Raw genomic sequence first — 72,089 nt, 5'->3', positions numbered from 1 at the left:
TCGTCATCCACGATGTCGACCTTTCCATACAAGGCAAACATCTCTGCAACATATGTAGAGACTCTTTCTCCATTATGTCCCGGCTTAATGACCAGCTGCCACCAAGCTCTCCATAAGATGTCATCTCGATCCATATGTCATCATGTGAACCTCTATCATGATACTCCAGCATAATGCCAACACACCTCTGTACACTTCCGGACCTCATGTCTGAACTAGTTGGGTAGCTAATCCAACCATCACGCTCAATCCATGAGAGTGAACATCCTCATGCCATCATCAACTGTTTCTCAAACATCTGCCACATCCTTGACTCATCAAGAATCCACCTCCACAATCCATGCTCAGGTCCATGGAACTCTATCCATCTCATCTGTAACATGTCATCATCAATCATACCTGCTCCATATGCTTGAGGGCTCACTGCCATGAGCAGCTAACAATGAGCCCATCTTCTTACTCATCTAAGAAGATGTGGAGGGAGTAGAGCCTGAGGGCTCTTCCTCACTAATCAACTCAATCCATCTATCAGGATCCTCAATCTCCATCCTTTGTAGATAAGCAACCCGATCTTCCTTTTGGACATCCGGCCTCACATATACCTCATCATCATCATCATCATCATCATCTTCCACTATTTCTAGCCTCCTTGTCAAATCCAAGATACTATTTGAAAGTGTCTTGATGACCAATGACTGCTCCACAAGCTTTGCCTCAATAGTGGACAACCGCTTGTTCACCTTTTCCTTATCCTCCATTTGCATCACTCCCACTTTACAATCAGGTCTTGTTGCACCAACGGTAGGCACACCGATGGGCACATCTTCCCTTCCATCATAAATGTAGAGCTTCTTCAAATGTGGTACAATCATAGCATCGAATTGTTTCATAAACTCCATCCCCAATACAGCCTCATATTCATCAATCCGCACTATAGTGAAGTCCACCTTCCCAGTCCATTCAACAAGTGTAGTGTCCACCTTCTCGGCTATACCAAGAATCTCAATAGGAGGAGAATTTATTGTCTTCATTTGTGCCTTAGCTGGTACAAACTTCAACCCAATTCTTCTCGCAGTATCCTCGCCCATGAAGTTGTGAGAAGCCCCACTATCCACCATAGTGAGTACATTAGTACCTCCAACCTTCATTCGAACATACTCTAACTTGTTTCTTTCTGGGTCTCTCTTAGAGACTACTTCTGTAGTAGCAGAAGCACCAAGTATCTGCATCATCCCCACATAAGCATCATCATTCTCTTCCTCGGATTGTGCCACACCAGCCACCTTCGGTTTAGAGGGACAATTCTTCACCATGTGTGGCCCTGCACATATCCAACACGTCAAAGGCTTCTTTGTCTTCGAACCATCATCTGATTTCGAAGCATCATCATCCTTCTTCTCTTTTGGCTTTTCAGACTTCTTCTTCCTATCATCAGAAGTCTCATCAAGATGATCTACCAACCTATCAACCGCAGCAAAAGCTTCTTCGAGTGTTCTAATCTTCTGCCTCCTTACCTCATTGCGTGCCCAAGGCTTCAATCCCATAATGAAGTTGAACACCTTGTCTTTCTCAGCCATGTCATGAAGTTCCAGAGCTACACTTGAGTACTCTTTCTGGTATGCTTGTAGGCTTCCTGTTTGCTTTATGTACTTGAGTTTTGTCCTTGCTTCCCATGTGTCATCTTGGGGACTAAAGTGGGTCTGCAAAGCCTTCTTCAAGTCCTTCCACGAAGTGATGTCATCAGCACTGCCATTGGCAATCTGATCCACCCTCCTTCGCCACCACATCTTAGCATCCTTCGTTAAGAACTGAGTAGCCACCTTGACTTGTGTCTCACCATCAACCAGGTTCAACCGCTCCAAGTACTGCTCTATGTCCCACAAGAAGTTGCCAAGAATTTTTGCCTTCCTTGTACCGTCATAAGACTCCGGTTCCTTTACCTTCATATAAGGCATTCCTCCAACTGAGTTGTGCCCCACGGCCTTCTTCACAATCGCAAGCTCATTCTTTGTATCTTCAAGAGCCTTCTTCAAGCTCACGATCTCTGCAAGACCTTGATCTCTTGATTCCTCAACCTCTCTGACCCTTGTCTCAAGTTGAGTACATATAAGATTAGTGTACTCAATTTGTGTCTTGAGCTCATCGTTCTGTGTTCGGAGTTCATCGAGTTCTTCTTTAAAAGAAATCTCCATACTCTCTATCTTTTCCGACATCTTTTCAATGAACCCAATAGTAGTATCCTTCTCATCATGACTAGACCCAGCCTGAGACCCAGCTGCCATTTCGACCAGCTTCTTCTTCCTTTGCGATCTAGTCTCGACCATTCAACAATTTCACCGAGTATCCTGCAACTTGAACCAACCCTTGTTCCACTTCGTGTGAAACGGCTTCCTTCACCTTCAAGTACCCTTATCACTGCCACGAGCAACCTTTGCTCTGATACCAACTGTCACGCCCCTACACCTGCGGTAGTCTTCCAACTGCTTGTAGCAAGGTGCAGCACCACCGAACGCGTTCTTTTCAATAATACTAACATTCGTGGACTACGCCTACTTCACATTAACATACTTAGTTTGTGTTTCGCAACCAAGTAAAAGTAATTATCCTTTATACTTAATGAAGCCCATACTCATTCATTATCCATATGCAATCAACCGAGAACATCAACAATTGCAAACAAGTATAAAGGGAGGGGCAACTCCCGAACAGTTTGCCCAACAATATATTAAGAATATCAGATTTTACAATGTACAAGTGTGCCTTTCCAAACCAAGTCTACACTTAACCAATTTTACAATATAAGCAACCTGCTTTACAATCGTGTGCACCCTTGCGCAAGAAGAAGAAGTGCTCACCCGAGCCTCTCAACCTTCCTACCAAGTCCTGCACACATATCTCGAACCCTGGCGTGCTTGTCACACTCCAACCGGCATAAAACCCAAAACTGCACCTTAGAAGACCTACGCATGAGATATGCGTAGCCTCTTTTACCCCTGCGCAGATTTACTCCTCTTATGTGTATGAGAGAATGTGATGAACGTGTGATTCGATGGCTTACAAATGAGCTTCATGCTCTTTACTTATACCAATCCATGCGTGTCTTTAAGGGGGGGTGCGCAGCCCCATGGCCGACCCCCACAAGCCTATTAACAAGCCCATGTAACTCCATTTACACGTCGGCTTCCATATATTTTGTATTGCATATAAATGTGCTTGCTTCAACACTTAGTCGTATTAAGTGTCCTTCGTTTACTTCACGCCCGCCTTGCACCCATCGTTCACTCATCGCCCATCGCGCGCTCGTCGTTTACCTTGCGCTCACCTTGCGTCCGTCGTTCACCCATCGCTCGGAGGCCTTACACTCTCGGTCTTACGTAGAGGGCGATGGGAGCTTCATGCAAAGCCATGTACCAGCCACCGCCGAACTCATGGGATGCACGAACAAGGTTACTTATAGCAAGATTCAGAGTTAGTATGTCGCTTCCACTTAATATTGGGTTATTAATGTTAATTTTTATGGTAATAACCTAATGTTAATTTTTATGGTAATTATATAAATAAATGAATAGAGCTTTGAGTCTAAGTTGATAATGGTGAGAAGAAATTAATTAATAGAGTAGTTTAATGAAGTTATAATTTGATGTAGAAAATAGTGGAAATTCCAATAAAATTTTGATAAAAAATTAACAGAAGTTTTTACTATTCTTACTCTTGCCATTAGGTAATTAAAACTTGTTCCACTTTGTCCAGCTTCTAATATGTTTTTTCTTCTTGCTTTCATTGATAAATTTGCATTCACTTGGATGTTTTTTATTAAATATATGTTGATTTTTTTATTAAAGTGAAAATTATAGAGTAGTATGATTGTGAGATGGTTTTGTTTTTTTACAATATTTTTTGGTTCATTTTGTTATAAATTTAGTTTGTCATAAATTTAGTAGGGATTTTTTTGGAATGGTAACTTTGAGTTCTGTGATTTTCTCATTTAATATCACGAGTTTTTTAGGATATTGAATTCATTTATACATTCAAAAAAATAATAATTTAGGAAATCTTTTAGTACGAAATTCTTGCACAAAAAAGGTAAAATCCTTTGATGTTTATACTACTCCAAAATAAGTTGTTAATCTTTTGTGGAGTCTATTGACTTTTACATGATTTCTTGTTATTTTTTGGGTACTTTGGAGCATTGTGCAGCAATGGCTAATGTTTAAATAACTATACATTTTAAAGAATTTTTCCATAATCCAATTTTTAAATCCAAAAATATTTTTTGATATTCAAAATATTTTTTTGATGAAAACCATTTCTGTTGGACACCTAATCCTAAATGGGTTAGTGTGGAAGCCGAATAGACCAAAGCAGTACAAGAGACCTTGGGATCTGAAACCCAAGAGTCACATATTGTACTATAAATGTATATCTCATGTTAATAAAAAATGTACTGCATGTTTTATCTTTCATATTTTCTCTTGCTGCCCATGTGTGTTTAACATGGTATCAGAGCAGGCGTATTCCTGCCCTGCATAATTAGTGTGAGCCACCTGTTTCTGTGGCCTTTGTAAACCAATGCTCTCCTATTGATTATACTTTTCTGAGCATTTCTTAGAATAGAGGATGTTACCTCTATCAGCGCTGCCATTCCTCTGTTGTGAGCAGTCCTGGCCCTCTGCCATATAACGCATCTGTCCATGAATGTTTGTCTGTTTGCCATATACCATTTGTAAAACCTGCACCCTGCTCTTCTGCGCTGTCATTCTGACCTGACATTGAAACGCTTGAGCGCTAGTCTGACGCTTCCACTGGCCTGAACGCATCATTATTCTCCTGCTCTGACGCTTCCACTGGCCTGAATGCTTCTCCTGTCGCTGCTCCACCTGCATACAAAACGCTGCTCTCTGCATACAAAACGCTCCTCTCTGTCTATTATTCACCTGTGATTCTCCACTTATTCTCTGCGTTTGATAATTTCGCTGGAAGGCAACATTGAATACTGCATGCACGTGATATATCTGCGCGATGTAGTAGTTGAATGAAACATTGAAAGCAATGTTAAATAAATGCTAGACGAAACCCCTGTCACGATGAAATCTGGTTTGAATTGTCGACCTGTGCTATTCCTTTTTCAATTTCTGACGCAACGATGAGTGTGTATCTTTCATTGTTCAATTAATATATCTCTTGCTGAGATATCTCATGATGAGTGGCATCGACAACAAAGGTCGTTTTGGTCAGATGCGAGCCCAAGTCTGGTGCCTCCATTCTGCGTTGAATGTTATATATTCGAGCCATCCTCTGTGGGAACATAGTGAATGCAAATGACCGAGCATCATATGGTTGACATTCTATTCCATTGATTTAAAAGAAAGGGAATATTGTGCATTCAGTTGAGCATTGGACTGTCTCCGCCTTAAAATTGGTTCGACTTGCCAAATGAACATTGGTCTGTGTGAACTATGCATGTTGATGCACTGAATGATGCGTTGACTAATTTGAGATACGCTAACATCGCTGCATTATGTGATTAAACAAGTTTGGATGGCCGATAACCGTGATTGTGTTGTTTTCAAACTTGCCGTATGCTCCCTTTTTGGAGACTGCACATCAAATTGGAACCACTAGGTCTCAGATTCTGATTAATTTGAATGATATTAGTGTTGGCGCAAGCTTCTAATAGCATCGTGTATTACTCCGGCATCGAATCAACAAAATATAAATGATTTGATATAGGGATTCCGAATACTGCAAATTCAATATTTAAGAAGTTTCGTTGCCAGTATAAAAACAATGATCTTTATATTGAGCTTAAGTATTGCCTAGATGGGTTAGCTCTGCTATTTTCTTGAGGTTTTCCTTCAGACTGGGCAACGTATTGTGGCCAATATGCAGAATGCGACCGTTCTTAGGCCTCTGTTTGAATGCCAATGACTTTGCTGCTGGGTCTTCTATTCTTTGAACATTCAGGAGCTCCCAGAGTTCTTTGAGAATCATATGGAGGAGTGGATGGGGAAGTTCCACACATATTTGACCACTCCATACCCTATTCTTGAAGATGCCGAGTGAAACAAGGAGGGTACCGTAGACCAGCTTAGAGCTACCATTTGCGACAATATCAACCTTTACATGGAAAAGAACGAGAGGTAGACCCAGGATGTCAGAGCGAAAATGTGAGGTGTCTCTGTTTTTTTGAAGAAAATTCGAACTCCTGAGGGACGGTGCAGAACTGTGTCAAGAGCAAGATCAATTTTGTTGCAGATTGAAGACAGTTTGTTCGGGTGAAAATCACAAAGGAATTCTAGCCCGTGAATTGAGCAGATTTATGCAGATGTGGAATCTGTCGTAGTGTATGACGGGCTCCACGCAAGAACCGAGTACACACTGTGAGGCAAAACTCGGATGCTTGAGCAGACCAGACTTCTTTTAAGGTTTTTAGCACTTCTGCTCCTTAAAACTTCCTACAAAGTTGAAATATTTCTTTCATCTCTTCTTCATTCTATGGCTCGACAGGCGCCATTATTCTAGATCACCAACTGATCACCAACAGCATTACATCTCTGTTAGGGTGCCTCATAAGGCGTTGCATGCAAAATTCATCGTAACCGTGTGCACTGTTCGTTGGGCCCATCGTTGCCCTCTAAAATATTCGTGTTTATTGACAGTGTATGCCTTGAATTTCTGTAATATGTCTGTCGAAACATTTGCACAGATTTTCCAGGAATATTTTCTTCATGGTCATTATTTGTGAAAACGGAATTGAATTCACAAAATTTGGGTTTAGTCCATTATTTTTTAACATTCCATTACATAAAATAATAATAATAATAATAATAATAATAATAATAATAATAATAATAATAAAAAAAAATCAGTGCTTCCCCTATAGTTGTCAAGTTTCAAGATTTTATTTTTTGGGGCTAAAGAGAATACCTTGCAGTGACATTGGTTCATAGTTGTAAACAAGTTTTAAAGTGTAAGTTTGACATTGGAGAAAATGACTCAAATTGGTGAAGTATTGGAGTTCTTAAAAACTCTGATACATTCCTCTGATCATGGTACAATAAGAATAAGCAAAGCTTCTCTTGTTGACATTAGAACCTGTTTGCATAATGTACAAGAGAATATTGAGTTTTTGCAGCTTGAGACAAAGCTACAGCAGGAAGAATTACAGCAGTGGAGTCATCATTCTGAACCTGTTTCTGTTCAGAAGATTGAAACAGATTCCCATAAACAACAAAACAATAATGTTACAGTTCATTCAGATTTAGTACCCCATAAAGCAGCAGTGGTACATGCAGATGCAGAAACTCAGTCTGCTATTTCCAAGCACATTATCAGACCTTGGGAAGAGCTTGTCCACAACAAGCATAGAACTGGTCTTGGATATGACAAGGACTTGTCCTTTCATATTCCAGACTATGCCAAGCCCATTCAGTTTCAGAGTGCTGGATTCATTCATGACAGTTCACCTGCTCCTCATGACAGTTCAGCTTCAGCTATTCCAGATTTTGCCCCTCTTCCACAGCAACAACAACAACAGATCGTGAAATGCCAACACTGTGACCGAGTTGGCCATTTGAAAGATCACTGTTTTGATCTTCATCCATGTAAGCACTGTTATAAAACCAGTCATTCTTCACACAGATGCTTCAGCAACAAACACCCTGCAAGAACAAAGATTCATCTTGGATGGATCGCTTCTTGGCAATGGGCATCAACAGCCAAGAAGATATTCCAAACGCATGTTAGAACTTGTTCTAGAGTATTGAACAGTCTTGCAGTTGAGTTTTCTCCATCTTCTCACCTTGTATCTGACAGGGGGGGAAATGATGGTCATCTACAAGCTTCAAAGCCACATCAAGCGAGCCTGAGCCCCCCCAGTTTCAGAGTTGTAGCCAGAGACAAAGATGCCCGTGAACATGCCTTCAGTTGGAAATCTGGGACACTTCCTCTAGCAGAAGACTTCAGCTTCTTGCCAGTTTTGGAAGAGTTCCAGGAACACAATTGAGAACACTTCCTCTAGCAGAAGACACCAGCTTCTTGCCAGATTTGGAAGAGTTCCAGGAATTGCATTAAGCATTCCAGAGTTGTTGGTCATCCTTAAACCATCACAGGTTGAGACTTCCCCTTTCAGGTTGAAGTTTTACCTTTTATGCGGGGTGAGACCTCCCTTTTATGGTTGAAGGTTTCCCTCTTTAAAACAATAGGATCACTTCCTCTAGCAGAAAACTTCAGTTTCTTGCCAGTTTTGGAAGAGTTCCGGGAACTGCACTAAGCGTTCTAGTGTTGGTGGTCATCCTTAAACCACTGCCCTTTATACCAACATTTCATAGAGCACATTCAGCCTAGTGCTGCCATGCATTTTTTGCACATTTTGTATTACAGCTCTCTTCTTGGACTCATACATAACCCTTCGGATTAAGGGGAGGAATGTTGGACACCTAATCCTAAATGGGTTAGTGTGGAAGCCGAATAGACCAAAGCAGTCCAAGAGACCTTGGGATCTGAAACCCAAGAGTCACGTATTGTACTATAAATGTATATCTCATGTTAATAAAAAAATGTACTGCATGATTTATCTTTCATATTTTCTCTTGCTGACCATGTGTGTTTAACAATTTCTATGCAAATTCAGTCGTAACTTGAATTGCTCTGTCTCACTATCACAATTAACAAAATGAAATTTCGTAATTTGTAATTTGAAAAAGAAATAAACGCCAAAAATACAAAAGTAAATTTAAAAATATTTCTCCAACAACAAATAAAACAAAAATATTTATAATAAAAAACATCTAAAATTAATAAATTAATCAAACAATTGAGAAAAAAATAATTCTTGATATTAATAAAAAGGAAAATAGGAAACTAACACAAATTAAGAATTACATCCCTATCTTTCTCATTATGGAATCTTCAAATGAAGAAATCCTTAAAATCGGGATGACTAAAACAAGGATGACTTAAATAGTTTGGCTGAGGCGAGGGCTCTTGCAAGCCTGCTTGCTTTCTGTGTGTTTTTTGATATCCAGGACATTTCAATTTATGGCGACTAAAAAACAATGATTGACCATGTAAAGGGTGCCTACCACATCAGTAGTCCTCATTTGGCTAGGTGGATGGACAGGATTATGTTTTTCTGAGGGCGCATGAAAGATTGCTCCATTCACCACATCTTCCATTCCCAAAACGTCCAAGCTGACTGTCTGTCAAAGAAGGGGCTGACTTTAGATTCTGGCTCATGGTCCATGATGGTTTCTGATGGAGAGTTCTCTTGCTTCATCCAGGACTTTTCTATTCCTCGGTTATGAGTCTTTTTGGTTTTTAATTTAGCGTCTTTCTCTTCATCTTTTCTGCTTCCTCCAGTATATATCAAGTTTTTATGGCTGTCCTTATGCACTATCTCTTTTTGTAATATGTGTCTAGCCATCTGATGCTCTTGTATTTGAAGATTGTTAGCTGTGAATATGGATTGATGATGTTGGCTTCCATATCCTTTGGGAAGTCCTATTCCTACAGGTTTTTTGTCTCATATATGCTGGTATGCTGGCTCTTTTTGAGCTCTTATGTATCATTTGAACTTTTATATTGACTCAATATAATACTATGATGCTTTTTCTCTCTGAAAAAATAGCTTTCAAAAGAAAAAAATCTCGAAATCCCAGGGTTGAGTTCTACCAACTGAAACCAAAATCCATTAAAATGACAAACCAACAAAATCGACAGATTTGAAAAATTGACATCGATATGAAATAATTGGCATCGCCCTCCCCATCTTAATGGAGATAACACTAGCTTCCGGAACAAAGAAGGGGAGGAAGGGTCTAAAAAGAGCCCAAGTTGAGTTACTAATGACATATACATACACTAATGGCCCATCAATACATATTCTATGTTAAAAACATTTATCATAATTACCCAATTTATATAAAAATATGTATAGATTTTATTTTAAAAAATGAAGCTCAAAGATATTCAATGCAATGTACTTTCCAATACCTCTAACCTAAATTCTAGAATCTATTGAATTTCATATATAGAATCTCAAGGAAATTCAACATATTGTGCTTTGTATTACCTTTAATCTAATACTATGTGTGGAAAATAACAACAATTTGAAAGGTGTTACTATATCCCGTTGTGAAGATTTAAAGAGACGTGTTTAGTTGATAATGATGATGATGATGGTTAACATCCACTAAGACCAAACTTTGGTTTATTGGACCTAAAGAAACGAATTATTTAGTTTGATTTAAGATTTTATTCCTATGCTCAAAAATCTTGGAGAGAAGCCTCCCTAGCTCACTGTAATTTTGACAACATCAAAGGCTAGGAAGGTCATTGTTGGAACAAAGATTTTGAAACTGAGATCTAATGTGATTGTACATGGGGCACTCTAAGAGGATGTGATTTTTATCCCCGATGTTCATATTCTCACAGAGATGGAAGAACCTTTTTATCCATGGTGTTTTAGGAACTGCCCAATGACCCATTTTACTATGGAGTTCATGAGAGTTCGTTCTAATCTTGGATATATTAATTTTCTTTTTTAAATTAGTTAAAATAGAGAGACACTTTTGATCTTTTAGGGTGGGGTTGATGACCTCCTTATAATATCTTGCTGCTAAATCTTTCTCACAACACATTTTTTCTTTGAACTTAGAAGTAACAATATTTTAAATGTTATTAATGTTTTGCAATGCAACATTCTCGTCGATCTCCCATTGGTTTAATCAGGCCTTGGTGTCTTTACACCAACCTTGTTTGAGCCTTCAATGGTCTTGGCTGGAATTTAAATCTAGCGTAGGAAGTCTATGGTCTCCTATGTTATTGAGTTTGTGCTTGTACAATAGAAGTCTAGTCATAGCTAGGCTCTCGATAGGGGAAAGACCCATTTCTATAAGTAGAATAGGATAGTGTGTGTTGCTTTTAATTTTGAGGTTATATGTTATAAAACGCTTCTAGATTTGCTCAATCTTTCTCCAAGATTCTCTAGAGATGCTACAACCCCAAACCTCACATCCATATAAGATAACAGAAGTAACTAAAGTGTCAAAGAGGAACTTCTTTCTATCCCACATTACGATGTTTGTTGTTTTACAATTATTTTCAACACCAAAATAAGCTTTTCATCCCCCATTAATCCTTTTCTCAGTGCTATAGTTTCAGTTGAGCTTGTGATGAATATCAATTCCTAGGTACCTGTAGGAAGACAATTCCTCCAAGTTACTATTGTCATACATAAAATTAGCGTAAGTGTCCTTCTTAGATTTGATAATCATAACTTTTTTTTTGTCAGTGTTAATAATCATACCCATGGTAGAGTAGAAATTCTTAAGAAGTATAATTAGTTTATCAAGATCAGATGGGCACCTTGCGAGAAGAACAATATCATCAGCATAGAGAAGAAGGATGATGACTATCCCAGCTAAGATCATGTCAGCACATCCTGCTTCCTCTAAACAACCTTCTAGCTTGTCAATGTAAATGCCAAATAAGGTAGGGGAGAGGGGGCAACCTTGTTTAACTCTGTTATTACAATTAATGTCTTTCGACCACCCCTCATTACTCTTTTTCTTGGCAATTACATTCTCATATAACCTTATAGCGGTAGCTCTCAACTCAAAATGAACCTTTAGCTCTTCTAATATGTTCCAAAGGTTGTTTCTAGGAACCGTATCGAAAGCCTTTCTAAAGTCCACAAAGCAACAAAAGAGATTGGATTTATCATTGCGGCATTCCTCCATAATGATCCTAAGCGTAACGAGGTGGTCTGTTGTTGAGTGTTGCTTTCTAAAACTCGCTTTGCCTTTAGCTCACTTACCTTCACTTTCAAGCCATATGGTCAACTTCCTTTCCAAAATAATAACATATAACTTGGCTAGGAGAGGGCTGATCATAATTGTCCAATAATTAGAGGGATTATTTGTATCCCCACTTTTAAAAATAGGGATATTGAGGCTTTGAGTCCATGGTTTAGGGAACCCTTGCTTGACTACTTGATGAAAAGCTTTTGAATGTGGGGGGTGAGGACAGGACCTCCAATTTTTAAGATTTCCGCCTGGTAACCTTCAATGTGTAGGAATTTACAGGGTAAGTTCCTCAGAAAGAACACCAAAAGGACACCGCTCACAACCAGATCACAGATCAATACACCAGTATTTTTGACGTGGTTAAAACCCTCAAAGAGGGAAACAGTCCACGGCCTGCGCCAACGTGGCTACTACAGGCAATTTATTAATCAAAGAATGAAAATTTACATAAGCTTCTCTCATGCACGGATTACCCGAACAATGACCCTCCATGCGCTTTAAATAGAACTCATGGACCAATCGGGTGTCAAGCCACAGATCAAGTGTTGGTAATACCGAGGAGAGAGTGAACCGTCGGATCAGTACATATCGTGACCATCGGATTGTAAGTTACAAAATGTACAACGGTAAAGAAACACACTTTACCTAACTCTATACCTAACTCTATACTAGACCAAGTTGAACTTAACTATTTCCTATGTGTCGGAATATCCTAACACAATGTACTTAGATTTCCCATTAGCCAAGTGATTAACCCCAAAATCAATGTGTTCTAATGAGAAAAATTCTTTCGTTGTGAGCAGGGTTTCAAATTTATCCATGACATTTGAAGATTCATAAAGCCTTTAAGATAGGAATTCCAGTTGTGTAAAGCAATTTTATTATTATATTTAGTTTTCCTAGTTAGAATCTGCCTCCAGAATTTCTTAGGAGCTACCTTAAAGAGGTGTAAGAGATTCTCTTGTCTTTTACGAATATGTTGCTTTTTTTTCCTTTTAGTTAGGGCTTTGTATAATTTTATCTTGCTAATTTTAAGAGATTCATCAAAAACTTCCTTAATTGTTCTCCTCACACTTTTACAATCTTTGTCATACTGTGGGTTGGTTTTGCTATTTCTTTTATTACTTGAAACTTCAATTGAGAACTTGTTAATAGAATATGAGAGGGTTGTAGTAAAATTATGATAGAGATCTTCTATGTTTTCTACACTAGATAAAGGAAGAAAATTAGTTTTTTAATTCATTTAGAAAGAGATCTTTTTTTATTTCTATCATAGATTAACTTCTTTTGGCTATAAGGATTATATTCTATGGGATCTCTATGCATGACAAAATTGAGCGTTATATGTAAAGGCCTATGATCGGAGTCAGGTTCGTGGTCGTTTAAGATGTCAAAATTTGTTATTTCATTGTATAGAGGGAGATCAAAGATAACATAGTCTACCACGTTGCTACCAAGCCCATGGATGTAGGTCATATGGCTAGAATTGGGCCACTTCTTTAGACCATTGCAAATTATGAGATCCTGAGCACTACAGAGCTTGACTAACTCTGATCCAAACAAATTCTCCTCGAGGTCTTCAGAGCTCCTTTTGTACCGACTAGCTAGAGGAAGGTCTTTGTCTAACCAAAGAGGATTAGGGTTGGAATGATTGCTTAGAAGAATAGCTTGGTTGCTTGAAGTTCGAGTATTAAAGTCAGCCATTAAAAGGATATTTCCTTCATTCCTTAGGCTAGAAATATCATTCTCTAAACCATTGTAAGGACTATTTTTATATAGATTCTTTTTCTTATAGAAGTTAGAATTGATGGGGGGGGGGAATAACAAATTGCTATGTAAGTCTTTTTATCATAATTGTCAGTAATTTATATCCAGCTATATTGGTTATAAGGGTCGTTTTTATAAATCCTAGCATGAGGAGATATGTTCTTCTTAATGTAACAAGCTATACCCCCAATGCCTCTACAGGAGGATTGCTTATTCCAGGTAGACCATAATGTAAAGCCATCTATGTTAGGGACCTTAGATTATTCAACAAGCAAAATAATATCAACATTATTCAAAATACAAGTTAGCTTGGGGCCTTTGTTCCATGGAAAACCACGACAGTTCCAAGAAAGAATCCAGAGCATGTTGAATTGCTATTTATGATGTGGCCTAGCCCACATGGACCCACACTTTACACCTAAGCTTGGCTTTACACTACGTCTTGACTTTTGTGACGTGGCGGACTTGGTTTGTTGTGCCTGCAGTTGTATGTGATGTGGAAATTGATATTTTTTGTTGGTAAATGGAATGTTTTAATGTGACATTTATTGCCCAACTACCAACCTCAGGTTTGATTCCTCTGTTCACTCTTTGCCAAAATGTTTCGATGGTCTGGCCATTTGGGTCTTTTCCTCGCTTTTGTGCAGTCTAGTGAGGGTTTGAGAGCTACCCTGTATGGCTCCTCCTAGAACGCTTATGGCAGTGTCTGTTCCTTCGTCGGTTGTGGTTACAAACATATGCTGGTCTCTTGAGCTTGTCAGTGTGGTGGTCTCTGGTTTTCTTCTGTGGCTGGAACCTATCTAGGTTTTGGAGGTGTGTTTGTTCGAGCTCCTTCTCAGTTGTAAGTCCCTCGGCTTTGGTCAGTCTTTAATCTCCTGAACATAGTCCCACTGCTTCTGGTCTCTGTTCGGTTTATGAACTATTTTTTTTTGGTGATTTTGAGCACAGGTAACAGGGCGCACAACTTCGGCAGCTGCGCACAGGTAACTACTCTTCTCCCTGATTTATCCCTCTCTTCATCTATAATTGAATCTAACCGGGAATGCGCCTTCTATCTCAGGCTCTGTCAACTTGTCAGTGGCTCAATTCCACAGCTTCTCGGTCCAACTTGCTCAGGTACGCTGGGGTTTCCATTTGTCCTCTTTTTAACTCTTTCCTTCTGGTATTGCAACAATAGTGGCTAACAAAACCTTGCTTTGCTCTTGTAGGTCGGTGGTTTGACCTGGGTGCTTGGACTCCTTCATGGTTTGGTCTCTGGAAGTAACAGTTTCCCTTCCGGTAGGCTCTAGTGCTTGAGTCCTGTCAATTTACAGTCAGGTTTTTATTTTGGTTCTTGAATGGTCGGTTTGTTGTTGTCTGGTGGTTCTATTTGACTCGAAATGTTGTCAATGGAATGTAATGTGAACTAGCTTCGTCCACTGCTTGGATTATCTGTTATATTCAAAAAAAAGGAAAAGAAATCGACTCTGTCATGAAACCCTAACCTAGGGTTTGTCCCTCCTAGACACTGTTGGTTGTCTTTGCTGTGTTATAATATGGCTTGAATGACAATTGTTGTTACTCGTCTTTGGCTTACAATGACTGTATCACAAATATGGCTTGAATCACAATTGTCGTGGACGATATTCTATGTATCTTTGTTTAATTATGAGAACTTGGAAAAGTTATGGGGGTTACCTGTATTGGTTTCTGTTACCTTCATCACTCTGTTCCATTGTAAAAAATTTTTTACAAGAGGTCTAGTTGTGATTGGCCATTCTCCTCATGCTCTCCAATCGGCATGCCCTCGTTCTGCTGTATTATGGGTATGCATTCGTGAATTGTTTTTGGTTGGAAGTGTCAAGAAATGTGACCTACGGTGGTTGATTGTGGTATTCTAGAACTATTCTAACTTACACAACAAATGAAAATAATATAACATTATGTTACAGAAATAGGCAATGAATCAAATGGACTGTCTCTGCAAATAAAATTTGTCTTTTCTTTCTTTATTTCTCTGTTCTAGAATTGTTGAACCCCATTTTTGTTTTACATTTATGTTCTTATACATTTAGATTACAATTAATTAAAACTGTCATGGTTTTCAGTTGAACAGTCATGTTATGGTTGATAACCACAGTTCAGTTGACATTACAAGATTTTGATTTAGAGATTTTTGTCTTTTCTCTTCTAAGTTGACAGATTAATTCTTAACTATTGTTTTATTATTGTTTGGACCATGACAACCCTAACTATCCTTTTAACCTTGACTTACTCATAACAACTTAAAACAAAACAAATTAAAATCCTATCTCATGACTCATAAACAAAAACAAAAAAAAACAATCCAGATAATCAACAACCTTCCAACCTAGCAGAGACTGAACCCAATCATGGTGAGCTAGATGCTCCTGCATCAGGAAATTAATCATGGCTACGGTCCATGAGCTTCTCGATTGTAGTTCATATCTGCTTAATTTTCTTGGCATCAAGCCATGAACTGTCCTCAATAGGACAGTTCTTCCACTTGACTAGATACTGCATATATTCCTTCCGTCGAGTTCATTTAACCACCTGAGCATTGAGAATGCTTTCGATCTCGGGAGGTTGAACGTAAGGCATCTGTCTCTTCCAAGCTTCTTCGTCTTCCTGGGTACTCCATGTGGGTCCCGTGGTTCAATCTTCTTCCTTCTCCGCTGCATCAACTTTGTAAGGGAACAGGTCTATTACGTTAAAGATAGGTGAAATGCCTATTCCAGGTGGCAACTGTATATCATAGGCATTCGCTGAAAACTTCTGAAGAACTTTGCAAGGTCCTATCTTTTTATATTTCAGTTTATTGTACCTAACTTTAGGGAAGCATTCCTTGCGTAAATGCGCGAGGACTTCGTCCCCCACGTCAAATTGTACTTCCCTTCTCTTTAAATCTGTGTGTTTTTTGTACTTTAAGCTACTATCCTGTAATTTAATTTTCACCTGTTCATGCAAATCTCTCATCGCGTTGGCAAAATCTTCCCCGTCTGCGCTTCACCTTTCCTGCAGTCCAAGGTCCCGCAGTTCATGCACTCCGCGAGGATGCATGGCGTACAGGATTTGGAATGGACTGAAACTTGTGCTACAGTTAGGCGAGTCATTGTAAGCGAACTCTGCCTATGCTAGCGCTCGATCCCACATCCATGAATTCTCCCTGACTAAGCTTCGTAACAGGTTTCCTAAGCTCCTGTTTACAACTTCTGTTTGCCCGTTGGTTTGCGGGTGATATGAAAAACTGTAGCTTAGCTGTGTGTCCATTTTTTTCCATAAGGTACGCCAAAAGTTTCCTATGAACTTCACATCCCTGTCCGATAGGATAGATTTAGGCAATCCATGCAACCTGACAATCTCATTGAAAAATGAGTGGGCCATGTGGGTGGCATCACTAGTTTTTTTGCACGGAATAAAATGCACCATTTTTTAGAATCTGTCCACCACTACCATTACCGAGTCGTATCCTCACTGCATCTTCGGTAGACCTAAGACGAAATCCAGACTGACTGAGTCCCATGGTCTGCCTGGAACAGGTGACTGTGTATACAGTCCTGTGTTTTGATTGTGACCCTTCGCTAATTGGCACACATTACATCTGGCCACAAACCATTGTACATCTCTTCGCATCTTTAGCCAAAAGTAGAAATGACTAAGCTGCTCAAGGGTCTTATCCATGCTGAAATGTCTGGCCAAACCTCCAGTAGGCTTCTCGCGAATAATATTCTCCCTCATCGAGCAGTCAAGTATGCACAACTGTCCTCCCTTAAACAGAAACTTCTCCTAAAGATTGTAGTCCAACCAAGAATTGTTATCTCTCACTCAAGGGTTCTAGCATGCCTCATAGGCTTCTTTAAAATCTGAATCCATCTAGTATAGGTCCTATAAGTGTTTAAAACCTAGCACTTGCACAGTGCTTTCGTGCAGAAGTAAGGCTTTCCTACTTAGTGCGTCCACTACCTTATTTGCTTGCCCGCTAATATGCTTCAATATGAATTTGAAACTCTACAAATACTCCACCCATTTGGTGTGTTTGTGGTTCAGTTTTTGCTGCTGCATTACATATTGTAGTGTAGAATTATCTGAGAACAATACAAATTCATTTCCTAACAGATAATGCCTCCAGTGCTTTAGTGCATGTATGACCACATAAAACTCCTTATCATACAATGAGTATTTATGTCGACTCTCATTCAGCTTCTCGCTGAAGAATGCTACAGGCTTATCCTCCTGACTAAGCACAACTCCAATTGTTGTCCCGCTGGAATCGCAGCGAACTTGAAATAACTTCTTGAGATTTGGTAGTCACAGGATTGGCCTTTCAATAATATTTCTCTTTAACAACTGGAAACTTCTCTCCGCTACTTCTGTCCACCGAAAAGGCTGGCTCGCCTTTTTGATGGTATCTAGCATCGACACACAAATTTCGTTGAAATTCTTGATGAATTTCCTGTAAAAAATTGTTAATCTATGAAAACTATGTACCTCAAATAAATTCTTTGGAGATGGCCAGCTTACTATCACTACCACCCTCTCCGGATCCATCTTCAATTCATTCTCTGCTATCACAAACCCCAAATAAATCAATTCCTTCTACAGAAAAGTACATTTATTCAAATTTATTAGCAGTTTATTCTGCTGTAATTTCTCCAACACCTTACGCACATGTTGAAGGTGTTCTTCTCTTGTCCTACTGAAAATAAGGATGTCATCCAAGTAAACTAGCACAAACTTCCCAATATACTCTTTCAGCATTTCATTTATTATCCTCATGAACGTACTGGGCGCATTGCTTAACCCAAATGGCATGACCAGCCATTCGTGCAGCCCCTCTTTCATCCTAAAGGCTGTCTTCCATTCGTCCCCCTCTCGTATCCGAATTTGATGGTACCCGCTTTTCAAGGCTATCTTCGAGAAATAAGCTGCCCCGCTTAAACAATCCATCATATCATCCATCCACGACAGTGGGAACCTGTACCGAATGGTGATTTTATTGATGGCCCTTGAGTTGGTGCACATCTGCCATTCCCCTCCCTTCTTGGGAGCGAGGACCGTTGGAACAACACAAGGGCTTAAGCTCTCCCTTATCAATCCCTTGTCCAACAGCTCTTGCACCTGGTTAGTAATTTCTTCATTGTCCTTGGGGCTCATTCTGTATGCTTCTTTGTTCGGAAAACTAGATCCGGGTATGAAGTCAATGTGATGACTTATGCTCCGTTTAGGGGGTAACTTGTCTGGCAAGTCATCTACAACTATGTCTGTAAACTCCTCCAACATTTACTGGATCTCTGTAGGAAAATCTGCTATTTCTGTATGCAACAAGACTGTCCTTTCTTTCTTTACCACCACATAACCTACCTCACTGTCCTCCACCTGTTTTAAAAACTGTTTTCCGCTGACCAACAACTTTCTTGGTTCACTAGTCTCTGTTGCCCCTTCTTCTTTGATGGGTACAATCGTATGCTTGATTCCATCCTTCACAAATTTATAATAGTTCGCCAATCCATCATGGACGACTTTCCTATCGTACTGCCAAGGTCTGCCCAGTAGTATGTGACATACATCCGTCGGCATGATGTCGCAAACAACTTTGTCCTTGTATCTGCCTATCTGAAACTCGACCTAGCTCTGTTCATCCACAAGCAACTGATGGCCTTTTTGCAGCCACAAAACTCTGTAAGGGTTAGGATGTTTCAAGCATTTCAACTCCAATTTTTCCACCATCTTTGCGGACACTAAATTGTCAGTGCTATCGCTGTCAATAATTAACTTACAACACTTACCTCACGACTTACAAATTGTCCTGAACAAAGCCTTCCGTTGTGTCTGTTCGGTGACTTCCTTGACTAGTTTTAACAGCACCTTGTGCAGCGCCAAAGCTTCTCCTGTCTCTGGATCATTCTCTGTTTCTTGAGGAGTTGTTGCTGCTTCCTTTGGTTGCACCACATACGCACCCCACTGTCCAGCTGGATCTGCTTCTGGACATTCAAACGAGCGGTGCCCCCATTTATGACACCTATAACACTGATAACCAGCCCCTCTACCTCGACCATTTCCCCTACCTCGCTAGGATGACCTACCGCCTCTTGCGTTGTCACTCCTATCTGTTGATCCAGAAGCTTTAGAACTGCTGGCTTCCTCATTAGTGTTAGCAGTTCGGCCCCTGCCATAGGACTGGCCTTTCCCTCTGCTGGCCCCTTGTCCTCTCCGGGCATTCTACCTTCTGGTAATTTTCTCCTCAGCCTTTATCGCACTCTGATATGCTTCCTCCGTGTTGTTTGGAGATAAAATACTAATTTCATCCAAAATATCTAACCTCAACCCATTAACGTACATGGTTGTTCTTTCTGCTGTATCCTCTGTATATCCGTTCCACAAATTCACTCAATTGAACTCCTTCGTGTATTCCTTTACCGTTAATCCTTTTTGTCTTAGATTCTGCACCTGCTTGTGCAATGCATTCTGATAGTCCCTCAGCAGAAATTTTCCCTTCAACTTGGCCACCATCCTTGACCAGGTTTTAATCGGTGCCTTGTTTAATCTTTTCCTCTCGTTCTGAACACTGTCCCACCATAGAGCTACGTGTCCCTTCAATTTTGTCGCAACGAATTTAACTCTGCGGTCTTCACTAACTTCCTCGCACTCGAAATACTTATCCATCTCGCTAATCAAATCCAACAAGACTTTGATAGATAGACTGTCGTCATATGTCGGGAGTTCTGGCTCGGGTTTACTACTTGCTACTAAAACAGATCTCAGTAATCTCACTTCTGCGGATTCACCTTCTGGTCCATCTGCTGCTACTTCAACTTCCTCTTCACTGGCATCGCCTATTTCTGGATCTCTTCATCTACCTGCCTGTACTGCCTCCAAACGGGCAGCTAGAATTCTAATCTCCTCTCTCAATCCTTCCTTTGCCAATCTTCTAGCACCTCTGCCACGACCTCGCCTTCCTCTCTCCATTTCTCTACTAACATAAAAAACTGCTCTGATACTCCTCTGATGTGGCCCAGGTCACACGGACCCGCACTTTACACCTAAGCTTGGCTTTACACTTGGTCTTGACTTTTGTGACATGGCGGACTTGGTTTGTTGTGCTGGCGGTTGTATGTGATGTGGAAATTTATATTTTTCGTTGGTAAATGGAATGTTTTAATGCGACATTTATTGCCCAGCTACCAGCCTCGGGCTTGATTCCTCCGTTCACTCTTTGCCAAAATGTTTCGGTGGTCTGGTCATTTGCATCTTTTCCCCGCTTCTGTGAAGTCTGGTGAGGGTTTGGGAGCTACCCTGTATGGCTCCTCCTTGAACGCTTATGGCGGTCTCTGTTCCTTTGTCGGTTGCGGTTACAAATGCATGCTGGTCTCTTGAGCTTGTCAGTGTGGTGGTCTGTGGTTTTCTTATGTGGCTCGAACCTGTCTGGGTTCTGGAGGTGTGTTTGCGCGAGCTCCTTCTCGGTTGTAAGTCCCTCGGCTTTGGTCAGTCTTTAATCTCTTGAATTTAGTCCCACTGCTTCTGGTCTCTGTTCAGTTTATGAACTGGTTTTTTTTTCTGTTGGTGATTTTGAGCACAGGTAACAGGGCGCACAACTTCGGCAGCTATGCAGAGGTAACTACTCTTATCCTTGATTTATCCCTCTCTTTGTCTGGTATTGAATCTAACCGGGAATATGCCTTCTATCTCAGGCTCTGTCAACTTGTCAGTGGCTCAATTCCACAGCTTCTCGGTCCAACTTGCTCAGGTATGCTGGGGGTTTCCATTTGTCCTCTTTTTAACTCTTTCCTTTCGGTATTGCAGCAACAGTGGCTAACAAAACCTTGCTTTGCTCTTGCAGGTCTTTGGTTCGACCTAGGCGCTTGGAATCCTTCGTGGTTTGGTCTATCGAAGTAATAGTTTCCCTTCCAGTAGGCTCTGGTGCTTGAGTCCTGTCAGTTTATAGTCAGGGTTTTATTTTGGTTCTTGAATGGTCGGTCTGTTGTTGTTCGGTGGCTCTATTTGACTCGAAACGCTGTCAATGGAATGTAATGTGAACTGGCTTCAGCCACTATTTGGATTATCTGTTATATTCGAAAAAAATTAAAAAAAAGAAACCGACTTTGTCATGAAACCCTAACCTAGGGTTTGTCCCTCCTAGACGTTCTTGCTTATCTTTGGTTTACAATGACTGTATTGTAATATGGCTTGAATGACAATTGCCGTGGACGTTATTCTATGTATCTTTATTTAATTATGAGAACTTAGAAAAGTTATTGGGGTTACCTGTATTGGTTTCTGTTACCTTTGTCACTCGGTTCCACTATAAAAAAAAAAAAATTACGAGAGGTCTAGTTGTGATTGGCCATTCTCCTCACGCTCTCCAATCAACATGCTCTCGTTTTGTTGTATTATGCGTATGCATTCGTGAATTGCTGTTGGTTGGAAGTGTCAAGAAATGTGACCTGCGGTGGTTGATTGTGGTATGTTGGAACTATTCTAACTTACACAACAAATGAAAAGAATATAACATTATGTTACAGAAATAGGAAATGAATTAGATGGACTATCTCTGCAAATAAAATCTGTCTTTTCTTTCTTTATTTCTTTGCTGTAGAATTGTTGAAGCCCCTTTTTGTTTTACATTTCTATTCTTATACATTTAGATTATAGTTAATTAAAACTGTCATGGTTTTCAGTTGAACAATCATGTTATGGTTGATAACCACAATTCGGTTGACATTACAAGATTTTGATTTAGACAGTTTTGTCTTTTCTCTTCTAAGTTGACAGATTAATTCTTAACTACCGTTTTATTATTGTTTGGACCATGACAACCCTAACTATCCTTTTAGCCTTGACTTACTCATAACAACTTAAAACAAAACAAATTAAAATCCTATCTCATGACTCATAAACTAAAAAAAAAAAAAAAACAATCCAGATAATCAACAGCCTTCCAACCTGGCAGAGACTGAACCCGGTCATGGTGAGCTAGATGCTCCTGCATCAATTTATTATTATCTTTTTGGTTTCTATCTCGAATAACGGCTTTTCTATTTCTGATTTTGCCCATTTTCCTTCCTTCCTAGCTTCCTTTACCTTTTGAATCTCCTTTCTCAATTCTACTTAATCTTCTGGAATGAGATCTTCATTTATAAATATTCCCATTCCTTTTAGACTCGAGGTTTTACTAAGCATGTCATACTTATGGTCAGTAGAGCTCACCTTTATTGGGATCAGCATTCCTTTATTCTCAGTTAGTTTCCCCAACCTTGTTGCTTCTATGAGACACGTTGTTTCACTTTGTAATATGTTATGTAATTCTATCTGAGCTATGGCTAAAGTATCCTCGTCTACCTCCTCTTTCAAACCAAAGATTATAAGGTTCAGAGTCCTTTTGTTACGCTCATGGTCTAATTCTATCAATTTTTTCATTTCATCTTTAATTGGTTTGATATCTAATTTACGTGCCACACTATTTAGGTTGAGGTGGCTATTAACTTTTTCTTCTAGCTTTTTAATCATGTCCTTCATTTTAAGACTCTCTAAAGTATCAGCATCTGATGGGATATTTGGTTCATATCTTGGTTTTGTTTTTATTATATGTGTAAGGTTTCAAATGATAAGAGTATTTACACGAAGGTTATGTTGTTTATATATTATTTTTATAAATTAAAATTTAAAAATCAAAATTTGGGTGCATTTTTAAATATTTAAAAAAAAATTATCCAAGAAAATTGTAAATTACTTTTAAGTTTAAAAATTAGTTTAACAATTTTATTTGTATTTATTTAATCATATGTAATTATATATTTATTATATTGTTTATAATTGAGTTTTACATAATTATAATAAATAAAAATTAATAAGTATAATAATTAATATAATTATATTTTAATGGTTTTAAGGTTTGTTTTTATTATATTTTTGGGTTAAGTTTATTTAAAAATTTGTTAAGTTGAGTTACGTAATCTACCTCATTTAAGCATATGAAAAATATTCTAAACTATTAAATCGTTAATATATTTAAAAACACATTTAAACACTCGAAAATTATAATTTGATAAAAAATATAAACCTAAATTTCAATAAATAAAACAACTAAAACATATCATTTTTTATTTTTCATATGCAAAATATTACTTAAAAATTTAAAATATTAATATGAGTAAAATCAATTTCTTTTTCCATAATTATGGAACTCTATAAATACTATATAAATTAATTATGGGGAAAGTCTAAATATGTAATTGAAATTTTATTACCTACCCATACATATCAATTTCCAACCTATATTGGCCTTCTTTGTTCAAAATAATTAGTCATACATTACTCCATTGAATTATGTAAATGTTAAAGATTATATTTATTTATATTTTATTAATTTTGTTGTGGTAATATTTGTTTAAAATATGATATTTTTAATAAAATGGTTTTCTAATTTTTCTATTAATAAATTTTGTATAAAATTTGATTAATTTGGAAAAGATATAATTCTAATGTGTCGAATTTATACCATCAAAGTATCTCTAAAATATAGGCCATCAAAGTATCTCTAAAATATAGGACAATTGCATTTAAAAAAACATTGTCAGCTAACCAATATCCTTGTTTCTAAATTCCAGGAATAAAATTAAAAAAAATCACATCGGGAGAGCCATTGTCAATAATAATACGAAGAACGGCACTGCGTTCATCCTTCGTCTCGTTGGAGTTTCAGAAACATGGAGCCCAATCTGTTCATAACAAAGTCCATGCTAACTTTAAGTTTTCTCGAACTAACTTCAAAACTGGAAGAGAAACCAATCAAGAAATCAAAATGTGTACTTTAATGCAAGAAAGCCATCTCTTCAATTTTTCAAAATTTAAATTATTACACTTATATGATATTTGTAATAATTTTATTTCAAAACATTTTATTATAAAAAATCGTATATTTTTGTTTTTGTCAAATTATGTCTAGTTTGAGAAATTTTGATATAGGGAGCATTTAGGTTCTCAAAATCACTCAAAGATTTTTTTAGCTTGGGCCACATTAGTTGTTAATATGTTTGAAAATTTTCCCACAAAATTTCAAATCTCGATATAGAGAATATCTAAGCCCTCAAAATCAACAAAAAAACTCATACAAATTTTTCTTAAAGTGACTTAACAATATACCCATCACCTTACTGTATGGGCAAAAGAAAAATAAACTACCCAAACAGAGATAAAATTTTCATATTAAAATCATATAAAATTTATTATAATTTTTTTAAAATAAAAATAAAACAAATTCTAAATAATAATAGTAATGGAGTTTATCCTCCCATTAATGAATTTTGGGAGGATAAAAAGAATGTCCGGTATGCAATTTCACTTAAGGATTTCTGCTCTACCATGGGTATGACTGTTAACACTAACAAAACAAAAGTTATGATTATCAAATCCAAGAAGGACACTTATGCTAATTTTATGTATGACAATAATAACTTGGAAGAAGTGTATTCTTACAAGTACCTAGGAATTGATATTCATCACAAGCTCAACTGGAACCATAGCATTGAGAAAATGATTAATGGGGGGTGGAAAGCTTATTTTGCTCTTGAAAATAATTGTAAAACAACAAACCTCGTAATGTGGGATAAAAAGAAGTTCCTCTTTGAAACTTTAGTCACTCTTGTTATCTTATATGGCTGTGAGGGTTGGGGTTGCAGCATCTCCAGAGAATCAAGGAGAAAGATTGAGCAAATCCAGAAGCGTTTTATAACTTATAACCTGAAAATTAAAAGTAATACACCCTATCCTATTCTCCTTATAGAAGCAGGTCTTTCCCCTATTGAGAGCCTAGCTATGATTAGGTTTTTGTTGTACAAGCACAAACTCAATAACATAAATGATCATAGACTTCCTAAGCTAGCTTTAAATTCCAGCCAAAACCACCTAAGGCTTAATGGGGGGTGGCATAAAGACACAAGGGCCTGGTTAAACTATTGGGAGATCAACGAGAATGTTGCATTGCAAAACATTAATAACATTAAAGATATTGTTACTTCTAAGTTCAAAGAAAAAATGTGGTGTGAGAAAGATTTAGCGGCTAAAAGAAAAGTAAGTTATTATAAGAAGGTCATCAACCCCACCCTAGGAGATCAGAAGTATCTCTCTATTTTAACTAGCTCAAAAAAGAAAATTAATATAGCAAATATTAGAACGAATTCTCATGAGCTCCATAGTGAAATAGGTCTTGGGCAGTTCTTAAAACACCATGGATGGAAAGGATTTGCTATATATGTGAGAATAGGAACATTGAGGATGAAAATCACTTCCTCTTAGAGTGCCCCGCGTATAACCACATTAGATCTCAGTTTCATAATCTTTGTTACAACACTGACCTTCCTAGCCTTTTACAATTTCAAAATTATAGTGAGCTCGGGAGGCTTGTCTCCAAGCTTTTTGAGCATAGGAATAAAACCTTGAATCAAAATAAATAATTTGTTTCTTTAGGTCCGATAGACCAATTTTGGTCTCAATGGACTTTAACCATCATCATCATCAACACAGGCTAAATTGGGAGGCTTATTTAATTAAGTCCTTTATGGCGCTGGGGTGTTGTATGATATATATGTACTTCAATGCAAGTTTGTTTTTCTTATTTAATTGCAAATTTAATAATTATTTGTTAAAATTATAAGTTTGATTGGTCTAATTTATTAATTTAAATATTTAATAAAAAAATTTAAATATTAATTTTTTTTAATATGATTTTTAAATATTAAATTTTAAAAAGTGGCAAAAATTTTCGCATTTATAATGTTACCAAAAAAATTGCTTTTTACTGTAAAAAAAAACCTGAATTCAGAAATATTAAATTTATTTATACAATTAAAAATATATTTTAAATAAATAAAAATTACAATATTACTTATAATTATATAAATAAATAAATTATGTGGATGGGCTTGGAGTATGCCCTAAAACTGCTTCTGCTTGGCTAAGAGCTCGTCTTTCTCGGACGTAAGGAAACAGGTTAACAACCCAAGACCCAGAGGCATCTGGCAGGAGTGAAACCCTGCTCCCTTACGGACCACCAGCGGGTTATTTCAGGTGGCGTGGTTTTCCTTGATAACAGTGATGGGTCAACTGACATTTGCGGATAGCAGCCAGAGATGGCTGTCCTCACTATTGGTTTGGCAAACTGAGTTTGATAGGTTTTTCCACCTTTTGAAAAAAAAAAAAAAAATTATGTGGACTCTCCTTTTCCATTAACTATTGTTTTGCAACAAGTCTCCGCGCTTTTCACATGGGAAGCTTTGAATAATATGCTGCTACGTGTAGGTCCTCAAGAACGATAGAGGTCAATCAGTGCTTTGATTGCTGTACACCATATTTACCGACCACACATTCTACTTTTAAATTCACTTTGCTGAACGATTTCCACAACGGGAAAGAAATTAAAAACATTGTTTGCCTAGTGCCGTAATCTAATTTACAGATAAAATGGTTTTAATAGCAATCTAATTTAATTTATAAGTAAAATGGTGTTTTTAGTTATAAAATCTCAAATAAGAGTGTGATTTTATATTATTTAAAATATATTTTTCAATGTATAAATAGATTTGTTATTTTGAAAAATTTTGTATTTTTTATTTTACAATTAAAAATAAGTTAAATTTATATTTTCTTTATTAAATTTTAATTAAAATTAACTAAATAGATAATTTAATAAAAACTATTTCATCTATAAATTAAATTATATTTTTTTTATGATAATGATCATAATGGTTAACGTCCGCTAACATCAAACTAACTATATGATAATAATAATTAATATATATAATTATACTTATCCCCTGAACTAACTACCCTACCAGTTAAAAAAACAACAGTTTTCAAAGCAAAAACCTTACTTAATGAATTTATATGTTCACGATTCCAATACATCATCGAAAACTTCAAAGAGTCAACAAAGATTACTGTTTAATCTCTCTATATCCTCATATGTTCAGTTTTTCAGTTAATTGACATTTTCTAATTTAAGTGTAAAACTTCAAAGAGTCAACAAAGGTTACTGTTTAATCTCTCTATATCCTCATATGTTCAGTTTTTCAGTTAATTGACATTTTCTAATTTAAGTGTATAAAAAGAGGACAGTCAAATATATTGTTTTAAGCCATTTATTATTAAAACGTAAAAATCTTAATAAAAATTATTTTTAAATAAAAAAATACCATTTAAAATAATTTATTAATATATTTTATTAATAATTATTAATTAATTTAAAATTAATTAATTAATAAATATAATATTAATTTATATATTTATGTTTTTAATAATTTTAAATTTTAAATTAATAATATAAATTAAAACAATTAATCAATACAATATTTTTAAATTATTTATTTTAAAATATTTTTAGTAAAATTTAAATATTATTTATTTATTTTTTCATTAAATTGAATGTGCTCCATAGTGAGACTGGCCGCTGGGTAGTTCCTAAAACGCCATGGATGGAAAGGATCTGCCATATTTGTGAGAATAAGAGCATCGAGGATGAAAACCACTTCCTCTTAGAGTGCCCTGCATACAACCACATTAGATCTCAATTTCACAACCTTTGTTACAATACTGACCTTTCTAGCCTTTTACAATGCCAAAATTATAGTGAACTCGGGAGGCTTCTCTCCAAGCTTTTTGAGCATCGGAATAAAATCTTAAATCAAAATATATAATTTGTCTTTTTTAGGTCCGATAGATCATTATTTGGTCTCAGTGGATGTTAACAACCATCATCATCATCATCATCATCATCATCAAGTACTTTTCAATTTTCAAATATTAATTATTTTAAAAATACTTTTAATAAAATTTAAATATTATTTATTTATTTATTCATTAAATTGAATTAAGTATAATTAATTTTCAATTTTCAAATTATTAAAAAGTCAAAATTTTCAAAAATTAATTTAAAACTACAATGCATCGTTTCTATATAAATGTTGTAACGTTCAATTCACTATCATGTCCCATCAAAATAAAGCTTAAAGGTTTTGACCAAGATTTGTCATAGACATTTGGTAATGTATCTTACCATATACTATCAACTTGGAGATTATTTTATGAATATTGTTCTTTCTATCATAGATATGGATTTCTATTTTTATTTTTTATTTTTTATTTTTTTATTTATTTTTCAATTAGTAGTGAATAAAGGTAATGGAGACTTATTTAAGTTTTAATAAGTAATTGGAAATTTGTTCTAATTAAATTTTTTAATATTTTGTTGATAATTATAAATAAAGATGGAGAATTTCTCATAGAAAGTGTGGAGGAATATTGTAATCAATTCAATTAACACATTACTAGAAGTGAATATGAGTTATTTTTGCCATAAAGGGATGAATCTTAATGTGTTAACTTATTTTAAGTGTTTTGATCGGTTCATTTTACAACCCAATGTGAAGGCTATGTGTAAGTATGTTTGTGCTCAAATTGTGTAAGTATGTTTATGCTCAAATAGGAGTTAACGCTTGTCCCTCTTAAAATAAAAACAAAATATTCCCTAAATAGAAAAGTAATGCCAACTATAATGAAAAAAGGAAAAAAGAATATGTCATGCATATTCAAGTAGTAGTCCATATGACCTAATATAAATTCATGTAAAGTAATTAGAAGTAAAAAAAATATGAGAAGAAGATGTTTAAACCTTATACTTTTCAAAAACAGATTAATAAATTATTTGAAGATCTATTTTAACTAACTTACATGAATATCAACTTCATATATAACTATATAGTTAAAAAATGTTCAAAGAGAGTATTTTAAGGTTGTATATAATAATATATCCAATGAGGTTATGAATAAAATATTTTAATATGAATTAATATTGAAGTATACTTAAAAATATATATCATTCACTAATACAATATAATCAATGACAATATACACGTTGTTTTCTTTCACTCTAATAAAGTTTGTGCATGAACAAATTTGATCCCTCTCAGCTCATGTTAGATTGGTGCTTAAGATGGACCTATGTTGGTATTTAATAAAGTGAAAATAATTTTCATCTTGTTCTTCTATATTCTTTACCCTTTCATATATGGGGTGTTGTAAATCTAAATTCTCTTGGAAAATCACCAATTTCAAAAAAGGGAGGAGAAATAAAAATAAAAGTAATCTCAATTAGAGTTTGGGAGGAAGATATCACTTTTTGAAAATCAATTATTTTTGGTGTTTTTTCTTCATAATAGGTGTGTGGACTAAAGAGCACATAACTTTTGATAGGATCTTCCCATTGTCATCATACTACCACCATTGGATAGAGGGTATTCAGTCACTTGATTTGATATACTATATGTGGTACATTCTACCAACATTGAGTACACTATAGCCATTGCAAGTTTCACTCTCTAATCCTCATGGTCATGGATGTGCAAATGTGGTTAAAGAAACTTTATTCAAGATTTGGTCTTAGGGAATCAAAGATGTCCAAGCAACTATAACTAAATGTTAGAAGACTTGTCTTCTTGTGCCCACACAATTTTACACTAATGAAGTGTATACTCAAGAAAAATATGTCTAGTATTATCTCAAGGATGCTTGTGTTGATTGGTATTAGGATAGTTGTCAATTTTTGGGATGAAAACTACTTTCGTATTCTATTTGATGATTATGGATGGATGTTCATAGTCAGTCAATGATTTGAAATTAGAAATTGATGGTTTCTTGAAAAACTTTGCAAGGTATTTTATGTCTTGTGGGCAATGGATCGAATTTTCAAAAGAATATAAGCATATTAATTTTAGTCAAGTTTTGCAGAAATATCCAGAGAAAGAAATAGACAACATGCATCATCACAAAACAACGATTTGATGACAAAGTTCACCCCTTTTGGGCAATGTCTCCAAGTCCATCTTCCAATGTTGGCCCTATATATAATATGCTCAAAATGTAAGTTACATCAACATACAATGCTCAAATCACAAAAACCCTTGTGTAGGCTCTTCTTGGGCTTAAAAAGGCTAAAAAATGGCAAATTTATGCCTCCTCCATTTCATTGTTATGAGTCATGGAAAATGACCAAACTGGAAAAACAGGGAATGAATTCCCCCTTTGGCAAAACTACCATGCAACAAATTAGTGTGAGAGCAATGAAAATTTTGCCAAAAATTATGCAATTTGTCAAATACTTAAATGTACCAATAAAGGTTGTGTGTCGATTCTTAGCCACTATGATCGGTCATATGGGTTCAACGTGGCTAGGGGTTCAAAACAGAGGTCATGCATCCACTTTCTTTCATGCTCCTGGTCATATTACATGTCATAGAATTGTGGGTTGGGTGCCACATGCTAGCCCTATTCCATAGCCCTTGGGTGGTGGTTCTGCTTTTGGTTATGGTTGACAGTTGGGACTATGGGTTGGGCTAATTGTCTTCCCCCTCCTCTTCGACACTCAGTTGCGGGTCATTCCATATGCATCGGGCCTAGGGCCATGTGCCCACCCCACCCCACTTTGCTTCTGCCACATTCGTATGATATACCATATAACTGGGGGCCGAGGCTGGTTGGAAGTGCCTGCTAATTGCACACCCCCCCCCCCCCAAACCATAGAACCATATCCAAATAAATATAAATGGCCCACCATTTATAAATGAGCAACACAGTTGGCAGAGAAGTAAGGTGTTTGGTTAGTTAAAATTAGGTTGTGGGGTCGAACACCACCAAGGCAGGTCAAGATTATTAACAAAATTTTGCACGAGTTCCGAGGGCCATGTCGTGCCCTCCAATTGGGCAACGTGGTACCTCCTAATTGGCCAAACCAAAATCTCAACCAATGAAACTGCGTCAATTCAAACTATATGATATGGCATGTGTCAAAACAAGATTGGCCTGTGTGACCATCGCACTGGACAGTCAAATTGCTAACATCATTGCTACACCATTGTATGCCCTGCCCAATCAACTCTAGAAGTTGTTTTTTTAGTTGTTTGTCAAAAAATTCAAAATGTGATAACTTTCACATACAATGTTGGATTGAGGCGATTCAAGCATCGTTGGAATCAGAACAACGAGAACTATGACTCGATGTCAGCTTTGAGTTATTTTGAGCATTTTAATTTTTTAGCATATTTTTATCCCCTAGAGCATTCCTCCCCACTCAAAACTTTTGGATCACCAAAACTCTGTTTTAACTCAAGAAGTAAATGAGGGTAAAACTCCCTCACTTTCCCGATCTTAGCCCACCTTACTTTATTTGGATTGGTACCTTTGAGCCCAACTCAAAGATACTCCACGTTGCCTCTATGTGAAGTCCTTATCCTCTTGTGAAGAATTGAGTCTTCCTGCAACTCATCTAAATATTCAGGAGTAAAATATTCAATAGATGGAATCTTAACATTCTCTTCATGATCATTAATCATTGGAGGATCATACAATATCAATTTTCCCACATTCACAACAGAATAGATTTTCATATAAGGTGGAAAATCTAATTAGAAAGCATTGTTACCAATCTTCTCCAAGATTTTTAAACGACCATATCTGATTAGATTGAGCTTTTTACCTTCACCTTGAAGTCTTTGTTTGTTGGTATATAAGCAAACTTTACCTCCCACTTGGAAATCATGATCAACTTGATGCTTGTCATGTCTTTCTTTATACCTTTTTTTCTTTTTCTTTTCTTAAGCTGCTCTTGTACTCTTTGATGCACTAGTTGAATTTTTTCAATAAAATGATTGGCTTTTTCCACATCATTATATCCATGAACTGAAATATCTTCACAAAAAAATAAATCTAATGGAGACTTTGGCAAATAATCCAAACAAGCTTCAAATGGAGATACTTGCATAGATGAATGCATATCACAATTATAGGCATGCGAGATGTAATGAAAATGCTTGAATCCCAAAATTTAGGATGCTTACCACAATATCCATGAAGGAGATGCACTATTCTTCTATTTACCACTTCTTTCTCGCTGTCGTTTTGTGGATGAAATGTTGTGTTCTTCTTCAACTTTGTGTTCATGAGTTCCCATAAACTTGACCAAAATTTGCTAACAAATCGAGAATCCTGATCAGAAATAATAGAAGTGGGTAACCTAAATTGAAACCATACATTTCGGAAGAACATATTTGTGGTCTATTGAGCTATAACATGTTTTTTATATGGCATCAACACACACATTTTCGTGAAATGATCCACAACAACATATATAGTTAATCACGACCTTTCTTAGACATTGGTAGTCCCCCTACAAAATCCATAGAAATACTTTCCCAAGGACGAGAAGGAATAGGAAGTGGAGTGTATGAACCCAATATCCTATTTCTAAGCTTACTAATAGCACACATGGAACATCCCTTTACATATCTTGAAACAGTTTCATTCATGCAAGGCCATTAACAATACCTATGAATTTGTGCAACTAGTTTTCGTACACCAAAGTGGCCAACAATAAGAGAAGTATGGGCTTCCCTTATGACATTAACTCTTTCATGTTGTGGAACACATAACTTTCCAAGGTGATATACCAACTTGTAATGAAAATGATAATCCAACTCTTCAACATGATTGCTTTGAATCAAAGTTGCATAAACATCTTTAAAATCGTTGTTTAAGCATACTATTCAATATAACTTTCATGCATAATTGAGTTATGCTTAAGAATGACAGATGCATTGGCAACAAACCTTTATAATGTATCAACAACTTTGTTGTATATACCTTTATTGTACTTCATTACCAAATGAAATTGTTCTAGGAATCCCATCCACTTGAAATATCTAGCTTGTTGTAGCTTGGTTTGTTATTGTAAATATTGCAAAGGTTGATGGTCAGTATGAATAATCATTTCTTTACCCATCAAATAATGTTTTGATTTCTTTATGCTTTGTACCAAAATATAAAACTCTTTATCATAAGTTGGATAGTTAAATACTGCATTGGTAAAGGTTTCAGAATGATAACAAATAGGCTTACCATGCTGCATCAAAAATGCTCCCATGGCTTAATCTCTTGCATTAGTTTGAATCTCAAATGGCTAATTTAGATCTGGAAGTGCTAAAACTGGTGTTGTACTAATTTTCTCTTTCAATGTGTCAAAATCTTTCTGCTACTTTCCTCCCCACTAAAAGACATTTTTAACACTTGTCAAAGCATGTAATGGTGCCCCAATGATTTAGAAGTTAGTGATAAATTTTATCCAATATTGGGTTGCTCCAAAAAATCTCCTAACTTTTGTTACATTATTGGGTTTAGGCCAATTCACAATGACTTCAACTTTTGAGACATAAATCTTCAATTCACCCCCTCCTACAAATGATACAAATAAACCAAATTCTCTCTTAGACATCTTCAAATACAACTTCTCTCTTTTCAACAAATCTAAAACTTGTTACACATGCTTGAAATGATCTTCACGAGTCTTACTGAAAATCATAACGTCACCTAAGTAGATTAAGACAAAAACATCAAGGAATGGTATCAACACATCATTCATAACTCTCATGAATGTTGTAGGTGCATTGCAAAGCCAAAACAACATGACTACCGATTCAAACAAACCTTATTTTGTCTTGAAAGAAGATTTCCAAATATCATCTTCAAAAATCCTTATCTAATGATAACGACTTCTCAAATCTAACTTAGTGAAGTAAACAACATCTTTTATCTAATCTAGCAAATCATCAATGCGAGGAAGAGGATAGAGCTCTTTTACCATGATTTTTTTCAAAGCTCTAAAATCCACACACATATGCCACATGTCATTTTTCTTTGGAACCAAGAAAATATGCGACCCACAAGGATATGTTCTTGGTCTGATGGCCGCTTTGTCAAGCATCTCTTGAATTTTCTTCTTGATTTTTTCATTCTCAAAAATTGACATTCTATACATGCTAATGTTTGGAAGTGGTGCATCCCGCTGTAAATGAATCTCATGTTGGATTCCTCTTTTAGGAGGAAACCCTTTAGGTTATTGGAACATGTTTTCATAAATATTAACAACTTCAACCAAATCATGCTCGAGGTTTGAATCACATGCTGTGAAAGATTCATATTCAACAGTATCTTTAGCTTTAATCATCAACAACACAAATTCTTACTAGCATTTACAAGCCTTTTCATCTGACCAACACTTGCAAGAGATGAGTTCATCTTCATGTGATGTGCTCTAACAATATACTCAACTCCATCTTTAAAAAGATGAAATTTTTTCTAATGACAATAGAATATGGTTTTTCCTTCATACAAGGACTCCCTAAAACAATTCCACATATGTTAAGAGGTACAACATCAAGCTATACGTCATCTATAAAGTTTGCAGTGATGGGGAATTTGATTTTACAATTTCTTGTCACTTGAAATTTGGTAGCATCACATAGCCAACCCAAAGGGTAAGTTTAGTAGGAGGTGTAGTTTCTAGATTTAGTTTCTTGACAATTTCTTCAGAAATAAGGTTGATTTTAGATCCACTATTAAACAAGGTATCAAATTTTGTATGTTTTGTAATGACCATGCTATGGAAAAGCTTAATTCTTTCTTTGTCATTTTGAGACTCAATAGGCTTACTACAAAAACTAGTACTTCATTAAAATCTTTACCTTTAATTCCCATAACTATGATTTTGGTTTCATCATCTGAATCAGATCTTAGATCTTGTTGAGTTGTCGTAGCAGTATTTTGCTTCCCCGTGTTATTGAACTTTTTTGGTCTCATTTCTGGATGTAATTTCCAACAATGGTCTTCATCATGGCCTTCTTTTTAACAATGTTTACAAGTAAGTTTCTCTCCCTCTTTCTTGATTGTGGCACTCTTTTTGTCTTTTCCTTTAAACTTCACATTTCCCTTGTCTCCAGATTTGGATCGTTTCCTTCTCATCTCTTGAGTAACATTCTTTCCTCTTGATTCTAAATGAGTTTCTTAAACACATTATTCATTACATTGGTGTGACTAAACATAATTATAGTATGTCTCAAATAACTATGCAATACACCTATGTATTTAAGGAGAGTGTCTTGTGAAGATAAATCAATAAACAAGATTAACGCTCTTATTCTAAATTCTTGTGTGTAACTTTGGACACTCTCACCTTTAGCTCATCTAAAACTTTTCCAATCCATAATTTTTTTTGCATACAATCTAATGGATAAAATTTCCTTCTTAATGCAACTATAAAATGATTTCAAGAAGATATAATTTTACCACTTTTCTTCAAATCTTCTTGAGTTTTTGTGTCCCACCAAATGAGGGTTGCACCTTCCAAACAAAGAGAAGAAAGATGGATCTTGGTAACATCATCCTCAATCTTTTGAATCCTACAATAGACTTCAATTTGACAAACCCAATTATCCAACTTTTCAACATTTACTTCTCCATTGTACATAGGAAATTCAAACTTGACATCAAGCTTAAGCAAGGGAGACTTAACATGTCCTTTTGGAGATCTAGGAGGAGTATATCTAGCTGTTGAAGGAGGTGGAGAAGGAGATGAATATGGAGGTGAAGGTGGATGTAAAGGAGGAGGTGGTAGATGTAGAGGCCTTCTCCCATCAACACCATTAAATTTTTGTTGATTTGAACTCTCTCCTTGCAACCGTGTTGTCCTTTCATTATACAACACTTTCACCATCACTGAAATATCATAGAAATCTTTTCTAAAAGGTATCTCATCCTCAAACATTAGCTCATGTCCCTCTTCATGTGCCATGACTTATGGAGTTTTTGGAGATTGTGACCTCTTTGAACCATTTTGAGGGTTTGGTTCTTCAAGCACTCCCTCTCCTCTTCTCAACATAGACCTTTTAATCATTTAAAAACACTTGAAAAATAATCAAACCTTAAAAACAACCATGCTCTCATACCAAACTTATTTGAAATTAGAAATTGAAGGTTTCTTGAAAATAATTGCAAGCTATTTTATGGCTTGTGGGCAAGGGATAAAATTTGTAAAGGAACATAAACTTATTAATTTTGGTCATTTTTTGCAGATATAACTAGAGAAAAAAATAGACAACATGCAGCATCAAAAAACAACAATTTGATGACGGATTTCACCCCTCCCAGGCTACGTCTTCAGGTCCAACTTCCAATGTTGGTATTTTATATTATACGATCAAAATGTAAATTACATCAACATTAAATGCTCAAGTCACAAAAACAATGCTGCCATTATGTCGAAAACACCTAAAAGGCCCTGTGTAGGTTGTTCTTGGGCTAAAAAAGGCTGAAACATGGCCAAGTTAGGCCTCCATTTTGCTTCTATCAGTCTTGAAAAATGAAACTGGAAAAATAGACAACGAATTCCTCCTTCGGTAGAACCTTTCGGTGACAAATTGGAATGAGAGTGGTGAAAATTCCATCACAAATTGTGAAATTTTTCGAATAGTTAAGTATGTCGATAAGGCATGTGCGTCGATTCTTAACCGCCATGATCGGTCAAATGGGTTCAATGTGGCTAGGGGAGTGGGCCAAAGGCCATGTACCCACTGAATTCAACACTCCTAAACATATTGCATGTCATAGGAACGTTGGTTGGGCGTCATGTGTTATCCCTACTTTGTATCCCCCGACCTGTAGTTTCATTGTTGGTTATGGTTGATAGTTGGTACTATGGGTTGGGCTAATCACCTGCCCCCTCCTCTTTGGTGCTCGGTCACGGGTCGTTCCATATGGCTCGGGGTTACGGCCACATGCGCACCCCACTCCACTTCACTTCCACCACAGTCATATGATATACCATATAACCGGGGGCCAGGGTCAGTGGTGCGAGCCCTCCAAACCATGGAACCATACTGAAATAAATATAAATGACATGTTATGTTTAAACAAGCAACACAGTTGACATAACGGTAAGGTGCTTGTTAAGATATGGTGAGGTCATGGTGTTGAACACCACTAGGGTTAGTCAGGCCCTCAACCAAATTTTTCACAAGCCCCGAGGTCCATGTGGCGCCCTCCCATTCAGCCATGTGGCACCTCCTAATTGGCGAAACCAAAATCTCTACAACCAATGAAAATATTTTAATTCAACCTATACGACCTACCATGTGTCAGCATGGGATTAGCCCATTTGACCACCATACCTGCCCAGTTAGTTTGATGATGTCAGTGCCACATCATTGTACATCCTGCCTAGTCAACCACCTAGTCAACCCTGCAAGTTGAATTTTTTATTGTTTGCCAAAAACTTCAGAATGCGATAACTTTCACATATGGTGTCAAATTGAAGCGATTCAAGTGTCAGTGAAATAAAAATGATAAGATATATGACTTGGCACTAGTTTTGAGTGATTTTGAGCACTTTTGATTTTTGAGCATATTTTTGATCCCCTAGATTAGTCAAGGTTACAAGTTTGTAGGTTGCTTATTCCCCATTTGTAGTGTGTTATGTGGATGATTTCTTAACTATGGATGGGTCTATATATTTATATCCACATGGCATGGGTAGACATTTAGATCATTATTTTCAATCAACTATTTAATTTGGGTTTCTTGAAAGGGGAGTAAACATCAACACTCGGACATGGAATCCAAGATTAAAATGGAGCTTATTAGTCTAGTTCAACACGATGACTAGCACATGTATATGGGACCTTCCTTCTTTCTAGGGAATAGGGGCTAATATTTGTAGGTGGGCTAATTTTCCATGCTTTTTCCAAAAAATGATTTTCCAATCTCCATTTTTTCTAGAAAATATTTATCCAAATTTTATAGTCTAAAATTATTTTAACTTAGAAACCACCAAATTTTATAATTTCTATATAAAATCATTAGAAATTTGAATATTTTTACATAAAAACTTCCAAACATTTTACAATTTGCACATTTTGGACTAGTGAGATTCACCAAGGTTTCTAAACTTTGAAAAAAAATTCTATCCTTAAAAATTTCCCATGTTTATTTCTCCCACGTCAACATCATGATCCACACTCAAACATGAGACTTTAGTACATGGTGATTGTACTTTTTCATGACAAGATTTGAGGAAAACACTTTTTTAAAGAGGTGGAATGTAGGGTACATAGAGGGATGATATAGGGTTCCTACGAAGATACCCAAGGGAAATAATACATGATTCCATTCAATGTAAAGTGGAGTGGGTTCTTGCATTCTTATACCGTTCAATTGTTTCATATCAAAGGAGATTTTGGAAAAAACCTAGCTTTTTGCTCTGTTAATGCCTCTGTACCCGAATCCAGCACGTTCACAGTCAAATAACCCCATAATACCTATGTATCCATCATGTTCATAGTCAATTATCCCCGTAATACTAGCGTATTACCAGTCAAGTATCCAGCACGTGCAGTCAATTATCGCCGTAATACGAACACCTGTTCTCTGGAACACGCTGAAAGAGTCTAAATTCATCCAGAGTTAAAAACCTGATATCATTTACATCGCCAGTTGTTTCCATTTTCCTCACTGGTCTTGAGGACGATAATGGAAGCCATTGTCCATCTTCGTCGTCTATCCATGAAAAGCCAGAGAAGGTCCCACTTGGCACGTCACTTCTCATCTACATGTGGTCATCATTCATCAACACATGTGCTCAGGGTTTAAATTTGACACCCGTATGCCCGTATTTCTCTTTTTTACCCGTAAAATACGTTTGAGTTTTGAATTTACACGTCCTGGGCAACTTGCCATTAATTTCCAAAAACGTCATATTGACGGGCAGGTGTAAAAATTAAAAGTTTAAATTTTTTTTTTTTTATAAATTTCTTTTATAAATTTACTTTATAACTTTCCCTTATGTCCGTTTGTTTCTCAATCCGCTAAGCACGCTCTTGTACAGCTAGATCAGGATACTATAAGGTGGATCCAAACAGAACGATACTTCAACGCTCAAATTTCTTGAAATTATTAAACACTGTCAGATTTCTTGAAATTGGTAAACTGCGTCATAGATTGAATCTGATAGGTGAGTAAGCCAATCGCTCGTACCGTTAAATAATTTCTCTCTGCGCTCGTACCGTTAAATAAGAGAACAATGGTTGATGATTTCTCTCTGCGCACATTTTCGTCAATCTGCAAGCAAGATAAAACGATTTGAGTCAAATTGAAAAGAAAGAACAGTTAAGGCCCGCTGGGAAATGGGGAATAATGCGATATTTATAAAAATGGATGCAAAATTTACACTCGAAGAAGCAATGTTAAAATAACGGATCGAATGTTAAGAAAAAGGTCGAGAGGAAGGGTAACGAGGCATGCGAGATTTTGAATGAATGCATAACGCAGGTAGGTATTCCACACTTACTACTAGTTCCGCCACAACATGACATTACCTGTATTTGTCGACAGTAATAATACTAATGCTTGTGCAGTGAGGAATCTGTAGTGTAGCGAAGTATAAAGTACTGTTAATATGTTGTCATGCTCATTTAAAGTGCCCATTTAGTCAACTTTCTCATCTTCTTGGACTGGGTCTCACAACTTTGCAATCTTAACTAGCCCAGGTCCAATTCTCAGCGCATTCATGGACAAAAAAAAATTGAGTCGGCATTAAAGAAAAGTTTAAGGTTTAGTGGAGATGTTAATTATACCTTCTCCCCCCTCTCGATGTATTTGACAGCAACAAGTTCTTTGGTCTGTTTGTCGCGCATCAACCTGGCCACACCAAAGTTACCTGAACCAATATCCTTGACGAGCTCATACCGATCGTTATCGTGCATAATTGGCAGGTCCATGGATGAACCTCCTCTATCCATTTCTCTCTGACCGATTGACTTACTCTGCCAATTTATACCAACCTTAACGTTGGGCTAGATCATATTGTAAACTAGCATTCTCTCATATGGGTCCGCCTCCGCCTGCCTTCCTTCCTTCCACATCCCAATTCTCAGAGTCCCATTCTTTGCTGCATCTGATCCTCCTCCTCCTCTTCCTTCTTTAATCCCCAAGTTTCCAGGCCAGGCGGTGTGTCCCATTCCCAGAGATATGGAGAAGGCAAGGAAGGCCTTGCGTATACGTGGCAAGTGGGTGAGTGATTTGTATAACTAACGAGACAGATGGACACACCCGGATCATTGCTAGAGAAGCTCGCCCTTTGCCCCTTTGCAGCAACCCAACTAAAGACATTACACATTATACAAATACGTTAGGGATAGTATACAAATATGTTAAGGATAGCTTGCTTCATAATTTATTGTTTCACAACTTTAATAATAACATTGCACCCTTAAAAAAACCCAAAGCCTGGAGAGTCGAGACCAAAACGGACCCTTTTCCTTAATGACCGTTTTGGACTTTCTTGCTAGCCAGGGATTGCAATCACAGTCAGTTATGATAGAATGTGTTACAAACTTACAACATCATAACAATGGGGACAGTTATGGCTCAGATACGATAACATCGAGACTGGTTCTTGAATCGACAAAAAATGAAAAATTTGAACAATTATGAGTACAATTTGAAATTAGATGAAACTTGTACAAATAAATTTCAAAAGTCATATGATGGGCAGTTTAAAAATAAAAACGTCATAAAAAAATTCTTTAACGGGTAAAGTCACCCGTCAAATTTAACCCCTGCATGTGCTAAATATATATGCGGGGGTCCAAAGCACCTCTGTAATACATTCGAAGCAAGTGCCTCTACAATAGAATGGTTGGTAATCCTAGAGTCAAGCGAGTGGGCCATGGTGGTGGTGATTCGTCCTAATGTCAGGTGGCTTGGCTATCGACATCTGCTAGAGGTACTATATACTATTGACTTATGAATTTAGTAATGTCCAGACCAATGACTGTTGTCTTAAGTCTACTTGCAAAGTCGCATTAAAAGTCTAGAAATGCTATAATATAATATCGATCCATGGACTTTGTAATATTATCACTGATCATGAATCTAGTACTTGGTAAGCCGTATTGGTTATGAGAACATTTCTAGAATTTTCAGGACGTTGTACAAAGTGTCTTTAGTTCTGCATAATGTTTTGCCATTGCCAGTAGAAAGAACAAAAATGGGTGTACTTATATGTAACATATTTACAGGAAATTTATGCAGTAACCTTATTAATAAGGTTTAATAATAATAATTAAGGTTTATTAATAATAAAAATGCTATTGTGATTTTTGGGAAAAAAATTCAATATACTCTAATATTTATAAAGATTTTTAATAATATAAATATTAATATTTATTAATAAGGTGGGTATAAATTAATGATGATCTCTTATAATGTGGGGCAATGCAAAATTAGAAAAACAACAATAATTTTTTTCCATTTATCATGATATTTATATCAATATTTTTAATAATATCAATATTAATATTTATTAATAGGATGGGTATAAGTTAATGATGGTCTCTCATAACACGGGGCAATGCAAAACTAGAAAAACAACAAAATGATAACTTGGAGGAACAATTACAAGTGCTTATCCAATGGATTTGAAAATTGGTATAAAAAAAATAAATATAGGAAAGTGAGGTGGCTTTCGTGACTTTGACAATGTGAATTTTGAGTTTTCCTAACATTGGTATGTTATTCTTCATGCAAAATATAATGCATATGTTTCCATTAGTGCATCCTATGAGTATCTAAATGATGGAATCTTGCTAGAAAACTTTTGGAGTTGTTCATAACAAAGTGTTCTTGTGCACTATTATTTTCTAAAATTTATGTTCTTAATTTCATATATATATATATATTTTTAAATTATGAGATCTATTATATCTTTGAGAATATAGGGCCTTTGTTAGTATCACATAAAAGGGTCTTACCATTATCAAATATTCTTTCTCTTTTTAGATTATAGATCTTAATGCCTGTAATGGGTTATATATATTCTTTTTTCCAAATGATTAAGGCACCTAAAAGTTATAGGGGATATATATATATATATATATATATATATATAGAGAGAGAGAGAGAGAGAGAGAGAGAGAGAGAGAGAGAGAGAGAGAGAGAACATATATCAAAAGCAACCAAGTCATCGTGCATGTAGGATTCTTTCCAAGAAAAAATTAAATTCAAAAAAATGTGTGTGCATTAATTGTCCATGTGTGTTCTTGGTGTGAGCAATATGTGCACACTTCAAGCACCAACAACATGCACACATTCATGCAACTACCAACTTTAATACATGGGAAATGGTTGAAGTGGGTTTGGGGGTGGAGAGAGTTAGAGAGGTAGGGATAGAGGGGCCAAAGGAGATAAAGAGAGAAAGAAGGAGAGACAAAGAGAGAGTGGGTTTTAGGGAAGAATGTCTAAATGGGAAATGGTTGATGTGTGTTTGGGGGGTTGAGGAGGGTGAGAGATGGAGGGATAAAGGGGCTAAGGGGGAGAGAAAGAGATAGAAGTGCGGAATAATGATTTGGTGAGGGAAAGGAGTGTGTGAGAGTCAAAAAGTGAAAGAAATAATGGAAGAGGGTCGCGAAGGGAGAGGGAGGTAGAGATTTGTGGTTGACATGGGGAGGAAGAGAGATAACTTTGGAGGGGGATCTTGTGAATGAGAGATTGAGAGATATGTTGAATTTTTTAATTGGGTTCAATATCCATAATGTTGTGTAAAAGGTCAAAATAAAATTGTATTTGGCATGTCCCATTTGGACATTAAAAAGAAAAGAAAAAATGATTTTTTTGAAGTGTATTTGTGTCCACAAGTTGGCCAAGTCTGTGATACGAAAGTTAGGTCAACTAACCTTTAAGAGACACCTATTCAAATGAAGAAACAAGTATATATTGGCATGTGTGCACACATTACTATAATATACCTTTTTGGTGATGTGGGCTCTTAAGTAAGATTATCTGTCTTATGAGTAGTCTTATGGGAAAATCTTAGTGGAAGCTTTAGGATAAAATTGTGACAAACTTCTAGGAGACTATTGTTGGTTATGGAGGGTTGACATAACACTTGGAAGACTTGTTGGTCCATGCTTTTATTACTTGGATTTATCTTGTTGACTAAGATCCTATAAAGAAAGGATTGTTGGGTTTCCCCCTTGTGGTTTTCACCTTGTCCATTGACCTAATTTCTAGTGTTTCTTATCTTTTTGTGCATTGCATTTGTATAATTTTCGATGGCCTAATGAATGAAGTAAAAGCATAATGGAAAACATAAATATACTATCATAAGTAATTATCATGATTATAAATTCTATATTGCTCTTGAACTTCAACATGGTATCAAAGCAAGGAAGATCAAAGACATAGTTGGAGTCTACCTCTTGGAAAGGCCGAATATCTTTTAGGATAGTAGAGTGATTTTTTGTGGATAATTTTTGTATAAGAATGATTTAAGAAGGATAATCTCTTTGCAAACAATCTCTCTCTCTGACATCTAAAGTATTGTTATATTTTTGTGAAGGCATCCATCAATCTGAGATTATTCATCATTATAAACATAAAAGTCACATATAGAAGCAAATATGAATTCTATAAGTCTGTGAGAAATAGGGTTCTAAACCTGTGTTAATGCAAACCCATTGTGTGGACTTTGGTAACTAGTAATCCAAACATGTATCCACGTTTACCATAGTTATGTAGCTTCAATGAATAAATTTGTTATGAAGTCAATTAACTTGAGGAGATGATAATGACAAAGTAAGGTATAAACCGAATGACACTCTTTCTATGGAAAGAATATTCAGTGGTGATCAAGAACAAATATGAGACTTGAAATTAATATATCTATTAAATACTTCTAAATATTCGCTGATACAATTGAATACAAAATCTATTCACAATAAAATAGCCCAAAGGGCCATGATATTTTTACCACTGATGAATCTCTGCTTGCATTCTTCTAACTGGTTTGTAAATCAGGCTGAACTAATTTGGCCACAAACACCATAAATTAATATATAATAAGTATCTCCCTTTATCTCCTTGATTTTATAAAGTTACAATTTCCTAGCCTATATTAAATGAAAACACTGATGAAATTCACCCTCACAATGGTCAATCTCTTAATTTACAATATATTAGGCCTTGCGTCACAGATATACATTGTCAAAATAGGAATATCTACTCCTTGAAATGTTTCTCCAATAACTCCCTCCAACTTCTATGCAACACAATTCCACTTCATTCCACAAAAATCAAATCAAATTTGTTAAAGTTATTTCACATTCTTTGTTTGTCCAACAATTTGCTATACAATTTGGAGATACATTTTCTAGTTAACAATTCACTCTTGGCTTTGCAATGTGCAGATTATTGATTTTGTCTTGGTTTGCATGTCACTTTTTCATGCAAAAAAGAGCTCATAAGTGTCTACAAATACCTCATGCTTTATCATTTGAAAACTAATGTAAATTCAACCATTTCATCTTGCAAATAAATATTCAATAGCACAACACCTATTCAATGGATTTTCTCACGTTTTCATTGCATATCATCCTTACTCCAACTAATCACATTGTATAAAACCAAAATTGCGTCGTGGGGATGACAACAACTGCAAAATTGAAGTCGGAATTGAAAGTGTGGATTGAAATCCAAATTGAAATAGCTAGAAGAAGAGAAACACATGCAAAAGGAAATGGAAGAGGTCTTGTAACAAGTGGAAAAATATTTTTAATTTCATATTTTGGGTTTGAAATTGAAAACAATGATCTTCCATTTCCCAAGGCTTTAATTTAATTTGTTCAATTGTGACTTAGACAAATAATATTTCGAGTATAAGAAATTCAAACCATCCAAATAATTTTTAATTTATAAAGAATTGAAATTCCTAAACCCCAATTCCATTATATACCATGTCTGTTGACGTAATTATTGATCGTGAATTTAGTACTTGAAGTCGTATTGGTTATGATAACAGTTCCATAATTTTGAGGAAGTTGTAGAAATTGTTTTTAATTCCGCACAAAATTATTTTGCCATTGCCAATAGAGAAAACAAAAATTGGAGTAGTTTTATGTAACATATTTTTATGAGATTAATGGAGGTTATTAATACGGCTTAATATTAGGGTAGTTGTAGGTTAATGATGATCTCTCATGAAGTATGATAATGAAAAATTAGAAAAACAACAATATGTTAACTTGGAGGGATAATTACAGGTGCTCATCCAATGAATTTGAGAATTGGTAGCCACAATTGGAAAAATTAAAGAATCTAATAGGCATTGCAAACATTCTCATTTGGATGGGAACATATAAAAGAAGTGTCAGGAAACTCATTTGAAATTCAATCCAAAGTGGCTAAATTCCAAGAGAAAGCAAGAGAAGCTACCAAGATAAAAGAAGAAGTGTAGAAATCAACTTTTATCTAGATGAAGCCATAGTTTTCACCACATTGTAGTAGCCAAAAGAGAGTGGAGATAACCATGAAATATTCTCAATCAAAGTTTAACTAAAGGATCAAAAGGTTTTATCAGTTTGAAAATGGTTCTTAATGTAATTTGATTTTTGAAACATTAGTTGATGAGATTAGATCAGAAACTTATGATCTGATGCACCTAATCTTACTAGCATGGTTGTAACAAAAATCTTTTATCAGAATCACTTAGAGATATAAAATAAATTTTTATGCTAATGCTAACTATTTTGATGAATTATATTGTGCAATACCATTTTTAGACACTTATAAAGTGATATTTGGTGGCCCATACACCTATGCAGTAGGAATGCTACTTTCTATAGCAAGGAAAAATTGTCACATTATGAAGGAAGGTAACATAGTATCTTTTATGAAATTAAATATTAGACTTTTGTATCGTATTCTAGGCAACTATTTTGGTTTGAAAAATCACACACATTGAAAAACATACCATTTACTATTAGAATTGGGAAAATTTTGGTGAATATTGTCAAATTATTCATATCTTTGTAAAAAATAGGCAATTTTTTAACAAAATGGATGATTGTTTTTAATAGCCAAAAGATAGCTAATTGGGAAAATTTCACACCCAAAAATTCCCTAGGTAACACATATACTCATTCAAATCAAATAAATGAAGAGATAGAATAAATGCTATAATAGAAAAATAGTAGTAGACAATAAAACAACAAACTATCTTCTTCATAATGGAATGATGGACATGGAAAAGTAAATGGAGGTCATGTGTTTTGATCTTATTAATGATATACTTTTTGAAAACCAAAAGCCTCCTGATGGGAATGTGCAATCTAAAATGGATCGAAAATAGATAGTAATTGATCATGACTTAGATTAAGAAAAATAATTAGCAAAAGAAGAGGCCACAAAAGTTGTTGTTGTGGAAGTTAGTGAAAATTTAGCGAAATTTGTTGTTATGAAATATCTTGAATATTCTATGGAAGAAGAGTTAGTGAAATGACTATAGAGGAAGGGGCTACAAAATACTAGTTTAAATATGCAAATGTGAATGAAGTAGGAGGTTGCAATTATTGGTGTGATGGGCACACCTTGAATTAGTTATCTAACCATTTTCCACAAGGACTTTTGACATGCCAATGGATTTCTAGCTATCCCAATAGATCTCAATGTTATCCTCTTTGTAGAAAACTAGAATGGCTTGCCCAACAAGATGAATAAGGGATTGGTTTTAATCTTGTAAGCAAATTTTTAAAATCCAAGAGAGAGCCAAAATACCAAAACCTCCATAAATTGTTGATTAATAAATACTAATTATTACCATACCAAATTTGTTTCCTGAGATTGGGTTTTTAGGGTGACTCACCATGTATTGTGATTATATTAAGGTGTATGGTTTTAGTTCAATGTGTTTAATAATTGCTTTTGGGTTTCATGAGCTAAAATCATGCTATTGCATTGTTTCGATTTTGGTAGCATTTAGGTAAATGGTTCTTGTATTTATTATATCATTGTTCACTCCCGTTTCATCTTCCTATGTAGTGAGACAATTCTATATACATACATAGGCACCAAATATATTTTTATATTCACAATAACTCTTATTTAAAAAATAGACAACAAAACAATTTCGTATATAGTCATATTGTGATTCATTTCTATAATGGTTGGAAGCAATCTCAAGTGATTACTATTAGTTTGAGACATTGAGTCACTTATCTACTAACAATGATATTTTTTATTAATTTGTTATTATTGTGATATGACCAACAATATAAGTGAAATGTATTGGCAATGTTGTAGTAAAGTGTTTTTCTCCCTCCGTTAAAGTTAGGTTGCATGATGGAATATTTCTTTGTTTGAAGTGAGTTAGGGTTCATGACAGAATATTTCATCGTTTGAAGTATATATTTTAGTTTTATAGTATGGTATTTAATTTCTAATAGAGATAGAAATCATAGTGGTTGTATCATATGATAAATCGAAGGATTTGAAACAATGTGTTAATACTTGTGATTTAATGCAGTGAAATATATTTCATTATAGCAATCATTGCAAAAGACAAAGTAACATTATTCCTACGTAAAATATCCTTATTGATAAATTGTTTGCATTCTAAGACTCACAATGGTTGTAGCAGATGATAAATCAAGGGGTTTGAAACAATGTCTTAATACTTGTGATTTAATGTAGTGAAATATATTACATTATAACAATAATTGCAAAAAACTAACATTATCCCAAATAAAAATCCATATTGATAATTTTTTTGATTATGGACCATATTCACTGAAACTAATTCTAAAGTGTAATCTTCTTTCTACCTAGTTCACTAATTTGTTTCAATCCACATTAAAAATTAATATTAGTGATATATGAAAACTCCAAATCCCATCATACTCACTAAAACTTATTCCATTCACTAACTCTTCTGCCTTCAACAACAATTGCTTTTGAAGTAGTTTCAAAGTAAAATTGAAACTACATTGACTAGACCTACCCTATAACAAGATATAATTATTACTGCCACCAATATTTTTTATATGATGTTAGATGTATATGTCAAATGCAGTAGCAAATTCTTATGAACTTGCCTTAAGAAACTTAAACATGATGGTGAAAAATGAAAAGGGATTGGACCCCGTATTCTGAGGGACTTTCCAAAAATGGATGTGGTTGTATCCCATCCTTCCCACTACTTATTTAGCAAGTCTATAGGGTGTGGTCGTTTTAATGTCTGCAACACCCATGTTGGGCCAGATGGGTGTAACTAGTCTACTCTTTTGATGGTATCCCTCCGCTCGGCTCACCTCACACTTTCTAAATCTCTTTCATGCAAAAATGTGGCAGTTGTACTGTCATTACGCTCATATCATCTTGATATTTTCTGGTTACTGCTACTTCTACAAGCTTTTTGCAAGCAGCCATAGGACCTCCTGCTAATGGTAAAAAAGTAGTTTGCTTCTCGACGCAGAAAGACCTGGCAATATCCACTGCTTCCCGATTACTTACTTTATTCTAGATCCCATTTGATGCCAAAATTAAAAACTCACAATCAGATGTAATTTTAATCTTTCTTGTCTCTGGTTCAGCGGTTATCCATTCTTTCAAGTGTGAATCCCCTATTGCCCTAGATACAGACAGAGATCCCTGAACTCGCCAAACTCCATGGCGGAGCTCCACAATTCCACCCAAATTTTCTATCCATTGTCGCTCGTCCTCCCTTCTAACTCGATGATCACATGTAAGGGCTTCAACGACGCCCTCTCTGCTCATAACGGCTCGACAATCCCCAACATTGGAAACCACTAAGCTACCACCTTTAATCAGAGCGGTCACACAAGCAGTACCGCTGCCAAACTCCTGCTTCAAAAACTCAGCATCTGTTGTTAAGTATCTAGCTCTAAAGGCCTGCTCAAGAAAGTCCTCGGATTCATCTTCCATGCTGAGCATAACGTCCACAATATTCTGCCCAATATTTTCAGCCGTGAAAGCTGCAGCTTTCTGACCACCATGACCATAGAACACACCAAAAAAGGCCTATTTGGAATCACCGAGAACATTGGCAATGGCTTTGTGGGTATCCTCCATGAATTCTCGCCGATCTTTTTTGTGCAAAACTACATAATGAGTACCCTCCTCATTCACCTCCTTTGGCTACTCCACTTCCGGGCACGGTACGTTTAGGCCCGATAGTTGTAGTGGAATATCTAGCCTCTGCGGTCGTTTCCTTTTGAGAGGAGGAAAAGGGAACTTGCGGACATTCGAAACATTATCCTCCGGGACAATGACACAAGAAGGGAAAGGCCTCTCGGTCGGGTTCTCCCCACTCTCGATCCACAACATATTTTCATCTCTGATGGTTAAAACAAGCCTCAGCGAAGACCACACAAAATTTGCGTGGACGCTGCTGCTCCTGGGCGTCTGGAAACCATGATTCCTGGGGGAAGCTGCCCATATCTCAATACCAGAATTGTGTATAAACGGGGACCTGCAGGGGCTGAAGACCGATGGAGAATTCACTACTACAATGCAAGCCATGTTAACAATCTGTGGATCCGCTGGCGATGATGGTGAACTTTGTTGATACCTTCGGAAACCTTTGTACTCACAGGACCTCTACAACGGTGATAAATAAATGAACTTTTCTCTCATTTCAATTCAGTTGAATATCTCTCTCCAAACCTGTTAAACATAGAATATTCTGGGATTCTTATAGCGTTCAGTCGTTTCATATGAGACGAGAGTTTGGGAAAAGTCCAGTTTTTGTTGAAATATTAATAATTCCAACTGCGGCATTTATTGCAGCGCAGTTTTGCAAAACCACCAGTCCATTCCTTGCACCGCCTTTTTCCAAAAGTTGTTTTTCCCTGGGAGGCTTCGATCACACCAACCAGCTGACGCGTGTCCACAATACGGTTTTAAAACCACTCATTCCCCAGAAGGTAAAGGTCGGTAAGAAGAGGCCTTTCGATATTGACCATGACCGTCTGATTTTTTGAGGGCAGATCAACGGTTGACATACAGCAATAGTCCTGCAGCATTAATTTCTTAACATGAAGTTTTTGATTTTGACCGCCAGGCTTAACAGTAAAATAATTAATGAATTTAATCCGGTCAGTAAAGGTTGGTAAAACTTTAATTTTATTATTTGTTTAATTCATGGGAAGTATGGGCATAGGTAAACGTATATGTAATGTTTTAATTTTATTACTTTTTTATTGTCTATGGGAGTATGGTTCAAAGTAGTATGTAATGTTTTTTTTGGTTCATTGTATTGGCAATGAAAACACACAACAGTGTGAATATAGAGGAACAGGGCAGCGTGGGAAATTGTTTTTGTTGAAGTTATGTAAGGAAACAGAGCAGCGCCTATATGTAATTTTTTTTTTTTTTGAGAATATGAAATTGCCATACGCAGCAGCGGAGAGGTAATTTTTTTTGTTTTTTCTTGTTGAGAGAAAATGAGAAGGAATTTGTAGCAGAACGTGAATGTAATATTTTGTTGAAAGGGAAATGTAAAACGCAACAGCGTAAATGCAAGTTAAAAAAATTTACACATAGCAGTGTAATTTTTTTTTGTAAGAGACAGAGTAATTTTGTTTCTGCTTCTGAAGCAGTGTTGGTAAAAATCCCTTTGTTAAGAGGAAGACGTTTTTGTAACAACAGTTTCATTTTAATGAATACAAAGCTTTTATGGGTGTGTGTAATACTCTGTTCTCAGAAAACAATTATAGCTTCCTTGTGTTAAGATCCTGTGCAAAACAGAGCATTTTCTCTGTTCAATGATTTTGTTTTGGAATTTGCCAGAAAATTCCCAACAATGGTATCGGAGCTTGTTCAGGCTCTTTGAAGGTGTCAAAGAAGTTGAAGGGAAGGATTTCTTGCTGCAGCAGCTTCTCCAGCAGAGTGAAGACTCAGTCAAGAAAGGATCCAAGTATCTCTCAAAGTTTTTTTGGTGTTGATGTTGAAGACAGTCAGTGATTTTTAAATACACAGTCAAATATTTGAAGCATAGCTGAGAGTGTAAGGAATGGCTGGCTCCAGCGCCAGCACTAGCATGGGTATTTTTAATACTCAGCTCCCATAGTTTAATGGGAAAAACTATGACTATTGGGTAATAACCATGAGAGCCCTGTTTGCCTCACAAGATTTATGGGAACTTGTTGAATATGGGTTTGAAGAACCAGGAGATGAAGATGAGTTTAATAGTTTAACTCAGGCAGAGAAAGATCTGTTGAAGAGAAATAGGAAGAAGGATTCAAAAGCCTTTGTATTTTTGTATCAAGCAGTGCATGAGAGTGTGTTTCCAAGGATAGTAGCAGCCAAGACATCCAAAGAAGCATGGAAAACTTTCAAGACAACCTATCAAGGCATGGAGAAAGTGAAGACAGCAAAACTACAGTTGCTGAGGAGAGATTTTGAGAATCTGTGCATGAATGAGTCAGATAATATTGACTCATTCTTCACACGTGTGATTGGTCTAGTCACACAGATAAGGAATCATGGAGAAGTTCTTGAAGAAAGGAGGATTATGGAGAAACTATTGAGGATCCTACCCTCAAAGTTTGATGTGATTGTCACCACCATAGAAGAGACAAAGGATCTCTCAAACTTTTCAGTTGATGAACTTCATGCATCACTGATAACACATGAGCAGAGGTTGAGTAGAAATGAAAACTCATCTCTAGAGCAAGCCTTCAAGACCCAGATGTCCTTTGGAAGAGGAAGAGATCAAGGCAGAGAAAACAAGAGAGTGTTGTGGTCACCAACAACCCCCCTCTTTGTTTGATATTAGCAATAACATCAAGCAAAGGGGGACCCTTAACCAAAAAATCCCAAAAATATTTTGTTAAAAAATCTTTTGTATTTAACTCCCTAAGAGCTATATCGCGTCGCAAAGGTAGAGAGAAGCGTTTTCCCAAAGCGCATAAATACGCTGCAAAGAAGCGACGCGAAACCCATCGCATCGCATGCATTAAAAGCGCTCAAAAGGGGAAAACCTAAGGAATCGCCGACGGCCGATATGCGACGTCGCACATCGCAGCGTCACATAAGCAGCACAAGGTGATAAAACGAAAATCTGCGATCTGCGATCCTACAAAATTGCGATCTGCGATTTGCGACAAACGAGACTATCAATTGCTGCGATGACACTTCTTTACATCGCAATCTTCGACGCTGCGATGCGAATCGCAGAAACCATTCGTCGCAAAGATCCCTCGGCATGATCTGTAAGCCCAAAATTGAGCGCGCACCTTACGGGAAATTAATGATTGTACGCCTGTGTATCCAAAGATGATTGTGTTGCGTTTTTCGAAGAGTCAAGTCATAATGAGTGTCATGATTATGCATTCATTAGAACTTAATGCTTTCATGTCAATCTTTTCGTCGTGTCTCTTTTCCTTTGCGTGAACTATAAGGCAGCAACTAATATAAATCTATATGCAGGAAACATCTAAGGAAAAAGGGAAAGCGCCAATGCTAGGAGAACAGAGAGGAGATGACTTCGCAAATGGATACCACATGCAGCAGAACCGCGGACTCCAGAGTATCACTCAGATGCTGATGAAAATAGAATATCCAGGACTCAGAGTCAAAGGCGCACAAAAGCTAAGCGTTTACGAAAGATCCTGAAGCCCGAATTGGGTAAAGCAAAAAGAAAAACGCTTAAGAGGGAAGACGTCCCAGAAAAGCCTGGAACAAAGAACGGAAGCAAGTTTCAATTCAGAAAATTGTTCAGGCAACGAAGTCCCTAACTCATTGAGTCATTCACACGGCCGGAAACCGAAATAGCAACAGCACAATCAGTTTGAAAGAAATCTGAGTTGTACTAAGTATACACGCCATGAAGACACTCCTCCAGAAGAAGACTTTCAAAAATATCTTTTAGTTTGTCAGAAAGAGGTGCCAGCTCTTGTTATTTCTAATTTTCTAGCTCGAACAAAAGGAAAGGACAATCAGCCGACTCTTTCCAGGCGAACAACGCATTGCTTACAGCACTAAGGAGCAGATACAGAAACGGTTAGAAATTAGATTCAGTTTTTAGAAATAAATTTGTTTTAGTAAAAGGGCGGTCATTTGAAGCCGTTTCCTAAATTTGTGTAATTAAGATTAGTCAGTTAGTAGTATTTAACCCTTCTCATGGAATTTGGAGAAGGGTCCGGAAATTTGTCAAAAAACTTGTCCTCAGAACATGCACTTTTGCACCCTCGGAGGGGGTTTTTGATGAATGGACAGATCGAGATTTATTTATGTTTGCATCTTAATGTCTGCTACTAATGTTGCACTTCTGTACTCTTAGTAGGCGTTAGAAGTAAGTAGAAGTAAATCGTTATTGCTTGAAGTTTGTGAGTAAAAATCAGTCATAAATGGTACTTTTATCTCTTGACGAATTTTTGCTTGCATTCTTAGAGTAATATACAGCTGATGTTGTTTATATGTTAATGTATGAATGTGTGGGTTACCATTTGGCACTTTTGTACGGTGGAGTCATTTATTTGTGCTTGACATATGAATAACTGATTATGCGATATGCTTTTCACAACTGTTTTGTTTAACTTTTTACGCAGAATGGTTCATCTTAATTGATTTATATTCTTATGATAGCTGAATGATCTTTATTACCAATTATTGTATGAAATCTTTCTAGATCGCATAATGGAAAAGTTCTACCCCGGGTTAGCGTAGATTAGATGTGTTGTTTTTGTTAGATTAAAGTAACATAGAGTCAGTTTAGAGTTTAGAATTAAATTAGCTTAGGGATATCTCTAGATTTAGCATCACCAAACTCTACACACACACACATCACCAAACTCTACACACACACACCCCTTAGATTGGGAAGTTGGTCCCAGCATCCCCAGTCGGACCCGCTACACCAAACGGGCACAGAGCCGCCAATCAGGTTCCCGACCGGGTGGGTATCCCCCTTGTTGTTGGCCCGATTTCAGGGCTCTCAACATATTTGGCACTAGAAGGAGGGCACGAACTATGAATGTCACCTAAATCAATATCTAAATACCATTCTGAGAGTAAAACACCCTCATCAACTCCCTCGACTTCTCCAACACGGTTAAACCCGGAATTTGAAGTCGCTCGAGTATCCCCCGCTGCTACATACTCGAATATATCAGACCAATCTATCATTGAACCCCCTGAAATTCAAGCTTTGATTCGTAAACTTCAGGGATTCTCTATTTTTAACCAGAGGTCTGATAAATCTCAAAGCAGCGTGACTTCGCAGTACAACCCTGCTCATCCCCTTACCAGATTAAAGAGTGAAAAATTTGGCATACAACCAAGTGAACTCCCTCTCCCCACCAGGAAAAGAGCAAGGAAAACACCACCAGAGTCTGACAGTAAGACTCTTTCATCCACTTCGTCCATCTCAACTCCCTCGCCGCGAAGTCAACCACCCACATATTCATTCCAACTCACCCATCCATCTTCCACAATCCTTCCTCTTCAATGATCAAAGATCTTAATATCTTCATCTTCTCAGCATCAGGGATCATCTTCTGCACTTTCAATAACTAGCAACTCAACGATGGCCCAGTCTCCATGGAACAATCCTGGGGCGGTTTTAATGCCTCCACCCCTGAGCCCAATACCGGCCCATCCTGAGAAATGGCTACCTAAATTCAATCCAAAAGCAGGCATGCTAGCCGAAGAACATATCAATAATTTCATGCTTTCTGTTAATCTCAACGGAGTTACTAACGAAGATGCTGTTGTTCGGCTTTTCCCCTATACAATGCAAGGAACAGCGGGGTCATGGTACTTTTCGTTACCTTTCGAATCCATCACAAGTTGGGACATTTTTCAAAGTCAATTCCTTACCAGGTTCGGTGATGACAGATCCACAACGACATTGATCAATGACCTATCTAATCTTAAAGCTGAGGCTAGAGAACCCATTAAAGATTTCAACTTACGGTTCAATAAGATCCTCAACAAAATCCCCGCTGCTTCACAACCCAGCGAGGAAGTAAGATGTGAATGGTATATCACGGCCTTACCATCAAACTTGGCTATCTTCGTAGATAGGGCAAACAAGACCACCTTAGTTGAAAACTTGACAGAGGCATTAGCAGTAGAAAAACGCGTGGTAGCCCTAGAAAAGAGATCCGCTATAGAAGAACGCAAATCTAAGAAAATCTCTTTCAAAGAGGACACCAAGAAGAAGCAAACGAAAGATCCTTTCGATTTGGAAGGATTACAAAAAGTGTTAAAGGCCATGTCCAATGAGATGATTGACATAAAAAAACAAGTAGCAGAGACTTCTTTGAAAAAGCCCTACAGAACTTTTAAAAGAAATCCTCCCATGGAGGTGAAACCACCCAGTGCTGTCTCAAGCGTTGAATCTGAAGAAGAAGAAGAAGAAGAGAATGCCACTGAAGGGCAGACCGATGATGAAGAAGTTCTGGAACTACAAGGAATGTGGGACTTCATCCTCCCACAAGAAGAAGATCAAGAAGTATTTCCGGTTAGCACAAGAAGCAAAAATCAACTTGATCCTCCCCAAACTACACCTAAACACAAGGGCGCAAGCGCCTCCATCAAGAACACTGATATTGTCGGATGAAATGGAGTATAACATCATCGATGACATGAAAAAGACTAGGGCTAATATTACTCTTTATGAATTGAGCATATATTACTCTTTATGAATTGAGCAAATTGAAACATCAACAGAAAATAATGATGAAAGAATTACATGCTGTGCCTACTACATCTTTACCTACAGCTGTAGCTTCCCACAACATGGGAAGACCTCCAACCAACGCGATCAATAAGATTGATCCAAATGACATCGCCTTGATTGGAGGAAGATCAAGATCTCATACTCCTCCTTTTCTTCTCACCTATGAAATCTTCAATAAAAACGTGCACAATTGCTTGGTCGATTCTAGTGCTTCAACGAATATTTTACCCAGATCAATATGTGCCAAATTGAATGTTCAACCTCAAAAATCCGCAGTACGTATAGTTCAACTTGATCGATCCCAAGTCGAAGTGATTGGTGAACTTAATCAAGTGACCATAAGATTGTCGTCTAACCCAAAAGTGTGTCAGGTTATCGACATTCTAGTAGCTGATATCCCTGAATTCTATGGTTTGATTCTTAGCAGGGATTGGTCGGAGAAACTCCACGGATATTTCTCAACCGACTGGTCGCACATGTGGTTACCATACAACGGTAAACCAAATCAGATAAAGGTTGAATGAGAGTTGCACCAAAAGTACATAGTGATAGAATTGGAAGGAGAAAATGAAGCAATAACATACAATAGCAGCATCATAGGCAATTACTCAGTAGATTCTTTCCTCGGCAATTTCAATGCTCATATCTCACCTTACTTAGAGAATTCAGTTTTGTCCCAAGTTGAAAATTTTTCCCAAACTGATGACTCAAAATGTTTTAGTTTTTTAGATAATTCTGTAAATACATCTTTGTTTTGGAAATTATATTTTGACGGCTCTAAATCTAATGAGGGAGCAGGAGCAGGATGCGTTCTGATTAGCCCAGACGGGAACAAGATTATGCTTACATGCAGACTTGAGTTCGATTGCACAAACAATACAGCGGAGTACGAAGCCTTGGTCCAAGGCCTATACAAAGCAATCGGATTGAATGTTAAGTATCTTCAAGTCTTTGGAGATTCTGAGATCGTCTTCAAACAGGTACGTAACACCATACATTGCCTGTCAAATCATTTAAAGCACTATCAATCTTTAGTTCAAGATCTCACTGCACATTTCATAGCATTCAATATCTTGTCAATCCCAAGACTTCAAAACGCGAGCGCAGACCTGTTAGCTAATGTAGCCTCTAGACTTATTCCCTTCGAAGATTTTAGTCCTGATAGGTTTTCGATAGAATTAATCTTTAGACCATCCATCCCTGACAACATCACCAATTGGAGAGTATTCAACGACGATCCTGACATCGTAAATTTCCTCACTTCTGAAGGATCCTACTCAAATCAAATAATTGACGAAGACCATCATGATCACCAAATACAACAAAACGGCACTAACAATGCTATACCGAAATCAATGGTTAAGTTAGAAGATTTATATGATTTGAAGAGTCGGTTTAAAATATCCGCCAATGCTAAACTCTACAGTTCTACTTTGAACTATGAATTAGTAAACCTAGGGACCGATTAGAAGCCACAAAACGTTAACCTAGGCCACGGCCTAGCCCCTAAAGAGAAATTAGCATATATCCGTCTTCTGAGACAATACAAAAACGTTTTTGCCTGGAATTACGATGAACTAAAGACATACGACACTTCTATCATTCAACACGTTATCCCTATGATTGACAATGAAAAACCTGTCCAGCAGAAGCTCAGAAAAATACACCGTAACTTAGAAAATCAGATAAAAACTGAGCTAAATAAGTTGTTGAGAGCCAGAATAATTTTCCCCGTCAAACATTCCAAATGGGTATCCAATATGGTGCCCGTTAGAAAGAAAAACGGAGACATTAGAATCTGTATCGATTTCCGGAATCTCAACAAAGCCTCTCAGAAAGACAATTTTCCCCTCCCACCTATGGGGCAAATATTGCAGGTAGTAGCAAGCTCAGAATTAATGTCTTTCCTGGATGGATTTTCAGGATACAATCAAGTACTGGTGCATTCCGATGATCAGTTGAAGACTACATTCCGAACCAAATGGGGCACTTATGCATATCGGAAGATGCCATTTGGTCTGATCAATGCCGGCGCTACCTTTCAGAGAGCCATGGACATCGCGTTTAAAGGGTTAGTCAATAAATCAGTAGTGATTTACCTGGATGATATAACAGTGTACTCCAAAAAACGAAGCGACCATCTCAAAGACTTGAAGCAAATCTTTCAAAGATGTTTAAGGTATGGGATTTCGCTTAACCCAAAGAAATCTTTCTTCGCCTTAAGTGAAGGGAAATTGCTAGGATTCATAGTGTCGAAATCTGGTATTCACATTGAACCTGACAGAATCAAGGAAATTTCCGAAATATCCATACCCCATAACAAGAAAACCATCCAATCTTTCCTTGGACAGATCAATTTTGTGAAAAGGTGTGTCCCGGATTTTTCACATATTATTTCTCCCTTACAAAATATGATAAAAAAGAATTCAAATTTCAAATGGGGTCTAGATGAGCACGAAGCATTCAACTTGATCAAACAAGCTATCATTAATGCTCCATCTTTGGCCACCCCGAATTTTTCAGAATCTTTTATCTTATACATTTTTGCCTCAGAGAAATTTTATGCCGCGATTTTGACCCAAGCAAATCAAGAAAAGGCGGAAGCTCCAATTGCATTCTTTAGCTCAAACTTACAAGGTGCTGAACTTAATTATTCAGATGTAGAGAAACAGGCGTATGCCGTTTTCAAAGCGATCAAATATTTCAGACCTTTCTTATTTAAAACTCACACCAAAGTCGTAGTACTGTTTCCAGCGGTAAGAAACCTTCTGGTACAGAAGGACGTGGGCGAAAAAAGAGCAAATTGGATTACCGCTTTACAAGAATACGATCTTGAGATCAAACCAGCAAACATCGTAAGAGGTCAAGGCTTCTGCAAAATGTTAGCTGGAGCATCGCAAATTCCTGAGAACTCATCTGAAGAGGTACAAACGTATGAGGTAAGCCTAAACGACGCAGAATCATTATATGCTGACACCATTTATTTTCTTAAGAACGGGTATGCTCCATCACGTCTGGATCACACCAAGAAAAGAGCTCTGAGATTGAAAGCTAAACAATACCAGCTCATAAATGATGTTCTGTTTAAAAGGAATTACGATTATGTACTTCTTAGGTGTCTTGAGAAAACTGAAGCCGAAAAGGTTTTGCAGGAACTCCACGATGGACCAGCAGGTGGACACTATGCTGGAGATGCGACTGCACATAAAATCTTGCGTGCAGGATATTATTGGCCCACGCTGTTCAAAGACTCATACAATCACGTAAGGAAATGCCAAGTCTACCAGACTACTGCAGGAAAACAAAGGAAATCGTCCATGCCGCTACAGCCGGTCAACATCGAGCAACCATTCAGCCAATGGGGCTTGGACATAATAGGTGAGATCGTTCCTCACTCTTCTAAGCAGCATAAGTATATCCTCACGGCAACCGATTATTTTACTAAATGGGTAGAAGCAGTTCCTCTCAAGACAGTCAATTCTGAAAACATTATTGAATTCATAGATCAATTTATCATTACTAGGTTTGGATTGCCAACGGCCTTAATGTTTGATAATGCCTCATATTTTTCTGGAAATGCCATGACTGAGTTTGCGCTTAAAAGAGGGTTCAAACTGAAATATTCTGCCAACTACTATCCGCAAGGTAATGGATTGGCTGAATCAACAAACAAGAACCTAATCAGGATTATCAAAAGAACAGTTGACCAAAACCAAAAGAATTGGCACAAAGCGCTGGTAAATGCTTTATGGGCTGATAGAATCACAAAGAAAACTTCAATCGGCACTTCTCCCTTTAATTTAGTTTATGGGAAAGAAGTGGTTCTTCCGACTCACCTAGTCATTCCCTCTTTGTCTTTAGTGCAATACGTCGATGAAGTATCTACTTCCTCTTTACAATTAAGACAAATGGAAATAATCAAACTAGAAGAACAAAGAGAACAAGCTAGGAAAACCCATGCTCATCACCAAGCGCTGATAAAATCCTCTTTTGACTCAAGCATCATAACCAGAAAAAACTTTCAGATGGGAGATTTAGTTTTGAAATGGGATAAGGCTCATGAAGAAAAGGGAAAACATATGAAATTTCAGAAGCTGTGGCTTGACCCTTTTCAGATTGTAGAAGTCATAGGCCCATCTACATTTATGTTGCAGGATTTGGCAGGGAGAAGAGATTCTTTACCTGTCAATGGACAGATTCTTAAAGTATATTTTCCATAGAAGAGCATTCTTCTATTTTTTGTAGGTTAGATTTAGTTTTTTAGTTTTTATTTTGTTTTGATTTTCTCTTTTTATGAATAAAACCGGTTGTAAATGATCATTTAAAAGGATTCATGAAAGAGCACACCAATTCTCTATCAGATTTTGATTTCGCTTGTACAAGTAGCAAAATTTTTGAAAATTCTGATTTTTATTATTGACAAATAGAGTTAACTTTACCCTGATTATGATGTTAGTTTCAACCCCTAAAAACTTTGACAAAAGCAACCTTTGGTAAAGAATTGTTTTGTATCAGCACAATGAAAGGTATCATCAATAATAAAATAAATATTCTCTGCAAAACTGCTGTTTTCAAAAAACTCTATTATTGTCGTCCAGAGCTTTCTTAAGGAAAAACAATGACTTCCTCCCTGCTAAAAGGAAATCGCAGCGTTCAGAGAAACAATCCAAGAAAACACTATATCTCAAAGAATAAGAGGTCTCATCATGAGCCGACTTATCATGATCACAGATATTATAACTTGCTGACTTTGCCAATACTGTCTATCAAAACAGGGCAACGACTTAAGATTGTTGCAATCAAAAGACAAGAGGTCTCATCACGAGCCGGCTTATTCAGCAAAAGTGTAAATCAAGTGAATGACTGTGTCATAATTTGGCCACCAAACCAAGACATTGTTCTTTAGAGAATAAAAAAGGAAAAAGTGTCAAAAGGATTTTTCTCTAGAATGTTGCGAGTAACCTCAAGCAGGAAAAAGGATCATTGCTGGATAACATGGTAACCCTGTTGAGGCTATGGATGCTTGCGGGAAGCAGAGGCTCTACCTACGACAAATGAGCATACTTTAAAGCCAGTACGCAGAGAAGACCTTATTTTATCTTTAATAAAGACCGAGTAATGTCTGGTGTGAATGCAAGAAAAAACCTGAGAAAGCAGACAATTGGGATATAAAAAGGGTTGAGACAAAGTATCGTTGACAGGGTGAGGGATAATCTACTCTATCTGTCCATAACAAAATTTAGACATGAAAATTTTGCTGTTTCGGAAGTGAACGGTCAATAGAAAAGCAGAGATAACTGGTTCTTCACAGTGAATCGCCATTGTTGTGGTCACCAACAACCCCCCTCTTTGTTTGATATTAGCAATAACATCAAGCAAAGGAGGACCCTTAACCAAAAAATCCCAAAAATATTTTGTTAAAAAATCTTTTGTATTTAACTCCCTAAGAGCTATATCGCGTCGCAAAGGTAGAGAGAAGCGTTTTCCCAAAGCGCATAAATACGCTGCAAAGAAGCGACGCGAAACCCATCGCATCGCATGCATTAAAAGCGCTCAAAAAGGGAAAACCTAAGGAATCGCCGACGACCGATATGCGACGTCGCACATCGCAGCGTCACATAAGCAGCACAAGGTGATAAAACGAAAATCTGCGATCTGCGATCCTACAAAAATTGCGATCTGCGATCTGCGATTTGCGACAAACGAGACTATCAATTGCTGCGATGACACTTCTTTACATCGCAATCTTCGACGCTGCGATGCGAATCGCAGAAACCATTCATCGCAAAGATCCCTCGGCATGATCTGTAAGCCCAAAATTGAGCGCGCACCTTACGGGAAATTAATGATTGTACGCCTGTGTATCCAAAGATGATTGTGTTGCGTTTTTCGAAGAGTCAAGTCATAATGAGTGTCATGATTATGCATTCATTAGAACTTAATGCTTTCATGTCAATCTTTTCGTCGTGTCTCTTTTCATTTGCGTGAACTATAAGGCAACAATTAATATAAATCTATATGCAGGAAACATCTAAGGAAAAAGGGAAAGCGCCAATGCTAGGAGAACGGAGAGGAGATGACTTCGCAAATGGATACCACATGCAGCAGAACCGCGGACTCCAGAGTATCACTCAGATGCTGATGGAAATAGAATATCCAGAACTCAGAGTCAAAGGCGCACAAAAGCTAAGCGTTTACGAAAGATCCTGAAGCCCGAATTGGGTAAAGCAAAAAGAAAAACGCTTAAGAGGGAAGACATCCCAGAAAAGCCTGGAACAAAGAACGGAAGCAAGTTTCAATTCAGAAAATTGTTCAGGCAACGAAGTCCCTAACTCATTGAGTCATTCACACGGCCGGAAACCGAAATAGCAATAGCACAATCAGTTTGAAAGAAATCTGAGTTGTACTAAGTATACACGCCGTGAAGACACTCCTCCAGAAGAAGACTTTCAAAAATATCTTCTAGTTTGTCAGAAAGAGGTGCCAGCTCTTGTTATTTCTAATTTTCTAGCTCGAACAAAAGGAAAGGACAATCAGCCGACTCTTTCCAGGCGAACAGCGCATTGCTTACAGCACTAAGGAGCAGATACAGAAACGGTTAGAAATTAGATTCAGTTTTTAGAAATAAATTTGTTTTAGTAAAAGGGCGGTCATTTGAAGCCGTTTCCTAAATTTGTGTAATTAAGATTAGTCAGTTAGTAGTATTTAACCCTTCTCACGGCATTTGGAGAAGGGTCCGGAAATTTGTCAAAAAACTTGTCCTCAGAACATGCACTTTTGCACCCTCGGAGGGGGTTTTTGATGAATGGACGGATCGAGATTTATTTATGTTTGCATCTTAATGTCTGCTACTGATGTTGCACTTCTGTACTCTTAGTAGGCGTTAGAAGTAAGTAGAAATAAATCGTTATTGCTTGAAGTTTGTGAGTAAAAATCAGTCATAAATGGTACTTTTATCTCTTGACGAATTTCTGCTTGCATTCTTAGAGTAATATACAGCTGATGTTGTTTATATGTTAATGTATGAATGTGTGGGTTACCATTTGGCACTTTTGTACGGTGGAGTCATTTATTTGTGCTTGACATATGAATAACTGATTATGCGATATGCTGTTCACAACTGTTTTGCTTAACTTTTTACGCAGAATGGTTCATCTTAATTGATTTATATTCTTATGATAGCTGAATGATCTTTATTACCAGTTATTGTATGAAATCTTTCTAGATCGCATAATGGAAAAGTTCTACCCCGGGTTAGCGTAGATTAGATGTATTGTTTTTGTTAGATTAAAGTAGCATAGAGTCAGTTTAGAGTTTAGAATTAAATTAGCTTAGGGATATCTCTAGATTTAGCATCACCAAACTCTACACACACACACCCCTTAGATTGGGAAGCTGGTCCCATTATCCCCAGTCGGACCCGCTACACCAAACGGGCACGGAGCCGCCAACCAGGTTCCCGACCGGGTGGGTATCCCCCTTGTTGTTGACCCGATTTCAGGGCCCTCAACAGAGAGGAAGAGGAAGAAGCCAAAATAGAGGTGAAAGAAACAGTCCAGCAAATGCTCAAGGAAGAGGCAACAATCCAAATCAAAACCAAGGCCAAGGCAGCAGTCAACAAAGTGGACAACATCATGCTCAAACACAAAGGTATGAAAAATCCAATGTCCAATGTTATTACTGTAAAAAATATGGGCATTATGCCAATGAATGTAGGAAGAAGCAGCATGATATGAATAATAGATCTAGTGCAAATATCACTAGAGAAAATATCAGCTAAGATACTGTGCTTTTAGCTTGTAATATGGCTAAAACAAACAGTGAAGATATATGGTTTCTAGACTCCGGTTGCAGCAACTATATAACAGGAAACATAGCTTTGTTTTCTAAATTAGATCAAAATGTGAAATCACAAGTCACACTTGGGACTGATAGTAAAATTTCTGTTATAGGAAAGGAGAAGTTAAAATATTTACAAAGAAAGGTGAAAAGAAAACCATAGCAGATGTTTATTATGTTCCTGAAATGAAGTGTAACCTCTTAAGTATTGGACAGCTTGTTCAAAAATGTTACAATTTTTTCTTTGAGAATGATGTATGCATCATCATGGATAGAGCACCCAACAAAAGATGTATTGCTAAAGTGAAGATGACAAGGGACAGGATGTCCCCTCTCAAAATAAGGGCAGATTTGAAAAATAAAGAAGTAATTGCAGCAGTGACACAAGAGGCTTTCCAAAGTGTACCAAAAGATGAAAATTGGTTGTGGCACTTGATATTTGGACATCTCAACTTTGGAGGTCTTAACTTATTGAGTAAAAAAGGAATGGTAAGGGGATTACCATTGATAGAGAAACCGGACAGCCTTTGTGAATGTTGTATCTTAGGGAAACAACATAGAGAAAGTTTTCCATCAGGAAAAGCATAAGGGCGAAAGCACCCTTAGAGATTGTCCACTCAGACTTATGTGGATCGATGCAAACTCCATCACTTGCAGGGAGCCAATATTTTCTAACATTTATTGATGATTTCAACAGAAAGGCTTGGGTTTATTTCCTGAAGAACAAAAGTGAAGTGTTTGAAAAATTTCGAAATTTCAAAGCACTTGCGGAAAACCAAAGCGGGCTGCATATAAAAGTTCTAAGAACTGATAGAGGAGGTGAGTATATCTCCAAGGAATTTCTACGTTTTTGTAGAGAAAATGGAATTCATAAGAAATTTACAGCGAGGTACACCCCGTAGCGAAATGGAGTTGCCGAGAGGAAGAACAGGACAATCATGGATATGGCGAGGAGCATGTTGAAGGCAAAGCATTTGCCAAATGATTATTGCGCTGAAACTATACATTGTGCAGTATTTATTTTGAATAGATGCCCTACAAAAGCAGTCATAAATAGAGTGTCGGAAGAAGCATGGAGTGGGAGAAAGCAAGGAGTCACCCACATGAAAGTTTTTGGATGTGTGGCCTATGCACACATTCCAGATCAGCTAAGGAAGAAGTTGGACAGCAAAGGGGAGAAATGTATTTTCATTGGATACAGTGGGGAATCCAAAGCTTACAGGTTGTATATCCCATCTACCAAGAAGTGTTTTGTGAGCAGAGATGTTCAGTGTATTGAGGAGGAAGTTTTGGAAGCATAGAGAAAACAGTGAATGTTAAAAACTGTTTGTCTCATGATGAAGATGATGAAGAGATGGCTGAAATACATCTCCAAACAACAACGCCAACACAAGGACAACAAGAGACACCCTTGAGGAGAAATGAAAGTGCTTCTCCAAACACGCCACAAGGAGGAAATTCAAGTGCTTCTTCAAGCACTTGCACACCAAATGAAAGAGGTAAGAAGTTCAGAAAATTAAGTGACATTTATGATGAAGGTATGAACTCTTTATTTTCATTATATTGTCATGTTGATGACCCTATTCATTTCGAAGATGCAATTAAAGATAGGAAATGGATAGAAGCTATGGATGAGGAAATCAATGCCATAGAAAGAAACAAGACATGGGATTTAGTTGAACTACCAAAAGGAAAATAAGTCATTGGAATTAAATGGGTCTACAAGACCAAGAGTAATGCTGAAGGCAAAATAGAAAGACACAAGGCAAGATTGGTTGTCAAGGGATACAAGCAGCAGTATGGGAGAGACTATGAGGAAACTTTCGCACCGGTTGCTAGAATGGAAACAGTGAGAGCAGTGTTGTCCATAGCAGCACAAAACAAATGGAAAGTTTACCAAATGGACGTGAAGTCAGCATTCTTAAATGGAGTGTTAATAGAAGAGGTTTACATTGAGCAACCTCTAGGATATGAAAAGAAAGGCCAAGAGCACAAAGTGTGTAGATTGAAGAAAGCTATTTATGGGTTGAAGCAAGCACCAAGAGCGTGGTACAGTAGGATAGATTCCTATCTACTGGAAAATGGATTTGAAAAGTGTGAGGGAGAACACACCGTCTACATCAAAGAAAATGATGGTAAATTACTAATTGTTGTGTTATATGTTGATGATGTAATTTTCACAGGTAATGATGACTACTTCATTGAAAATTTCAAAACAGTGATGAAATAAGAATTTGAAATGACTGATATGGGTTTGCTGAGATACTTCTTAGGAATAGAAGTAGATCAAAATGAAAATGGGATTTTTATCTCACAAGCGAAATATGTTAATGAAGTGTTGGCAAGATTTAACATGCAGGACAGAGAGGCGACAATTACTCTCACAGTGATGGGATTAAAACTCAGCAAAGATGACAGCAGCAAGGATTTTGATCCTAGTTTGTATAAGAGTATAGTTGGCAGCCTCATGTATTTAATTGCAACTAGGCCAGATATAATGTTTGCTGTTAGTTTAATTTCCAAATTCATGGAAAGGCCAAAGGAGGCACATTGGCAAGCAGCAAAAAGAATTCTGAGGTATGTTAAAGGTACTAAAAGGTTTAGCATTTTATATACTACTTCAGAATGTTCAGATTTAATTGGATACACTGATAGTGATTGCGCTGGAAGTGTAGATGATCGAAAAAGCACATCCGGTTATGTTTTTCACATGGGTTCAGGAGCTATTTCATGGGCTTCTAAAAAACAACCTATTGTAGCGTTGTCTACAGCAGAGGCTGAATATGTGGCAGCTATAGCAACAGCATGTCAAATAGTTTGGATGAGAAGGATGTTAAAAAGTTTAGGCTAAGAGCAGGTAAAAGGAACAGTATTTTTTGTGACAATAGTTCAGCTATTGCATTATCAAAGAATTCCGTGTTTCACAAGAGAACGAAACACATTGACACAAAGTTTCACTATATTAGGGAATTGGTGAACAATGGAGAAATTGTTTTACAACATTGCAGGACTCAGGAACAGGTTGCGGACATTCTGACCAAGCCATTGGACTAGAAAAGTTTTGAATTTCTGAGGAAATGTCTGGGTATGACTGATAACCCAGCAGTTGAAATTAAAGGGGAGTGTTGAAATATTAATAATTTCAACTGCACCGCCTTTTGCCAAAAGTTGTTTTTCCCCGTGAGGCTTCGATCACACCGACCAGCTGACGCGTGTCCACAGTACGGTTTCAAAACCACTCATTCCCCAAAAGGTAAAGGTAGGTAAGAAGAGGCCTTCTGATATTGACCACAGCCGTCTGATTTTTTGAGGGCAGATCAACGGTTGACGTATAGCAACAGACCTGCAACATTAATTTCTTAACGTGAAGTTTTTGATTTTTTTGAGGGCAGATCAACGGTTGACGTATAGCAACAGACCTGCAACATTAATTTCTTAACGTGAAGTTTTTGATTTTGACCGCCAGGCTTAACAATAAAATAATTAATGAATTTACTCCGGTCAGTAAAGGTTGGTAAAACTTTAATTTTATTATTTGTTTAATTCACGGAAAATATGGGCATAGGTAAACATATATGTAATGTTTTACTTTTATTACTTTTTTATTGTCTACGGGAGTATGGTTCAAAGTAGTATGTAATGTTTTTTTTGGTTCATTGTATTGGCAATGAAAACACATATCAGTGTGAATATAGAGGAACAGGGCAGCGTAGGGAGCAGCCGAGAGGTAATTTTTTTTGTTGTTGCTTATTGAGAGAAAACGAAAAGGAAAGGAATTTGCAGCAGAACGTGAATGTAATATTTTGTTGAAAGGGAAATGTAAAACGCAGCAGCATAAATGCAAGTGAAAAAAATTTACACATAGCAGTGTAAATTTTTTTTTGTAAGAGATGGAGTAATTTTGTTTCTGCTTCTGAAGCAGTGTTGGTAAAAATCCAGAGGAAAACGTTTTTGTAACAGCGGTTTCATTTTAATGAATACAACGATTTTGTGGTTGTGTGTAATACTCTGTTCTCAGAAAACAATTATAACTTCCCTGTGTAAAGATCCTGTGCAAAACAGAGCATTTTCTCTGTTCAGTGATTTTGTTTTCAAATTTGTCAGAAAATTCCTAACAGTTTTCTGCCCCATCAATACCTATGGACGCCAATCCAGCATGTGCACAGTCAATTATCCACTTAATATAAACGTCTATGCTCTGAAACACCTGAAAGAGTCTATGTTCCTCCTCATTGAAAAATTCCATATCATTTACGCTGCCAGTTGTTTCCTTTTTTACCCACCTGACCATAATGGCAGCGACCTCCGCCGTCCATCCATGACATGACAAGGCAGAGATGTTCCACTTGGCATATCGCTTCTCATCTTGGTCGTCGTTCATCACCTCACGTGCAAAAATAGATCCTTTCTGCATTCTGGAGTGCCTGGCGTCCAGAATTGTTACCGATACCAAAGTCAAGCGTGTGGGCCGTCGGGGATGGTGATGGATCCACCAGAGGTACGTCCACCAAGTCCAAGATAGTGACAATGTCAAAGTCTATAATATGACATCAATCAATGAACTTCATAATTTACAGATGTTTTATTATATTATTATCGACGGTGAATTTACTGTCGGTAGGCCGCATTGGTTAGGAGAGTGTTTCCAGAATTTTCCGGAAGCTGCAGAAATCGTTTTTTCTAAAATGGTTTGCCTTTGCCATTGGAAACAGAGATGGAATTTTGACCGTATTTAACGGTTACAAATTTTCAATGGCCGTTTTTCTTGACGGGTTTGAAATAGTGAAAACTTATTTTTGATAGTTAATATTTTTCGGAAAACGTTATTAAGACCTATTCCATTTTCCACCTGAACGGTTTTGCAAAAAATTTAGGTTTTGTTTCAGTGGTGCACATTCTTTGTAGTAATGACCTGGCATGAAAGAGATGATATGCATTCATACATGGCATCCCCAACGCATCGATTGCATACGGTGTGGTCCCACCAAATATTGCAGGGAATCATCTTGGGAACTGCTACATCTCCTAATTCCCAATTTCTAAGCCTTCGCTACATGATAACACATTTGACATGTGACTTAATCGATTAAGGCTACGTGATAACACATTTGAGTGACCACCTTCCTGACAACCTCTCGATTAAGTCTAAAGTGTGTTTAAGTCCACGTGACCACCTTCATCTGCCACCTTCCTAACAATCTATCGATTAAGTCCAAGTGTGTGTAAGTCTACGTGATAACACACTTGAGGTACCTCCTTCGTCTTCCACTTTCCTAATAATTTTTTCATCATTAAAAAAAATTGAAAGTGATTATGAATTTCAGAAACTTTTAAGCACCGTAAAATATCTCTAAATTCATATCACGATTTTGAAAATATATATTAATTAGTATTTTTATTTTCTTGACAATTAGACAAATATATGTTCAATATAATGATGCATTATAAACGTTTATTCTGTTATTCTCTTGAGTGATGGAGGATTAATGCGAAAAGAAATACAATATAATACAATATATAGAAATATGTGGTTGGTGGGTGGGTTGGTTGATTGGTTTAATTATTTGCATGTGCCTTGAATTTAGTATGGAGATAAAATGTAATGGAAGATAAAAATGTTATCTATGGGAGATAAGAAATGTGATGGTTAACTATGTTTTTTGCATCTGCTTTGAATTTAATATGGAGATAAAAAGTAACAAGATAAAAATGTTATTTATGGGAGATAAGAAATATGATGGTTAACTATTTATGATGTAAAAAAAAGTATATAAATGATGAATGAGTGAGTGGTAATCGATTAAAAATAATAGTAAGGTGATAGTTGTAACATATTGTTGTGCATATTAAATAATTCAATCAATTTGTTCTTAGTTATATCGCTGAAATAATAATAAAAGGAATTTGAATGTGGTTATGTATAATACTTAATTTTATTATACAAATAATTTATAATTTTTTTGTTATGAAAACTGTTGAGAATTTCTAGTTATCAATATTTACATTTTTACATTTACCTAATACAATATTGAAATCACCCCATAAATTATCAAATAACAAATAACACCATGTGAGTGAACCCATCAATTTTAAAAGAAAAAGTAATTATTAACATATATCAATCATATTTATGAATATAATCATACCGGTCTTAAATTTATCAATTCCTCTTACTTAAATTATTATTAGCTATAAGTATAAATTTATTTGTATTTTAAATTAATTAAATATTAATGATTAAAAGCTAATCATTCTTATAAAATTTTAAAAAAATTCACCAACCCATAAGAAAAAAAGTATATTAGCATTCATATATCAAAGCACTAAGCTTCAAACAAACTTGGAAAAAAAGTGCATTCTTCTTTTCATATTTACTTTTAAATGAAATCTCAAATATTTTTTTTTTTTTTACAAAATATATATTTTTATACAATTATATGTAGATAAAGGATTTGGATTTTGTGAACTCTAGGATGATATTAAAATGTAAAAGTGTATTTTAATTGTCTTATATTTTAATTTTTTTGAGTAAATTTTGTGGTTAATGGATTTATTGGATTGTAAAATTTAGTTATATATTCCACACAATTCAAGGGCCCAAAGGGTTTTTTAGGACATTCAATCCATTTATGACTTCAAAAATACAATATAAATAATACAAAATTATAATCTTGCCAAGAATTTTATTACCAAATTCTGACAAAAAGACCAAAAAGTACAACAATTAAACCACACCAAATCTTAAGAGACAAAAGCATATATACCTACTTTCCAACTTAAAAATCACAAGTTGGGCTTAGGCACCATCTCCATAAAACCTATGAGAGGGTAATAAGATTAATGGCTCTCATGACACCTTCAACTCCTAATATACAAGCTAAGTAGGGGAATGCCCTCAAACAATGAAGGCCCAATCACTATAAAGAAAATACCAATTAATAGAAATTTTAACAAACACTCTTGTTCTTGTTCTCTTTTTAGTGGAGCTGAATAGAAAAAGAAAAAAAATTAGAAGAGTATTTTTTGAGCACATAAACCTTGAAAGTCTTGACAATTACATTTTCATAGCATCCCTCTCTCACTTGATAAATATACATCCTCCCATGTTCAATTTTTGTAAAATACATATATTGAAAAAGATGCAACATGGAAAGGAAAACATATAATTCTCCTAATGCTTGTTATTAAGTATACCACACATGTACATCATGTTACTAGCCATGTTAGTTTTAGGGTTAATATGAAACCTAAATTTTGTTAAAATGACAATTTTAAAAGAGGAGGCATTAATATGCACAATACCATGCACATTACATGAGGCTAACATTTAATAAAAAAATGTTAATGCACTAAATAAAGTAGCTACATTGATTCAAGTGATATAATGTGTAGTATAATAAGTTTTAAAAGGATTGTTTTGTAATGTGAACTAAACATGGTATTCATCTAGTGTGCTCTAAATAGGCCATTGCATCAAGGTCCGATTAAATTATTTTAATTAAAAAATTGCTTTTGAAGTGTACTAAACATAGCTATACATTGTTGCATAACACGAACATATGTAATAAGGCATATTAAGATATATTATAAAAGAAAACATGTTAACAGTGTGCCCCATACCTATCAATGTGCTAATGCATTGGAATATGAGCCACATTGAAGCAGGGTAAAAAAAAAACACCAACCAAAATTATTATTTCAATTTTCCTTTAGTACTTACACATGTTCAAGCCTCAATGCTCTCTGAGAATGTAATAATGAAGGAGGAAATCATAACATAATCCTATAACATGATGTTAATAGACCCACAATGGTCATTTATTATAAGTTTAGTTTTTTTAATTTTTAAAAGGTTCATGTATATCACATGATCCAAAGAAATGGTAAGGTATATAACATAAAATGTATACTTTATCTTTAGATCCAATAGTATATACTAGATTATGTAAACCATAACATAAACCATATTAATTAATATACTTTTGAGTTTTTATTAATGACATTCAATAGCTTTGTTATGTTAGTCATCTTATATGTCCCATAAGATCTCTTTACTCATATCTCATATAGATAAATGTCATGGCATTTCAGGGTCAACAACATTTGATTTTAGGTTTCAAAATTTTATTGTGAGTGATTCATGCAATTTCAAACCATGTTTCAAGATTTAATAAGTCATTTGTGTGTTATGTTCATTTTGTTTTCTCCTTATGATATATGTTGTCACTTTTAACGACACCTGCAGCACGAGTGCTTTAGGGGACATAGAA

General features: G+C 36.4%; 1 protein-coding gene and 1 pseudogene across 2 annotated transcripts; both read right to left on the bottom strand.

Annotated features, from left to right (window-relative positions):
* Nucleotides 1-39,507: 39,507 nt before the first annotated feature.
* Nucleotides 39,508-40,400, bottom strand: LOC149211743 (serine/threonine-protein kinase SRK2E pseudogene; annotated as a pseudogene). Its single transcript, XR_016250006.1, has 2 exons — nucleotides 40,076-40,400; nucleotides 39,508-39,560 (listed from the first exon to the last, which is right to left on the bottom strand). The product of XR_016250006.1 is annotated as a serine/threonine-protein kinase SRK2E pseudogene (transcript).
* An 8,193-nt stretch (nucleotides 40,401-48,593) lies between these two features.
* LOC149211742 (putative protein phosphatase 2C 25) lies at nucleotides 48,594-49,814 on the bottom strand. The gene is made up of 3 exons (XM_089388471.1): nucleotides 49,455-49,814; nucleotides 48,912-49,313; nucleotides 48,594-48,791 (listed from the first exon to the last, which is right to left on the bottom strand). Exons 1-3 carry the CDS (start codon nucleotides 49,812-49,814, stop codon nucleotides 48,594-48,596), a joined length of 960 nt encoding a protein of 319 aa, XP_089244597.1.
* Nucleotides 49,815-72,089: the final 22,275 nt, after the last annotated feature.

This window comes from Pinus tabuliformis, chromosome 1_1 (assembly GCF_031772625.1).
Source record: "Pinus tabuliformis cultivar Carrire ecotype Pingquan chromosome 1_1, CPIR1, whole genome shotgun sequence".
NCBI classification, from domain to species: Eukaryota; Viridiplantae; Streptophyta; class Pinopsida; order Pinales; family Pinaceae; genus Pinus; species Pinus tabuliformis.
Note: the sequence above shows the minus strand (reverse complement) of the source record. Positions and strands in the feature narration are given on the sequence as shown.

Coding starts and splice junctions, on each gene's coding strand:
- LOC149211742 (XM_089388471.1), bottom strand. CDS start 49,814: ATGGCTTGCATTGTAGTAGTGAATTCTCCATCGGTCTTCAGCCCCTGC. Junction 49,314..49,454: donor TACAACTATCGGGCCTAAAC/GTACCGTGCCCG, acceptor GATTCCAAATAG/GCCTTTTTTGGTGTGTTCTA. Junction 48,792..48,911: donor GAGTTCAGGGATCTCTGTCT/GTATCTAGGGCA, acceptor AATGGGATCTAG/AATAAAGTAAGTAATCGGGA.